Source organism: Eptatretus burgeri, chromosome 7, assembly GCF_056783735.1.
Source record: "Eptatretus burgeri isolate ZD-2024b chromosome 7, Ebu_testis_v1, whole genome shotgun sequence".
Taxonomy (NCBI): Eukaryota; Metazoa; Chordata; class Myxini; order Myxiniformes; family Myxinidae; genus Eptatretus; species Eptatretus burgeri.
The window spans coordinates 28,368,161-28,440,249 of record NC_140967.1 but is presented as its reverse complement, the minus strand read 5'-3'; the positions used below and the strand labels follow the sequence as shown (position 1 = coordinate 28,440,249).

General features: G+C 49.8%; 1 protein-coding gene and 1 pseudogene across 6 annotated transcripts; one reads left to right on the top strand and one right to left on the bottom strand.

The window, feature by feature from the left end:
- Positions 1-16,679: 16,679 nt before the first annotated feature.
- TOGARAM1 (TOG array regulator of axonemal microtubules 1) lies at positions 16,680-67,769 on the bottom strand. Of its 6 annotated transcripts, XM_085887822.1 has the most exons (17): positions 66,348-67,767; positions 63,702-63,837; positions 61,735-61,940; positions 58,008-58,216; positions 56,985-57,079; positions 45,886-46,035; positions 44,004-44,148; positions 41,218-41,323; positions 40,891-41,126; positions 40,232-40,390; positions 34,667-34,793; positions 34,462-34,541; positions 34,006-34,207; positions 30,487-30,706; positions 29,875-29,961; positions 17,226-17,396; positions 16,680-16,916 (listed from the first exon to the last, which is right to left on the bottom strand). In XM_085887822.1, exons 1-17 carry the CDS (start codon positions 67,602-67,604, stop codon positions 16,882-16,884), a joined length of 3,621 nt encoding a protein of 1,206 aa, XP_085743948.1. In that variant the 5' UTR covers positions 67,605-67,767; the 3' UTR covers positions 16,680-16,881. The 6 variants fall into 6 exon arrangements, 5 of the variants coding, with proteins under 5 accessions (XP_085743948.1, XP_085743946.1, XP_085743947.1 ...); XM_085887820.1 differs by having other exon boundaries at positions 16,680-17,396; XM_085887821.1 differs by having other exon boundaries at positions 16,680-17,396; positions 34,006-34,204; positions 66,348-67,766.
- LOC147022893 (uncharacterized) lies at positions 47,900-49,867 on the top strand (annotated as a pseudogene).
- Positions 67,770-72,089: the final 4,320 nt, after the last annotated feature.

Below are 72,089 nucleotides of genomic sequence, written 5' to 3'. Positions count from 1 at the left end.
GCCGTGCCACAACGCCGAGACGGACGCCGCCGAGGCGGGCGACGACACAGAGACGGACGCCGCCGAGGTGTGCCACAACGCCGAGACGGGCGCCGCCGAGGTGGGCTACGACACCGAGACGGACGCCGCCGAGGAGTGCCGCAAAGCCGAGACGGGCGCCGCCGAGGGGGGTGACAACACCGAGACGGACACCGCCGAGGAGTGCTACAACGCCGAGACGGACGCCGCCGAGGCGGGTGACGACACCGAGACGGACGCTGCCGAGGCGTGCCACAACGCTGAGACGGGCGCCGCCGAGGCGGTTGACGATACCGAGACGGATTCCGCCTTGGCGTGCCACAAGGCAGAGACGGACACCGCCGAGGCGGGTGACGACACCGAGACGGACGCCGCCTAGGCATGCCAAAACGCCGAGACGGGCGCCGCAGAGGAGGGCGACGACACCGAGACGTACGCCGCCGAGGCGTGCCACAACGCAGAGACGGGCGCCGCCGAGGCGGGTGACGACACCGAGACGGACACCGCCGAGGAGTGGCACAACGCAGAGACGGGCGCCGCCGAGGCGGGTGACGACACCGAGACGGACGCCGCCGAGGAGTGCCACAACGCCGAGACGGACACCGCCGAGGCGGGCTTCGACACCGAGACGGATAACGCCGAGGAATGCCGCAACGCCGAGACGGGCGCCGCCGAGGCGGGTGACGACACCGAGACGGACACCGCCGAGGAGTGCCACAACGCCGAGACGGGCGCCGCCGAGGCGGGTGACGATGCCGACATGGACGCCGCCGAGGCGTGCCACTACGTCGAGACGGACGCCGCCGAGGCGGGTGACGACACAGAGACGGATGCCGCCTTGGCATGCCACAACGCTGAGACGGGCGCCGCCGAGGCGGGTGACGACACCGAGACGGACGCCGCCTTCGGCATGCCACAACGCTGAGACGGGTGCCGCCGAGGCGGGTGACGACACCCAGACGGACGCCGCCTTCGGCATGCCACAACGCCGAGACGGGCGCCGCCAAGGAAGGCGACGACAACGAGACGTACGCCGCCGAGACGGGCGCCGCCGAGGCGGGTGACGACACCGAGACGGACGCTGCCGAGGCGTGCCACAACGCTGAGACGGGCGCCGCCGAGGCGGGTGACGATACCGAGACGGATTCCGCCTTGGCGTGCCACAAGGCCGAGACGGACACCGCCGAGGCGGGTGACGACACCGAGACGGACGCCGCCTAGGCATGCCACAACGCCGAGACGGGCGCCGCCGAGGAGGGCGACGACACCGAGTCGTATGCCGCCGAGGCGTGCCACAACGCAGAGACGGGCACCGCCGAGGCGGGTGACTACACCGAGACGGACACCGCCGAGGAGTGGCACAACGCAGAGACGGGCGCCGCCGAGGCGGGCGACGACACCGAGACGGACGCCGCCGAGGCGTGCCACAACGCCGAGACGGGCGCCGCCGAGGAGTGCCGCAAAGCCGAGACGGGCGCCACCGAGGCGGGTGACAACACCGAGACGGACACCGCCGAGGAGTGCGACAACGCCGAGACGGACGCCGCCGAGGCGTGCCACAACGCCGAGACGGGCGCCGCCGAGGCGGTGACGACACCGAGACGGACGCCGCCGAGGTGTGCCACAACGCCGAGATGGACACCACCGAGGCGTGCCACAACGCCAAGACGGACACCGCCGAGGCGTGCCACAACGCCGAGACGGGCGACGACACCGAGACGGACGCCGCCGAGGTGTGCCACAACGCCGAGACGGACACCACCGAGGAGTGCTACAAGGCCGAGACGGACGCCGCCGAGGCGTGCCACAACGCCGAGACGGGCGCCGCCGAGGCGGGTGACGACACCGAGACGGACGCCGCCGAGGCGTGCCACAACGCCGAGACGGGCGCCGCCGAGGCGGGTGACGACACCGAGACGGACGCCGCCGAGACGGACACCACCGGGGCGTGCCACAACGCCGAGACAGGCGCCGCCGAGGCGGGTGACAACACCGAGACGGACACCGCCGAGGTGTGCTGCAACGCTGAGACGGACGCCGCCGAGGCGTGCCACAACGCCGAGACGGGCGCCGCCGAGGCGGGTGACGACACCGAGACGGACGCCGCCGAGGTGTGCCACAACGCCGAGACGGACACCACCGAGGCGTGCCACAACGCCGAGACGGACGCCGCCGAGGCGGGTGACGACACCGAGACGGATGCCGCCTTGGCATGCCACAACGCTGAGACGGGCGCCGCCGAGGCGGGTGACGACACCGAGACGGACGCAGCCTTCGGCATGCCACAACGCCAAGACGGGCGCCACCAAGGAAGGCGACGACACCGAGACGGGCGCCGCCAAGGAAGGCGACGACACCGAGACGTACGCCGCCGAGGCCTGCCACAACGCCGAGACGGGCGCCGCCGAGGCGGGTGACGATACCGAGACGGACGCTGCCGAGGCGTGCCACAACGCTGAGACGGGCGCCGCCGAGGCGGGTGACGATACCGAGACGGATTCCGCCTTGGCGTGCCACAAGCCCGAGACGGACACCGCCGAGGCGGGTGACGACACCGAGACGGACGCCGCCGAGGCATGCCACAACGCCGAGACGGGCGCCGCAGAGGAGGGCGACGACACCGAGACGTACGCCGCCGAGGCGTGCCACAACGCAGAGACGGGCGCCGCCGAGGCGGGTGACGACACCGAGACGGACACCGCCGAGGAGTGGCACAACGCAGAGACGGGCGCCGCCGAGGCGGGTGACGATGCCGAGACGGACGCCGCCGAGCCGTGCCACAACGCCGAGACGGACGCCGCCGAGGCGGGCGACGACACAGAGACGGACGCCGCCGAGGTGTGCCAGAACGCCGAGACGGGCGCCGCCGAGGTGGGCAACGACACCGAGACGGACGCCGCCGAGGAGTGCCGCAAAGCCGAGACGGGCGCCGCCGAGGCGGGTGACAACACCGAGACGGACACCGCCGAGGAGTGCTACAACGCCGAGACGGGCGCCGCCAAGGCGGGTGACGATGCCGACATGGACGCCGCCGAGGCGTGCCACAACGCCGAGACGGGCGCCGCCGAGGCGGGCCACAACACCAAGACGGACCCCGCCGAGGCGTGCCACTACGCCGAGACGGACGCCGCCGAGGCGTGTGACGACACCGAGACGAATGCCGCCTTGGCATGCCACAACGCTGAGACGGGGCGCCGCCAAGGAAGGCGACGACACCGAGACGTACGCCGCCGAGGCGTGCCACAACGCCGAGACGTGCGCCGCCGAGGCAGGTGACGACACCGAGACAGACACCGCCGAGGAGTGGCACAACGCAGAGACAGGCGCCGCCGAGGCGGGCCACAACACCAAGACGGACCCCGCCGAGGCGTGCCACTACGCCGAGACGGACGCCGCCAAGGCGTGTGACGACACCGAGACGAATGCCGCCTTGGCATGCCACAACGCTGAGACGGGGCGCCGCCAAGGAAGGCGACGACACCGAGACGTACGCCGCCGAGGCGTGCCACAACGCCGAGACGTGCGCCGCCGAGGCAGGTGACGACACCGAGACAGACACCGCCGAGGAGTGGCACAACGCAGAGACGGGCGACGCCGAGGCGGGTGACGACACCGAGACGGACGCCGCCGAGGAGTGCCACAACGCCGAGACGGACACCGCCGAGGCGGGTGACGATACCGAGACGGATTCCTCCTTGGCGTGCCACAAGGCCGAGACGGACACCGCCGAGGCGGGTGACGACACCGAGACGGACGCCGCCTAGGCATGCCACAACGCCGAGACGGGCGCCGCCGAGGAGGGCGACGACACCGAGACGGACGCTGCCGAGGAGTGCCACAACGCCGAGACGGGCGCCGCCGAGGCGGGTGACGACACCGAGACGGACGCCGCCGAGGAGTGCCACAACGCAGAGACGGGCGCCGCCGAGGCGGGTGACGACACCGAGACGGACGCCGCCGAGGAGTGCCACAACGCCGAGACGGGCGCCGCCTCGGAAGGCGACGACACCGAGACGTACGCCGCCGAGACGGGCGCCGCCGAGGGGGGTGACGACACCGAGACGGACGCTGCCGTGGCGTGCCACAACGCTGAGACGGGCGCCGCCGAGGCGGGTGACGATACAGAGACGGATTCCGCCTTGACGTGCCACAAGGCAGAGACGGACACCGCCGAGGCGGGTGACGACACCGAGACGGACGCCGCCTAGGCATGCCACAACGCCGAGACGGGCGCCGCCGAGGAGGGCGACGACACCGAGACGTACGCCGCCGAGGCGTGCCACAACGCAGAGACGGGCGCCGCCGAGGCGGGTGACGACACCGAGACGGACACCGCCGAGGAGTGGCACAACGCAGAGACGGGCGCCGCCGAGGCGGGTGACGATGCCGAGACGGACGCCGCCGAGCCGTGCCACAATGCCGAGACGGACGCCGCCGAGGCGGGCGACGACACCGAGACGGACGCCGCCGAGGCGTGCCACAACGCCGAGACGGGCGCCGCCGAGGCGTGCCACAACGCCGAGACGGGCGCCGCCGAGGAGTGCCGCAAAGCCGAGACGGGCGCCGCCGAGGCGGGTGACGACACCGAGACGGACACCGCCGAGGAGTGGCACAACGCAGAGACGGGCGCCGCCGAGGCGGGTGACGATGCCGAGACGGACGCCGCCGAGCCGTGCCACAATGCCGAGACGGACGCCGCCGAGGCGTGCCACAATGCCGAGACGGGCGCCGCCGAGGCGGGTGACGACACTGAGACGGACGCCGCCGAGGTGTGCCACAACGCCGAGATGGACACCACCGAGGCGTGCCACAACGCCGAGACGGACACCGCCGAGGCGTGCCACAACGCCGAGACGGACGCCGCCGAGGTGTGCCACAACGCCGAGACGGACACCGCCGAGGCGTGCCACAACGCCGAGACGGGCGACGACACCGAGACGGACGCCGCCGAGGTGTGCCACAACGCCGAGACGGACACCACCGAGGAGTGCTACAACGCCGAGACGGACGCCGCCGAGGCGTGCCACAACGCCGAGACGGGCGCCGCCGAGGCGGGTGACGACACTGAGACGGACGCCGCCGAGGTGTGCCACAACGCCGAGACGGACGCCGCCGAGGTGTGCCAAAACGCCGAGACGGACACCACCGAGGCGTGCCACAACGCCGAGACGGACGCCGCCGAGGCGGGTGACGATACCGAGACGGACGCTGCCGAGGCGTGCCACAACGCTGAGACGGGCGCCGCCGAGGCGGGTGACGATACCGAGACGGATTCCGCCTTGGCGTGCCACAAGGCCGAGACGGACACCGCCGAGGCAGGTGACGACACCGAGACGGACGCCGCTTAGGCATGCCACAAGGCCGAGACGGGCGCCGCAGAGGAGGGCGACGACAGCGAGACGTACGCCGCCGAGGCGTGCCACAACGCAGAGACGGGCGCCGCCGAGGCGGGTGACGACACCGAGACGGACACCGCCGAGGAGTGGCACAACGCAGAGACGGGCGCCGCCAAGGCGGGTGACGATGCCGAGACGGACGCCGCCGAGCCGTGCCACAACGCCGAGACGGACGCCGCCGAGGCGGGCGACGACACAGAGACGGACGCCGCCGAGGTGTGCCACAACGCCGAGACGGGCGCCGCCGAGGGGGGTGACAACACCGAGACGGACACCGCCGAGGAGTGCTACAACGCCGAGACGGACGCCGCCGAGGCGGGTGACGACACCGAGACGGACGCTGCCGAGGCGTGCCACAACGCTGAGACGGGCGCCGCCGAGGCGGGTGACGATACCGAGACGGATTCCGCCTTGGCGTGCCACAAGGCAGAGACGGACACCGCCGAGGCGGGTGACGACACCGAGACGGACGCCGCCTCGGCATGCCACAACGCCGAGACGGGCGCCGCAGAGGAGGGCGACGACACCGAGACGTACGCCGCCGAGGCGTGCCACAACGCAGAGACGGGCGCCGCCGAGGCGGGTGACGATGCCGACATGGACGCCGCCGAGGCGTGCCACTACGTCGAGACGGACGCCACCGAGGCGGGTGACGACACAGAGACGGATGCCGCCTTGGCATGCCACAACGCTGAGACGGGCGCCGCCGAGGCGGGTGACGACACCGAGACGGACGCCGCCTTCGGCTTGCCACAACGCTGAGACGGGCGCCGCCGAGGCGGGTGACGACACCCAGATGGACGCCGCCTTCGGCATGCCACAACGCCGAGACGGGCGCCGCCAAGGAAGGCGACGACGAGACGTACGCCGCCGAGACGGGCGCCGCCGAGGCGGGTGACGACACAGAGACGGACGCTGCCGAGGCGTGCCACAACGCTGAGACGGGCGCCGCCGAGGCGGGTGACGATACCGAGACGGATTCCGCCTTGGCGTGCCACAAGGCCGAGACGGACACCGCCGAGGCGGGTGACGACACAGAGACGGACGCCGCCTTGGCATGCCACAACGCCGAGACGGGCGCCGCCGAGGAGGGCGACGACACCGAGACGTATGCCGCCGAGGCGTGCCACAACGCAGAGACGGGCGCCGCCGAGGCGGGTGACGACACCGAGACGGACACCGCCGAGGAGTGGCACAACGCAGAGACGGGCGCCGCCGAGGCGTGCCACAACGCCGAGACGGGCGCCGCCGAGGAGTGCCGCAAAGCCGAGACGGGCGCCACCGAGGCGGGTGACAACACCGAGACGGACGCCGCCGAGGTGTGCCACAACGCCGAGACGGACGCCGCCGAGGCGTGCCACAACGCCAAGACGGACACCGCCGAGGCGTGCCACAACGCCGAGACGGGCGACGACACCGAGACGGACGCCGCCGAGGTGTGCCACAACGCCGAGACGGACACCACCGAGGAGTGCTACTAGGCCGAGACGGACGCCGCCGAGGCGTGCCACAACGCCGAGACGGGCGCCGCCGAGGCGGGTGACGACACCGAGACGGACGCCGCCGAGGTGTGCCACAACGCCGAGACGGACACCACCGGGGCGTGCCACAACGCCGAGACAGGCGCCGCCGTGGCGGGTGACAACACCGAGACGGACACCGCCGAGGAGTGCTACAACGCCGAGACGGACGCCGCCGAGGCGTGCCACAACACCGAGACGGGCGCCGCCGAGGCGGGTGACGACACCGAGACGGACGCCGCCGAGGTGTGCCACAACGCCGAGACGGACACCACCGAGGCGTGCCACAACGCCGAGACGGACGCCGCCGAGGCGGGTGACGACACCGAGACGGATGCCGCCTTGGCATGCCACAACGCTGAGACGGGCGCCGCCGAGGCGGATGACGACACCGAGACGGACGCAGCCTTCGGCATGCCACAACGCCGAGACGGGCGCCGCCAAGGAAGGCGACGACACCGAGACGGGCGCCGCCAAGGAAGGCGACGACACCGAGACGTACGCCGCCGAGGCGTGCCACAACGCCGAGACGGGCGCCGCCGAGGCGGGTGACGATACCGAGACGGACGCTGCCGAGGCGTGCCACAACGCTGAGACGGGCGCCGCCGAGGCGGGTGACGATACCGAGACGGATTCCGCCTTGGCGTGCCACAAGCCCGAGACGGACACCGCCGAGGCGGGTGACGACACCGAGACGGACGCCGCCGAGGCATGCCACAACGCCGAGACGGGCGCCGCAGAGGAGCGCGACGACACCGAGACGTACGCCGCCGAGGCGTGCCACAACGCAGAGACGGGCGCCGCCGAGGCGGGTGACGACACCGAGACGGACACCGCCGAGGAGTGGCACAACGCAGAGACGGGCGCCGCCGAGGCGGGTGACGATGCCGAGACGGACGCCGCCGAGCCGTGCCACAACGCCGAGACGGACGCCGCCGAGGCGGGCGACGACACAGAGACGGACGCCGCCGAGGTGTGCCAGAACGCCGAGACGGGCGCCGCCGAGGTGGGCAACGACACCGAGACGGACGCCGCCGAGGAGTGCCGCAAAGCCGAGACGGGCGCCGCCGAGGCGGGTGACAACACCGAGACGGACACCGCCGAGGAGTGCTACAACGCCGAGACGGGCGCCGCCAAGGCGGGTGACGATGCCGACATGGACGCCGCCGAGGCGTGCCACAACGCCGAGACGGGCGCCGCCGAGGCGGGCCACAACACCAAGACGGACGCCGCCGAGGTGTGCCACAACGCCGAGACGGACACCACCGAGGCGTGTGACGACACCGAGACGAATGCCGCCTTGGCATGCCACAACGCTGAGACGGGGCGCCGCCAAGGAAGGCGACGACACCGAGACGTACGCCGCCGAGGCGTGCCACAACGCCGAGACGTGCGCCGCCGAGGCAGGTGACGACACCGAGACAGACACCGCCGAGGAGTGGCACAACGCAGAGACGGGCGCCGCCGAGGCGGGCCACAACACCAAGACGGACCCCGCCGAGGCGTGCCACTACGCCGAGACGGACGCCGCCAAGGCGTGTGACGACACCGAGACGAATGCCGCCTTGGCATGCCACAACGCTGAGACGGGGCGCCGCCAAGGAAGGCGACGACACCGAGACGTACGCCGCCGAGGCGTGCCACAACGCCGAGACGTGCGCCGCCGAGGCAGGTGACGACACCGAGACAGACACCGCCGAGGAGTGGCACAACGCAGAGACGGGCGACGCCGAGGCGGGTGACGACACCGAGACGGACGCCGCCGAGGAGTGCCACAACGCCGAGACGGACACCGCCGAGGCGGGTGACGATACCGAGACGGATTCCTCCTTGGCGTGCCACAAGGCCGAGACGGACACCGCCGAGGCGGGTGACGACACCGAGACGGACGCCGCCTAGGCATGCCACAACGCCGAGACGGGCGCCGCCGAGGAGGGCGACGACACCGAGACGGACGCTGCCGAGGAGTGCCACAACGCCGAGACGGGCGCCGCCGAGGCGGGTGACGACACCGAGACGGACGCCGCCGAGGAGTGCCACAACGCAGAGACGGGCGCCGCCGAGGCGGGTGACGACACCGAGACGGACGCCGCCGAGGAGTGCCACAACGCCGAGACGGGCGCCGCCTAGGAAGGGGACGACACCGAGACGTACGCCGCCGAGACGGGCGCCGCCGAGGGGGGTGACGACACCGAGACGGACGCTGCCGAGGCGTGCCACAACGCTGAGACGGGCGCCGCCGAGGCGGGTGACGATACCGAGACGGATTCCGCCTTAACGTGCCACAAGGCCGAGACGGACACCGCCGAGGCGGGTGACGACACCGAGACGGACGCCGCCTAGGCATGCCACAACGCCGAGACGGGCGCCGCCGAGGAGGGCGACGACACCGAGACGTACGCCGCCGAGGCGTGCCACAACGCAGAGACGGGCGCCGCCGAGGCGGGTGACGACACCGAGACGGACACCGCCGAGGAGTGGCACAACGCAGAGACGGGCGCCGCCGAGGCGGGTGACGATGCCGAGACGGACGCCGCCGAGCCGTGCCACAATGCCGAGACGGACGCCGCCGAGGCGGGCGACGACACCGAGACGGACGCCGCCGAGGCGTGCCACAACGCCGAGACGGGCGCCGCCGAGGCGTGCCACAACGCCGAGACGGGCGCCGCCGAGGAGTGCCGCAAAGCCGAGACGGGCGCCGCCGAGGCGGGTGACGACACCGAGACGGACACCGCCGAGGAGTGGCACAACGCAGAGACGGGCGCCGCCGAGGCGGGTGACGATGCCGAGACGGACGCCGCCGAGCCGTGCCACAATGCCGAGACGGACGCCGCCGAGGCGTGCCACAATGCCGAGACGGACGCCGCCGAGGCGTGCCACAATGCCGAGACGGGCGCCGCCGAGGCGGGTGACGACACTGAGACGGACGCCGCCGAGGTGTGCCACAACGCCGAGATGGACACCACCGAGGCGTGCCACAACGCCGAGACGGACACCGCCGAGGCGTGCCACAACGCCGAGACGGACACCGCCGAGGCGTGCCACAACACCGAGACGGACACCGCCGAGGCGTGCCACAACGCCGAGACGGGCGACGACACCGAGACGGACGCCGCCGAGGTGTGCCACAACGCCGAGACGGACACCACCGAGGAGTGCTACAACGCCGAGACGGGCGCCGCCGAGGCGGGTGACGACACCGAGACGGACACCACCGAGGCGTGCCACAACGCCGAGACGGACGCCGCCGAGGCGGGTGACGATACCGAGACGGACGCTGCCGAGGCGTGCCACAACGCTGAGACGGGCGCCGCCGAGGCGGGTGACGATACCGAGACGGATTCCGCCTTGGCGTGCCACAAGGCCGAGACGGACACCGCCGAGGCAGGTGACGACACCGAGACGGACGCCGCCTAGGCATGCCACAAGGCCGAGACGGGCGCCGCAGAGGAGGGCGACGACAGCGAGACGTACGCCGCCGAGGCGTGCCACAACGCAGAGACGGGCGCCGCCGAGGCGGGTGACGACACCGAGACGGACACCGCCGAGGAGTGGCACAACGCAGAGACGGGCGCCGCCAAGGCGGGTGACGATGCCGAGACGGACGCCGCCGAGCCGTGCCACAACGCCGAGACGGACGCCGCCGAGGCGGGCGACGACACAGAGACGGACGCCGCCGAGGTGTGCCACAACGCCGAGACGGGCGCCGCCGAGGTGGGCTACGACACCGAGACGGACGCCGCCGAGGAGTGCCGCAAAGCCGAGACGGGCGCCGCCGAGGGGGGTGACAACACCGAGACGGACACCGCCGAGGAGTGCTACAACGCCGAGACGGACGCCGCCGAGGCGGGTGACGACACCGAGACGGACGCTGCCGAGGCGTGCCACAACGCTGAGACGGGCGCCGCCGAGGCGGGTGACGATACCGAGACGGATTCCGCCTTAACGTGCCACAAGGCCGAGACGGACACCGCCGAGGCGGGTGACGACACCGAGACGGACGCCGCCTAGGCATGCCACAACGCCGAGACGGGCGCCGCCGAGGAGGGCGACGACACCGAGACGTACGCCGCCGAGGCGTGCCACAACGCAGAGACGGGCGCCGCCGAGGCGGGTGACGACACCGAGACGGACACCGCCGAGGAGTGGCACAACGCAGAGACGGGCGCCGCCGAGGCGGGTGACGATGCCGAGACGGACGCCGCCGAGCCGTGCCACAATGCCGAGACGGACGCCGCCGAGGCGGGCGACGACACCGAGACGGACGCCGCCGAGGCGTGCCACAACGCCGAGACGGGCGCCGCCGAGGCGTGCCACAACGCCGAGACGGGCGCCGCCGAGGAGTGCCGCAAAGCCGAGACGGGCGCCGCCGAGGCGGGTGACGACACCGAGACGGACACCGCCGAGGAGTGGCACAACGCAGAGACGGGCGCCGCCGAGGCGGGTGACGATGCCGAGACGGACGCCGCCGAGCCGTGCCACAATGCCGAGACGGACGCCGCCGAGGCGTGCCACAATGCCGAGACGGACGCCGCCGAGGCGTGCCACAATGCCGAGACGGGCGCCGCCGAGGCGGGTGACGACACTGAGACGGACGCCGCCGAGGTGTGCCACAACGCCGAGATGGACACCACCGAGGCGTGCCACAACGCCGAGACGGACACCGCCGAGGCGTGCCACAACGCCGAGACGGACACCGCCGAGGCGTGCCTGGCACCGAGACGGACACCGCCGAGGCGTGCCACAACGCCGAGACGGGCGACGACACCGAGACGGACGCCGCCGAGGTGTGCCACAACGCCGAGACGGACACCACCGAGGAGTGCTACAACGCCGAGACGGGCGCCGCCGAGGCGGGTGACGACACCGAGACGGACACCACCGAGGCGTGCCACAACGCCGAGACGGACGCCGCCGAGGCGGGTGACGATACCGAGACGGACGCTGCCGAGGCGTGCCACAACGCTGAGACGGGCGCCGCCGAGGCGGGTGACGATACCGAGACGGATTCCGCCTTGGCGTGCCACAAGGCCGAGACGGACACCGCCGAGGCAGGTGACGACACCGAGACGGACGCCGCCTAGGCATGCCACAAGGCCGAGACGGGCGCCGCAGAGGAGGGCGACGACAGCGAGACGTACGCCGCCGAGGCGTGCCACAACGCAGAGACGGGCGCCGCCGAGGCGGGTGACGACACCGAGACGGACACCGCCGAGGAGTGGCACAACGCAGAGACGGGCGCCGCCAAGGCGGGTGACGATGCCGAGACGGACGCCGCCGAGCCGTGCCACAACGCCGAGACGGACGCCGCCGAGGCGGGCGACGACACAGAGACGGACGCCGCCGAGGTGTGCCACAACGCCGAGACGGGCGCCGCCGAGGTGGGCTACGACACCGAGACGGACGCCGCCGAGGAGTGCCGCAAAGCCGAGACGGGCGCCGCCGAGGGGGGTGACAACACCGAGACGGACACCGCCGAGGAGTGCTACAACGCCGAGACGGACGCCGCCGAGGCGGGTGACGACACCGAGACGGACGCTGCCGAGGCGTGCCACAACGCTGAGACGGGCGCCGCCGAGGCGGGTGACGATACCGAGACGGATTCCGCCTTGGCGTGCCACAAGGCAGAGACGGACACCGCCGAGGCGGGTGACGACACCGAGACGGACGCCGCCTCGGCATGCCACAACGCCGAGACGGGCGCCGCAGAGGAGGGCGACGACACCGAGACGTACGCCGCCGAGGCGTGCCACAACGCAGAGACGGGCGCCGCCGAGGCGGGTGACGATGCCGACATGGACGCCGCCGAGGCGTGCCACGACGTCGAGACGGACGCCACCGAGGCGGGTGACGACACAGAGACGGATGCCGCCTTGGCATGCCACAACGCTGAGACGGGCGCCGCCGAGGCGGGTGACGACACCGAGACGGACGCCGCCTTCGGCTTGCCACAACGCTGAGACGGGCGCCGCCGAGGCGGGTGACGACACCCAGACGGACGCCGCCTTCGGCATGCCACAACGCCGAGACGGGCGCCGCCAAGGAAGGCGACGACGAGACGTACGCCGCCGAGACGGGCGCCGCCGAGGCGGGTGACGACACAGAGACGGACGCTGCCGAGGCGTGCCACAACGCTGAGACGGGCGCCGCCGAGGCGGGTGACGATACCGAGACGGATTCCGCCTTGGCGTGCCACAAGGCCGAGACGGACACCGCCGAGGCGGGTGACGACACCGAGACGGACGCCGCCTAGGCATGCCACAACGCCGAGACGGGCGCCGCCGAGGAGGGCGACGACACCGAGACGTATGCCGCCGAGGCGTGCCACAACGCAGAGACGGGCGCCGCCGAGGCGGGTGACGACACCGAGACGGACACCGCCGAGGAGTGGCACAACGCAGAGACGGGCGCCGCCGAGGCGGGCGACGACACCGAGACGGACGCCGCCGAGGCGTGCCACAACGCCGAGACGGGCGCCGCCGAGGAGTGCCGCAAAGCCGAGACGGGCGCCACCGAGGCGGGTGACAACACCGAGACGGACGCCGCCGAGGTGTGCCACAACGCCGAGACGGACGCCGCCGAGGCGTGCCACAACGCCAAGACGGACACCGCCGAGGCGTGCCACAACGCCGAGACGGGCGACGACACCGAGACGGACGCCGCCGAGGTGTGCCACAACGCCGAGACGGACACCACCGAGGAGTGCTACTAGGCCGAGACGGACGCCGCCGAGGCGTGCCACAACGCCGAGACGGGCGCCGCCGAGGCGGGTGACGACACCGAGACGGACACCGCCGAGGAGTGCTACAACGCCGAGACGGACGCCGCCGAGGCGTGCCACAACGCCGAGACGGGCGCCGCCGAGGCGGGTGACGACACCGAGACGGACGCCGCCGAGGTGTGCCACAACGCCGAGACGGACACCACCGAGGCGTGCCACAACGCCGAGACGGACGCCGCCGAGGCGGGTGACGACACCGAGACGGATGCCGCCTTGGCATGCCACAACGCTGAGACGGGCGCCGCCGAGGCGGGTGACGACACCGAGACGGACGCAGCCTTCGGCATGCCACAACGCCGAGACGGGCGCCGCCAAGGAAGGCGACGACACCGAGACGGGCGCCGCCAAGGAAGGCGACGACACCGAGACGTACGCCGCCGAGGCGTGCCACAACGCCGAGACGGGCGCCGCCGAGGCGGGTGACGATACCGAGACGGACGCTGCCGAGGCGTGCCACAACGCTGAGACGGGCGCCGCCGAGGCGGGTGACGATACCGAGATGGATTCCGCCTTGGCGTGCCACAAGCCCGAGACGGACACCGCCGAGGCGGGTGACGACACCGAGACGGACGCCGCCGAGGCATGCCACAACGCCGAGACGGGCGCCGCAGAGGAGCGCGACGACACCGAGACGTACGCCGCCGAGGCGTGCCACAACGCAGAGACGGGCGCCGCCGAGGCGGGTGACGACACCGAGACGGACACCGCCGAGGAGTGCTACAACGCCGAGACGGACGCCGCCGAGGCGTGCCACAACGCCGAGACGGGCGCCGCCGAGGCGGGTGACGACACCGAGACGGACGCCGCCGAGGTGTGCCACAACGCCGAGACGGACACCACCGAGGCGTGCCACAACGCCGAGACGGACGCCGCCGAGGCGGGTGACGACACCGAGACGGATGCCGCCTTGGCATGCCACAATGCTGAGACGGGCGCCGCCGAGGCGGGTGACGATACCGAGACGGATTCCGCCTTGGCGTGCCACAAGCCCCAGACGGACACCGCCGAGGCGGGTGACGACACCGAGACGGACGCCGCCGAGGCATGCCACAACGCCGAGACGGGCGCCGCAGAGGAGCGCGACGACACCGAGACGTACGCCGCCGAGGCGTGCCACAACGCAGAGACAGGCGCCGCCGAGGCGGGTGACGACACCGAGACGGACACCGCCGAGGAGTGGCACAACGCAGAGACGGGCGCCGCCGAGGCGGGTGACGATGCCGAGACGGACGCCGCCGAGGCGTGCCACAATGCCCAGATGGGCGCCGCCAAGGCAGGCGTCGACAACGAGACGGACGCCGCCGAGGCGTGCCACAACGCCGAGATGGGCGCCGCCGAGGCGGGCCACAACACCAAGACGGACGCCGCCGAGGCGTGCCACTACGCCGAGACGGACGCGGCCGAGGAGTGCCACAACGCCGAGACGGGCGCCGCCTAGGAAGGCGACGACACCGAGACGTACGCCGCCGAGACGGGCGCCGCCGAGGGGGGTGACGACACCGAGACGGACGCTGCCGAGGCGTGCCACAACGCTGAGACGGGCGCCGCCGAGGCGGGTGACGATACCGAGACGGATTCCGCCTTGACGTGCCACAAGGCCAAGACGGACACCGCCGAGGCGGGTGACGACACCGAGACGGACGCCGCCTAGGCAAGCCACAACGCCGAGACGGGCGCCGCCGAGGAGGGCGACGACACAGAGACGTACGCCGCCGAGGCGTGCCACAACGCAGAGACGGGCGCAGCCGAGGCGGGTGATGACACCGAGACGGACACCGCCGAGGAGTTGCACAACGCAGAGACGGGCGCCGCCGAGGCGGGTGACGATGCCGAGACGGACGCCGCCGAGCCGTGCCACAACGCAGAGACGGACGCCGCCGAGGCGGGCGACGACACCGAGACGGACGCCGCCGAGGCGTGCCACAACGCCGAGACGGGCGCCGCCGAGGAGTGCCGCAAAGCCGAGACGGGCGCCGCCGAGGCGGGTGACAACACCGAGACGGACACCGCCGAGGAGTGCTACAACGCCGAGACGGACGCCGCCGAGGCGTGCCACAACGCCGAGACGGGTGCCGCCGAGGCGGGTGACGACACCGAGACGGACGCTGCCGAGGTGTGCCACAACGCCGAGACGGACACCACCGAGGCGTGCCACAACGCCGAGACGGGAGCCGCCGAGGCGGGTGACGACACCGAGACGGACGCCGCCGAGGTGTGCCACAACGCCGAGACGGACACCACCGAGGCGTGCCACAACGCCGAGACGGACGCCGCCGAGGCGGGTGACGACACCGAGACGGATGCCGCCTTGGCATGCCACAACGCTGAGACGGGCGCCGCTGAGGCGGGTGACGACACCGAGACGGACGCCGCCTTCGGCATGCCACAACGCCGAGACGGGCGCCGCCAAGGAAGGCGACGACACCGAGACGTACGCCGCCGAGGCGTGCCACAACGCCGAGACGGGCGCCGCCGAGGCGGGTGACGATACCGAGACGGACACCGCCGAGGCGGGTGACGACACCGAGAACGGACGCTGCCTAGGCATGCCACAACGCCGAGACGGGCGCCGCCGAGGAAGGCGACGACACCGAGACGTACGCCGCCGAGGCGCGCCACAACGCAGAGACGGGCGCCGCCGAGGAGGGCGACGACACTGAGACGTACGCCGCCGAGGCGTGCCACAACGCCGAGACGGACACCGCCGAGGCAGGCAACGACACCAAGACAGACACCGCCAAGGCGTTCCACAACGCCGAGATGGGCGCCGCCGTGGTGGTTGATGACAATGAGACGGATGCCGCCTTGGTGTGCCGCAATGCTAAGACGTGCGCCGCCGAGGTGGGTGACGACACCGAGACGGACACCGCCGAGGCGTGCCACAATGCAGAGACAGACGCCGCCGAGATGGGCATGCTGCAATGCCGAGACGGGCGCCTCCGATGCGTGCCACAACGCCGAGACTTAAACGTTGTTCGTTGTTATTTTATTTGACATTGTACTTCACGAACAGGAACAGAAATGTTCTTCAGAGCAGGAAGAAAGGGGGAGAGGTGGGAGGGTTGAATATCGGGTGGTCGGGGTTTGAGGACTTGGAATTCAGAGGGGTTCAGGACTTGAGGTTGGGTGAGGGTGGGGGGCCGGGCAGGGAGTTGAAGACTTGAAGTCACCATTTACATTCCGTGGAATTTTCTTTGATCGCTGCCAGTTACAACATAAATCACAAGCAAAAGTCAAACTTATTCAAGATAACAAGAAAAAAAAGTAGACGTTCAATTTCATCATATCTGCTGTGCACAAAACTGTTTCAACTTTGTGAATAAAAATATCTTTATTGTATAATCATGGTGCATTTCAGTAAAATTGTACAGCGCTAATATTTAGAGTAAAATGAGTCACATCTGTGTACTCATAGGTATTTGAATCAGGTTACTGTGTTGTTTCCAAATTATTGTGTGTGCTTCGGGTTGTGTGTATGGCAAAAGGGATGCGTGATCCCAGTGTCCCCACCAGTGGCATCTTCAAGTGATCGGGCAAGCTTGATGGCGGCCGTTCGGAGATTCTTGCTCCCCCGAGGTATGCCTGAATATCCTGTCATGACATGCTGTAATTTCCACAAAACTGGATGCACATGTTTCTCAATTGTTTGCGGATTCCTGCTGTACACTGGTTTGACAATATCTGAAAAGAGAAAACCACCATTTTAGGAAAACTACAATTTTGAGCCATATGAAGCACAGATCATACATTTCTTTACATTTGCAATGACGTGCTCAAACTTGCTAATATATTGTTGTGGCTCTGCAAAACCAGCACTCCTCCGAGGTAATAACATTCAACATATAGCGATTCCAAGACAGTTATCTCATTAGTATTCATTCAGTTAGCCCTTTCAATACGCCTCGTGGGTGCATGGGACAAAATGCGTTGCGTGGGGTTTTAGTTAGGTCTTCAATCCTCTCCTCTTTCATTTATATTGCTTCCCTTTATTTCACACACGAACGCCGCCATGAATACATGCACACCACCGGCCAGACAGTGAAGTCATGAGGATATGCTGTGGCATCTCCGATCAAACCGTGTGCCATTTCCTGTTCAAACGGCATGCCATAAACCAACCGATGTCTTACCTCAGACACTCACCACGCTCACAATGGGGCTACCAACCCTCACCATAATTCTCACAACACCTTCTAAAAATCCCCACAACAACCTACCCCTGACTTCTTCACCACAAATTCCACAGCCACGACCAACTACTTCGACCTCCTCACCACAACTACTTCAACCACTACCAACACTTCAACGCCTTCACCACAAAAACGACAGTGCTCCCTCTACTTCACAACAACCGCTATAAACTGCCCCAACCACAGTTCACTCCCTGGAAGCTCACCACAGTCTCTGAGGATGCCGGGGGAATGAAGGGCATTACGAGCCAGGGTATTTTGGCATGCAACGTGAAGCACAAATATGCGCTGGGGCTCATTGAATGACATTCCGGTGGCCCTGGTGCTCTGCTAAATAACAACGCTCAGACAGGGTTCAGCGCACATTCATGTCATTGCCAGAGAGCACTCCTGAAGATCCTCGGCCAATGTTAATTATGGAGCTGCGTCACGTGGCCAGGCTGGAGCATAACTGAAGCCATTTTCGGCTCTGAAGTCTGGCGTGGCATGGCTACGATTTGGGGTGATGGCTATGCGCCAATGGGGAGCCCGGAAATTCCTACAGGGTCTTTTGATCCAATTTCTGGCCCTCCTTCACTCTGGGCTCCATAAAAGATAGCAAATCAGGCTCACTCTGTCTCGTTTGTCCCATATCTCTTTAATCCCCTGAGTAGAATCTCTTCGTTTTTCGTCCGGAGCCTTTACCAAGCCGAGCGTCATCCGAGCTGAGGGCAGCACAACGGCGCGAAGCTCCATTTCAAACTTTTCTCCAAGCAGGCTGGAGCGAGCGTTGCCGGGGTCGTTGCCGGGTCATTGGCGCTCGGCTTTGATGGCGTTCCACAGTCATTAGCCAAACATTTACAGACGTTCTCACACATGCCCCGTTAGGCTGTCTTCTCACGCATCATTTTCTCCCATCTGTGTCTCGTGCACTGTGTAGCTCTGGCTGTCCCAATCCCAATCCCCAGGAGTACCTCTGGCTGTGACTTCCGCTCCACCTCTTGTTGGGTGGTCGCTAGACTACCATGAGTCTCAGGTTTTCCGTCTGTCTGTATGTCTGTCGGTTTGTTTGTTTGTATGTAATGGACAGCTCTGGAGGCCAGAGGAGTCAACCGATTTTGATGAAACTTGATTAGTGGGTTCATACCAGGATCTAGTTGTATGCTTTTGAGCACCGTTGCTATGGACGCCACCGTTACCTAGCAACATGACTTCAAAATTTTTGAAAAAATCTGAAAAAAAAAATTTTTCGAAAATAAAAAATCTGCTTCCGTGCTTTTATGCGCACTATAATCAACCTCTTTGTCAAAAATTTTCAGCCTGATCCATCAAAAACTGTTTGACTGGTATGCAATTATATTACTATATGCTTTCACCCCAACGTTCGCATTGGGATTCCCTAACGTAGGGTTAGGGAATCGAACACAAATGATGAATGGACAGTTGCTCGTCATGTTCCTGTTCCTATATGGAACAACGAACTGCAAAAATGCCTTCTGATGTGTTCTCTTATCAACATATTTCAAATTCGCCTTAATCTAGCAACCACCCATGTCGCCAACCAGCTTGTTCATCTGTGTATTGTACCATCCGAACAGTGAGATATATATATATATATATATATATATATATATATATATATATATATATATATATATATATATATATATATATATATATCTCTATATCTCTATATCTCTATCTCTATCTATCTCTCTCTCTCTCTCTCTCACCACATGGACAAACTTTTCACCACTCATCCAAACTCTCTCTTCCTCATGTGTGGACTTGGTGATTACTAACTTCCCTGCAAATGTCTCCTGTTCTTCCACTGCTGCGATTGGTTCATCTGATCATATGCTTGTGAAAGTCAACATCTCTTTGGCTATTCTCAGAGAGCTGCCTCAATGCCGGCAAGTCTGGCATTTCACTCAAGCAGATTGTCAGGGTCTGCAAGCAGTTATCTCTATTCAGGAATGGTCTCCCATGTGAACTGCCTCTGATATTAACTTAGCCCTGGAATTCTTCCATAGAAACCTATTCACTCTCATGTACAGATTCATCCCATCTCGTCTTCCATTATCTTACCCCTTTTCCCCACACATGGTACACTGAATCATGTAGTGAGGCAGTTGATGTGAAACAACTTGCCTTCTATTCCTGGAAGGCAAATTTGACTGAAAGCAATCTCAGTGCATTCCAAAAAGTTTGCAACAAGTGTGTGTCCACTCTTAGGAGAGCCAGCAAACAACATCTGTCCAACCTCAAGAATGAACTTTCAAACTTGTCTCCATTCCTAAAACCTGGCGGTGCCTTGTTAAGTCTGTCTCTGGTGTATGCTCCCGCGCCATCCTTTCCCTCTCTTCAAATGGCACCACAGCAGGCTCTGCTCATGAGAAGGCTGAAAGCCTCAATTCTGTGTTTGCTTCCAAATCTTGTGTCCCTTGCCCCTTGCTCTCGGTACCCATCCTTCCCTGTCATACCCAACTGCTCCTGGACTCCGGTCCAGTAGCAGAATCGAAGTTCGAAGGTTGAAAGAAACTTCTCCACCTTCTCAGGTGTAAACGACGGACGGCATCAGCGCATGTTACAAAATCCTGCTCTGCTGTTCTTTCCCATCCTCTCTCTTGCCTTATTCACTCTATCATTTGTGCTCGGACATCTTCCATCTGCTTGGAAATCCACCAACATCACGACATTCACATAAAAAGGTGCAAAAACTGATTCCCTCAACAAGAGGCCAATCAGCTTACTTCCAATCATTAACAAGGTCATGGAATCCATCATCGCAGTTGATATGAAATATTTCCTTTTCTCCAACAACCTCATCTCAGATCAGGTCACTTCACCTAAGACATGCTGCTTCTACTCACCCAACAATGGATGGAGGCCCATAATGTCAGAGACGAGATCAGGAACGAGACTGGGTATTAATGAATATTATTAATCAGACTGGGTATTATTAATCAGAGGTCCCAAAACTCAGAGGTGAACAATTATCTTTTTGGGTGAGGAGGGGGGGGGCAGACATACAACCACAAAAACATCCCCCCTCCAAAACCATGACCTTTTCTACCGCCCCCCCCCCCCCCCTTAACCTCGCTCCAAGCCCTCCTCTTTCAACGTTTCCATTTTTTTTCTTCCTGAGAGTTTGCAGCTGTAGCCATTTTGTCCACCCCGAGTCCTGCCCTTGTCCTCATTCTTCTCCACATCCATAATTCCCTCCACCACCGAAGGTGGACAGAGGTTATGTTTTCACCCCCGTCTGTCTGATTTTCTGTGAACAAGATATCTTAAAAAGTTGTGGACTGATTCGGACGAAACTTGGTGGACAGGTTTGGTGTGTGACAAGGACGAATAAATTTGATTTTGGTGAAGATCCGAATCCAGATACGTGAATTTTAAAAAAAAATTTCAAGTGATTCTTCACAATTGAGATATAAGGCCAAAACGATACACTGGATATAGAGCATGAAATTTCAAAAAGTAGTGGACGAGTTATGACAACTTGGTGGATGAGTTGGATAGGTGACAAGATCAAGCCAATTCGATTTTGTTTCAGGTACGGATCCAGATCTGGCCTATCAGTGGGATACAAAGCGTAAACTGTTCAGTGTGGCGGAGGTATGCACTCTACCAAGTGCCGTTCTCGTTTTAATATTTCATCATATGTTCGGTAATTACAGTACTGTGCATCTCAAGTACAGTCAGTCAAGTGTGCTGTCATGCAATACATATACAGACACAACTATCAGTAATCAATTATCTGCATTTTGCACTGTTAGCTTTGCCTCTATAGAAACAAACATTCTCTGGCCAGGCTGCTATTGCAATTATTATTTCAATTTTTTTCAAGTACAAGTATGTGAAATCTACACATTTAGAATTTTTATTTCTTCGCTTTTTGGCTACAGGGTCAAGGCTCATGACGGAGCTAGAATACAGAATGGATCGGGGGTAACAGAATTCAAAGAACAATAGAAAGAGAGGCAGAGACGGGAGGGCGAGGTGTGTGTGTGTATGGGGAGGGGGGGGTGAGATGAGAAAGGAAGGGGAGGGTGAGGAGGGAAGGGGAGGGTGAGGAACACCAACAGTAGGGTTGAGGGATAAAAAGAGGGAAACATGGAGAAATAAGGGATGTGGTGAAGAATGATGACAAGAGGAGGACATGGGGTGACAGCAAGATGGATACAACCTCAAACTCTCAATCAGAGAAGTGGAAGGAAAATATGGAAACCCAGAACAATATGGGCTTGTGGAGGGTTAATGGGGGTAGAAAGGATTAGGGTTGTGGATGGGGTTTAACCAAGATGATGGTAAACAGCTGTCCTTAAGCACTGAAGGGAAGAATGAGATTGAAGAGACTGATAAAGATGGTTTCACAGGTTGGGAAAAAAAAGAGGAAGAAATGAGTGGAATCAAAATAAAGACCAATGACTGCACTGTAGTCCCAAGAAGGAAGCCAGACATAACACACACGCGTGCACACACGTTATGTACTGGTAAAAACTTACAAAAGCCATTTTATTTGAAGTTATAACATTAACGTATAAGCAATTGACCGATTTCCCAACTGCCTGGATCATCAACTGGGCAGCGTTTTTCATTGAGGTTTTGATCCTTTCAGCCCAGAATCTCTCCAAACGGCGGATCCACAACCCCGGTCACCAGTCCACATCACATGATTACTTATCAACGGACCTACAACCAAAGGTTGTGTCCAGACAGTCAGTCAAAACAGCAATGCTGTATATCCTTATTCAAATTCACTTAATTATTACTTGTATTTAAATTACGAGTATATGCCCGTTCGTGCAAAATAAAAAATAAAAAAAAATAGTGACGTCATAGCACCGTGTCCTGTCATTGGTTGGTAAATAAATGGCCATAACTTGGGAAGCACTTGTCCGATTAATATCAAACCTTGAAAAGGCACATCCTCAGGTCCCCAGAAATATACCTGGCAAGTTTCAATCAGATCGGACCAGCGGTCGTCGAGAAATGGCGGTCGCAGACACACACACACACACACAGACACACAGACACACAGACACACAGAGATTGCTGGAATCATCGATAGATGACGACATATACCAACTTTAATCACACACCACTTTGTATGATAATATATTAAGCGATAAACACTTTACCTTGTGGACTTGTCCATTGCACAGTTCCTCCATCTAACCACGGACTCAAACTGTCATCAATAACCGTTTTTAACATTCTGCACTGTGTATCCTAGCAACCACCAACAAATTATTTTAATGCTCATTTACTGTATAATGTATTTAATAAATAATATTTATTTATTCCATTATTATCCAAATACCTCCATTATTCAATACCATCTATAAATATATATGTGTTTAACCAATAATATGAATTAAAGAATTCACCTCACGAAAATATGCATTTCAATAAAATAGACATTATCAAAGCTTTTCGACTTGCTCTCCTCGGGATAAAACAAGAAGAAGAAGAAGAAGAAGAAGAAGAAGAAGAAGAAGAAGAAGAAGAAGAAGAAGAAGAAGAAGAAGAAGAAGAAGAAGAAGAAGAAGAAGAAGAAGAAGAAGAAGAAGAAGAAGAAGAAGAAGAAGAAGAATAAGAAGAATAAGAAGAAGAAGAAGAAGAAGAAGAAGAAGAAGAAGAAGAAGAAGAAGAAGAAGAAGAAGAAGAAGAAGAAGAAGAAGAAGAAGAAGAAGAAGAAGAAGAAGAAGAAGAAGAAGAAGAAGAAGAAGAAGAAGAAGAAGAAGAAGAAGAAGAAGAAGAAGAAGAAGAAGAAGAAGAAGAAGAAGAAGAAGAAGAAGAAGAAGAAGAAGAAGAAGAAGAAGAAGAAGAAGAAGAAGAAGAAGAAGAAGAAGAAGAAGAAGAAGAAGAAGAAGAAGAAGAAGAAGAAGAAGAAGAAGAAGAAGAAGAAGAAGAAGAAGAAGAAGAAGAAGAAGAAGAAGAAGAAGAAGAAGAAGAAGAAGAAGAAGAAGAAGAAGAAGAAGAAGAAGAAGAAGAAGAAGAAGAAGAAGAAGAAGAAGAAGAAGAAGAAGAAGAAGAAGAAGAAGAAGAAGAAGAAGAAGAAGAAGAAGAAGAAGAAGAAGAAGAAGAAGAAGAAGAAGAAGAAGAAGAAGAAGAAGAAGAAGAAGAAGAAGAAGAAGAAGAAGAAGAAGAAGAAGAAGAAGAAGAAGAAGAAGAAGAAGAAGAAGAAGAAGAAGAAGAAGAAGAAGAAGAAGAAGAAGAAGAAGAAGAAGAAGAAGAAGAAGAAGAAGAAGAAGAAGAAGAAGAAGAAGAAGAAGAAGAAGAAGAAGAAGAAGAAGAAGAAGAAGAAGAAGAAGAAGAAGAAGAAGAAGAAGAAGAAGAAGAAGAAGAAGAAGAAGAAGAAGAAGAAGAAGAAGAAGAAGAAGAAGAAGAAGAAGAAGAAGAAGAAGAAGAAGAAGAAGAAGAAGAAGAAGAAGAAGAAGAAGAAGAAGAAGAAGAAGAAGAAGAAGAAGAAGAAGAAGAAGAAGAAGAAGAAGAAGAAGAAGAAGAAGAAGAAGAAGAAGAAGAAGAAGAAGAAGAAGAAGAAGAAGAAGAAGAAGAAGAAGAAGAAGAAGAAGAAGAAGAAGAAGAAGAAGAAGAAGAAGAAGAAGAAGAAGAAGAAGAAGAAGAAGAAGAAGAAGAAGAAGAAGAAGAAGAAGAAGAAGAAGAAGAAGAAGAAGAAGAAGAAGAAGAAGAAGAAGAAGAAGAAGAAGAAGAAGAAGAAGAAGAAGAAGAAGAAGAAGAAGAAGAAGAAGAAGAAGCACAAACTCTCGTTTATGAAGTGACAATGTTATGTCCTCAACTCAACGTTGATTGGTTGAGAGAAAGAACGGACGGGATTACCTGATTGGTGGAACCACAGAGCATCATGAATAATGAATAGGCGGAGATGAATCACCAAGAGCCAGCAGAAACATAATGCTAATTAAGGGCTCGTCGTGGTAGTGGTGGGGGGGGGGGGTTAGGTTAATGATGACTCAACGTTGACTGTGGTACAATTGTTTAAACTCTTTCAACTCAACTCTTTCACCACTCATGGTTTGGAGTCGCATAGTATCTGCTTTATAATCAAAAAATTTCAGTCACAAGTGTACGGAGGCTTGCTATGTTACCGTGATGCCATATTTCGGGCGAAACCAGTCGGTGACTGCAGGTTTCCATGCACTTGTGACAGCATCTGAAATTCCATTGTCATAAATAGCATCTGCAAGATGGCTCTTCCAGGAGCCGCAGACAGTACGTAATGGCGTTATGGCAGTGATATCATGACGTCCCTCAATGTCGGAGAACGACATAAATAGTCCATCTTCGTTAAAAACAAACAATGAATTAGACATCAGTATATGCTCTCCTCGGCACTCCCAATCGGAGAAATGGAAGGAAAATATGGAAACCTGGAACAATGTGGGCTTGTGGAGGGTTAATGGGGGTAGAAAGGATTAGGGTTGTGGATGGGGTTTAACCAAAACGATGGTAAACAACTGGTTTACAGACACACAGATGGTAAACAGCGGGGTGTTTACAGACACCCTGCCCCACTGGCGCATCAGTATATAATCTACATGAATACGAAAGAGCATCTGCAAATTAAATCAACATCTATACTTTTCAATGGAATTTGTACGTGTATATGAATCTGTGGTGCGCTTATGGGCCCACAACTATATTGTTGCGCCCATGGGTACTGAGACACCAGCTTGTCACTCAGGGGGATTAATCGCCGGTTGTCCTCGGTAGAGCCGGACCTGGAGCCACCGCTCACAATTAACGTTGTGGTACGGTGGGTTGTTTTAGAACCACGAACGCCACCCAGTCAACCACGAGTTCCAGTGTCCACCGTCTAATTATTCCGTTTAACCGGAGGTCACGTGGTTACCTGAGCAGGGAGCGCGCCCTTGGCAAAGCACCAATATTATCTTGATTAGATTTTAATTAGGGCGGCCGAGCGTTTTAACCGCTGGTGCGTGCCGACTATTTTTGGTCAAATTTGTGGTAATTACCTCCCAGTCTATCTAGGTTCGGACAATGCTAGACCAATGGAAGGAAAGGACAAACACGGACAGGTTGGAAATCGACAAATAATTTATTAATAAATAAAATTAATCAATAAAAGAACTCTTATTTTCTGAGGTAGATAAAGAACGAATTTCAAAGCAAAATCAATCAAAATGCCAGGAAAGAGACAAAGAAGATGCTTCTCGGGGGGGGGGGGGGTCGACTCACTTACAGCTAAACACAGACAAGGGTACTCAACAGATCATTCAGGGGGGGGGGGGAAGAATCGTCTCGGTCACCAGAAAGTCGTCCGTGAAGCGAAAAGGTCCTGAAATAAGTGGTGCGTGTCACGTCCGTCGCTAGCACCCAGCCTTGCCGTGCATCCTCTCGCGGGGCAGGCTTGAATGCCAGTCGAAGTCTGGAGGGCACCGAGATCATCTGTCGCGGGTTTAGACCCTGGTGTTGTTGGTGACAGACCCGTGCCTCACTTGTTGGCGGTGCTGCTCACACCCACACGCTCACTTGCCCAAGCACTGGGAAGGACGAATTGTCTCGTTGTTGGCACTGGTCAGACACCCGCTTCTTGCTCGCTTCTCAAGCTTGCTTCTCGTTCTCTTCTCCCTCTCTGGCTTTCTTTCACCCCACTTTCTTTCGCCTCTCGCTTTTCTCCTCAGAACGTACCTCTCGCTCGTTTTTATATCTCTGGGACATCTGCGCGGATCAGTCCGCCCCAAGCTCACCCCGCCCCACTGGCGCACGGTTACCATGACAACCCGTGTGCTCTCAAAAAAGGCGGGCGTCGGAGCTCACTAAAGATTGTTGGTCAGGAAGAATGGGGGGCAGGCCTCAAAGCTCGTGAAAGAAATGTGTGTAAACGGGTCTGTCGTAAAAAAAAAAAAAGAAGCTTCCCAAAAGAGAGGGGATCTATTCCTTTACCCTTCTCAATGCATCACATTTAAGATCCCATTAGACATGGGGATGGGGCTAATCTGAACATGCATTTAAGGAAATAACTGTCTGAGGACCTGGATGTGTGGATGCATTCATCAGACTGGATTCTGAAATCCGTAACAATATATACTAGCCGAAACCCCGGCACAGACGGATTTCGTTCCATGAGCCCAATATGACAACCAGTGGCGGCTCTTGTAAGAGTTGGATCCCAGTCGATGTACTCCATGGTCTTACCTAATGTGGCCGACAAAACGTCCTTGTACACGACATTTTTGCCGTACACTACTCCTTGTGAAGAAGTCCCCTGATTTTGTGCACGTGTCTACTTTGACGTACACCGTGTCAAAACTTCTCAGGTCACAGTACCGAGAAAAACATGACATGACCGCTCGGAGCACAAAATTGGTCCTTCAGTATTAATATATAGATGCTTCAGAGTTGAAGGTTGACTATTGCCACGATGTGCGATGCACTCTTACAGGTACGAAGTTTTTCAGTCCAGGTCACAGTAAAGAGAAAAACGTGACGCAACCGCTAGGAGGAGCACAAAATTGGTTCTTCAGTATTAATATATAGATATATACACATGTTATGGGCCCACAACTATACTGAACAAAAATATAAACGCACCAACCTAAATATCTAAGTCAAGATTGCCATTATGGGAAAATGGTCAAACCGATGATATGTTTGAGCAATGGTTCCTTTGTTTTGCTCAAGACAGATGTTCCCATTGAAATTGACCACTCTGAGTGTGTGGACTCACACGTTGAGTAATCCTTCCCATGAGCACCATGGGGCTTGACAGAGTGATGGTCAGTGAGCGTGACCAGGACACAAACACTCCCTATAGCTTGCCCTATAAAAGGCCTCCCCAAAATGTGGACTGGTGCCAAATGTCAACATGCCACAGATGTCACAAATCTTGAGGGAGCGCGCCATTGGCATGCTGAATGCTGGGACGTCAGTACGGGCCGTTGCAGCACACTTCAATGTCCACCACTCCACCATTAGCCGCCTGAGAACGCGCCTCAGAGAGACTGGAAGCACCGTGAACCGCCCACATGCCCGGCGACCATGTGTGACCACCGCCGGTCAGGATCGTCACATGAGGCTGCAACATCTCCGGGATCGACTCCGACCGGCCACGAGGACTGCCGATGAGACTGTCGGGCTGCATAACTGGTGCATTTCAGCCCAGACAGTGCGTAACCGCTTGAGGGAGGCCAACCTCCGAGCCCGCCGACCACACCGGGGACTCAACCTCACTGCAGTCCGGCGTCAGACCCGACTGAACTGGGCCAATGTTCACTTGCGCTGGACCCTCGCACTATGGAGGAGAGTGCTGTTCACCGATGAGTCGCGGTTCCAGCTGTATCGGGCTGATGGCGGACTCCGCGTCTGGCGTCGGGCTGGGGAGTGCTGCACTGACGCCAATGTCCTTCGTCGGGTGTCACACGGTGGTGCCAGTGTTATGGTGTGGGCAGGCATATGCCATGGAGAGCGCACTCGGCTTCATTTCATTGAAGGCAACTTGAACGGGCAGCGGTACAGGGACGAGATACTCAGACCCATCGTCGTGCCGTTTGTGCACCTTCACCATGTGACGTTTCAGCACGACAATGCTCGCCCCCATGTTGCCAGGATCTGCATGGACTTCCTCGGTGAGGAGGACATTGATGTCCTCGACTGGCCTCCATATTCTCCCGACATGTCGCCCATCGAGCACCTTTGGGACGTTCTTGATCGACGCGTACGACAACGTTACGCAGTCCCAGAGAACGTATGCCAGCTCCGTGTGGCTCTCCAGGAGGAATGGGAAAACATCCCTCAGGCCACCATCGATAATCTGGTGATGTCCATGCGCCGGAGATGCACCGCTCTGCGCGAAGCCAACGGTGGACACACCCGCTACTGACTGTGTGAACTCTGACAGTGACACCTCGGTTGTGTCGGCTGTTGTAGCGCAAAGACTGTCGCCAGAATTCTCAAGGAACTCTTTGAAATTTAATGCTCAATTGTCATGGATTCTATAACCAAATTGTTGTGATGATTTAGTATTAATGAGTTCGAGGTAAAATAGTAACAATCGCTTGGTGCGTTTATATTTTTGTTCAGTATATATTGTTGTGGCAATATATCCATAATATAGAAATATATAATTATATATATATATATATATACACACACATATATATATATATATATATATATATATATATATATATATATATATATATATATATATATATACATATATATATACATATACATATACATATATATATATATATATATATATATATATATATATATATATATATATATATATATATATATATATACACACACACACACACACACACACACACACACACACACACACACACACACACACACACACACACACACACACACACACATATATATATATATATATATATATATACATACACACAGGGAAGCCCAAAAGTTACTTTACCCCTGATAAATTTCTCGCACTTCCCTCCGTCCCTTCCCCTCTGCCCTCGCCCGCTATGGTATGGGGAAACACTGACTCAGAAGAATGATGGAGGACATACAGATACAATGACAAATTAATGATTGTAAGTACTGTACAATAAAACCTGTATATTAAAAGAGTTCAAGAACAATGCTTCACTGGGAAGGGGTAAAGTGACTTTCAGGCCACCCTGTATATATATATATATATATATATATATATATATATATATATATATATATATATATATATATATATATATATATATATATATATATATACATATATACATACATATATATATATATACATACATACATACATACATACATGGTTGTGGGCCCATAGGCACACCACAGATTCATATACACGTACAAATTCCATTGAAAAGTATAGATGTTGCTTTAATTTGCAGATGCTCTTTCGTATCCATGTAGATTATATACTGATGTCTAATTCATCGTTTGTTTTCTCATAAACATTCACCTTTAGATTGAACAAACAACAAAAAAGTTGTAAAATGATTTACCTGCCAATCTATCTGTCAAAATTTCCTTGGCTTTCTCGCTTCCATGAAGAACTTTGTTGCAGAAAGGCTGGACGAGCAACGTGTTGTCTTTAAAATAAACCACATTCCAGAGAGTTGAAGTTAGTGCTGAACTGGCCATTACACACACAACAACAGATAACAAGGAGAGCTGAAGGAAAAGGAAATCGGAAATAGTTTTCAGTTTGAAGTGTACATGACATTTACAGGATAAATAGGTTTCTTGGCTTCCTAGCTCACTATAAGGTTATAAGGTTGCTACATTTTGAGTAAGTTATTTCTAAACATGAGGTCGGCATCTTGGATCTCATGTATGAATCTTGAAGCTCAATGTCAAACCAAAAGGTGGGCCAGAATTCTGCTTCCTTCCATTCTTGTGACCTGGGACCAATGGCAGACACTAAATGGAGCAGCTCAAGTAGTATATTTGTCTGTTGAGATTTTCTACTATTCAAATTTTTCAGCTACAATAATCATGATAAATTCCAAGCCTGATTGATGACAGACAAGATGATAAGTATTGCAACAGGAGCCTAATGTGGACATTTACATAGCAGCATAGCATTACAAAACTCAACCAATGAAAAATCATACCCAAATGAAGAATCAAAGAATCGAGGACACTTATTGTAGCGATGTAGATGGTGCTATTTTTGGAGTTCACATTGTTGTTGATGACAGCAGAGACAATGGGATGTATGAGCTGATGAAGAGTTTCCTTCATTTGAGGAATTATTTTCTGCATCGATTCAAGAGCAGCCAGTGTCACTTTGCTGTTGGAATCTTGGAAGCGGGGCATAAAAGCGTCAAATATCTGAAACAAAAGAGAGAAGGAAAAAGTGTTGGCTTTAAAACTCACTGAGCCTTTTAAATTACTTGTATAACTATCAAAAATCTTAAGTGATTGACATCACTAACTTCACAAGGGCATCATCATGCATACTTAAGCAGATGACTAATCTTTTTTAAAGTAGTGGCAACATTGACCAAGTGTCACAAATAATGTCCCGGTGTTCCTGGGATGGCAATGTTTATAGATAATTACTTATGGAAATTTTTACATAAATGGCAACTTTACAGAAACAGCTGTGTCTTCATGGCGGACTTCATGGCTACGGGGAAATTATGTGGGGTGCATTGAACTGGAGGAATACTGGCATCCAGCTCAAAATTTACTTATGGAACTGACTCTATTGGCCCATTGAAAACATTGTTGTGCATGCCCATCAGCTGTCGTTATGCCAAAGGCCGAGTCATCTGGTCCTCCTTTTTGTGCAGTTCAGCAGGGAGTGAGGTGAATCAGTCCCAAGCGTTCACCTGTGGAGCCTGACAACAGGGGTTTCTGACTAGCCTCCACAATTTCAAACTCAAGCTTGTGTGTTCATACACGTATTGCACTGTCTTGAAAAGTTTCACTGACTTAATCAGCTCGCCTTAATACAACTTCACTCTCGTGTCACTTAGTAGGAGTTGAGCTTTAGGTGTGAGATTCATCTTGCACTTTCACCTCATTACGTCATATGTTGCCCCAGAGTTAAGCTGACATTGCTGTAACTGGCTATGCAGTTGTAGTGTGATGAGCCATTTTTTTATTATTTCAACCTCACAGCACCAATGCACTCGCTTGTGTAAATGGCATTGCCACTGTTGTAGTCTTCCTCATCAGAAGTGATATTTTCCATCCTGTGTAGCTGCCCTGCTGAGGGCTTTCTCGTGCTTTTAAGGCATACGTTTGCAAAGTGGTTAGCCATGCCACATGATCTGCATTGCCTTACCAGAGGCAGGACATTGTTCTTTTCCACATTTGTATGTGTTGCCACAGTCATTACATGGAGCGTGGTGGTCTGTGGTGTGCCCAGAGTGTGGCCGTTTTGCTTTTTGCTTTTGCAGAGCCGGTCCTGCTGTAATGTTGTCTCGCTGTGGCATTAACACTGTTAATCAACGAACTTTCCTGTTCCATTGCTTTCAACCATATGTCTATGAACTCCGCCGCCCAGCACGTCTCGATGGCTCTGTGTAGAGTTGAATCACCTTCCTTCAGGAAGCGATGGAAAGTGCTCTCATTGGAAACATGGAGAAAATTTTGTCTCAAATTAGCTCATCTTCCAATAAGCCATCTTCACAAGATGCTTTTTTTTCACTTGGAAGTTGTGGGTTTTCTCTTTGGCACATAACAAAATTGTCAATGGATTCACCCACTTCTTGCTTACGGCTTGCCAAACAAGCATCATTCAAAAATCACATTTCTCGCCGGCTTGAAGTACCTCTCTAATGCAATTAGTATAGCAGTCACATCTTTCCTCTGCTCCACTGAGATTCAAGTTGCGCTTCTAAACATGACGACATTCACTGCCCACCACCCTTCTCAGAGTTGCCATTTGCACTTCCTCTGAATTCTTATTCAAGTTGGTTGCCAGTAAATAATCCTCAAATTCAGCTCTAATATTGTCCCAATTACTCCTCTAATCACCTCTCATTTTGAAACCCATTTGGGGGTGGAATGTTGGCAGCCATGTTGATCATGCACCTGTGCCTGTGACCCTTAGATTCAGCAAGTTGCAGTTGGAGATCGCATCCGCTCTTCCAAATAGTTTTCAGTTATTTACTCACTTTTGCAAGCTTGGTGGTGCTTGAAGGAGACCGTTCCTGAATTAAAGGCATAACTTGGGTCTTGCCGCTTCTGACATCACGTTTCAGATGTTCATGCCAAAGGACATAGAGTGGGTCTTACTCAAGTAAGCCATGTTGCATGTCTGAAAACGTCTGGGTATTGCAGAGTAATAACAATCCACTAGACCAGTGTTTCTCAACCTTTTTTGTCCCACGCCACACTTTGATTTTCAAAAAAAATCGTACGCCCCACCATGATTGGAGACACTACAGTATATACTACATATGTATTCAAAAGGCAAAGCTATGAAAGCGATCATATATTGATTCATTAATTCTGAAATTCTGCAAAAAAAAAATTCTGCAAATAAAAAAGCAACATTTAATTCCAAATCTCGTGATATTTCATCTTCATGCGATTCTTCAGTAAAAATAGTGGATAAGTAACCTGAATGAGAAAAAACATATTTAAGGTGATTCATAATGGAAAAAATACATATATAACCGCAACTCCTCAGACAAAGACTTTTATAACTGGAGTGGCACTCTGTGGAGCACAGAGTCTCGCCTCATGCACTCATTCTGAATAAATATACCATCGTTAACTGAGCACGCTACTATAATGGCCCATATACGCATATCATCCATGCACCCTATTATGTCCCATACATTGCCATAATCCGTAGCTTTATTGATTATTAGGATATCTGACGACAACTTTTTTGCACATTAAGGCTAAATTGTGTCAATGAAGATGAATATGAAAAAAAAATTCAAACTGCATTCCCCATGGCTTGTCGATCAAATGTATGAAGTTTCACGTCAATCTGTAAAGCAATTCTGGAGATTTTTTTATATTTTAATTTTCATTCCAATATGGCCACCAGACCACCTGACCGATGATGTCACACATTTAATTCCTCACTTACATCAGGTCATAGATCAAATACAGTACATGAAGTTTCAGATTTTTTGGATAAGGATTTCAATTCAACAAATGATGGCTGGAATACCAATTCAGCGATGGTTTCATTGTTATCGCTCAATACACCACATGATGACATTAGCCAAGTTTCAATTTTTTTTGTTGAGCGGTTTTGGAGAAGTCCAATTTTTTCCCCTTTAATCCAATATGGCTGCCATACCATGTGACCTCTGACATCAAAGTTAATCATGAAACATTCTCCATGGGGAGCCCCTTCTATGTTTAAAGTTTTGCATTGATCAGATAAGTGATTGCAGAGATAAAAAAATATTTAAAGCAAAAATATAGAGACGTGGACACACACACACACACACACACACACACACACACACACACACACACACACACACACACACACACACTCTCTCTCTCTCTCTCTCTCGCAGCCCCTTCGGTCAAGACTAATGGTGTAGGTTTTATGGTCCTTGGTCAAGTAGTTTCAAAGAAAATTATCGGAAAGGCAGACAAACAAACACAATAAGCATATTATTGATGTATAAGAAGATTATTGTCAACACCTTCATCAGGTTTGCAGACACAAAGACAGGTTGACCCGAACAGCAATCCACAATCCTTTTAATCCCCTCGATTCTTTCCCGAAAATCTTTTGATTCCAAGAGGTCCGTAAGGGTTTTGAGCTGCTCAGCATTTTCCCGAAGAACTCGGGATGAGACTGGGTGGCCCATCTGCTGACGTAAAGTCAGTCTGGTCTCTCTGCTGCTGAGCAAACACAACACGAATGCAAATTTCAAGAGAAAAAAGCAACACAATGTAGTTAGTCAACAGGACAACATTCTTCATGAATGGGGCCAAATACTTTTTTGCATCTTTTACAGATGTAGTATATTTTCCATTTGTAATTATCTGTTGATGTGATTTTCAAATGATATGATGTATAAGATTGCAAAATGTTATGGCTGTTGGGGGTGATGGTGGGGGAGGGGGAAGATATGAAACTGACCAACAGACTTTACCTGCCTGATGTTGTATCAGAATTTTTGGTGTAAAGTAGAAAGGGCTGGCTGGAGGATTCAGAAGGAAATTTCCCCAAACCCTATAGAAGAACAGTGGAGCCCACAAAAAAACCGGAATCTTACTGTTGCAACTACTGTTTTCATTTCCAATTTCCATTACAATCACCCTTGACACATTTGAAGTGGACTGGTAAATGCAACGTACCTTACACTTAAGAGTGTTTACAGTCTCAAGGATGTAACCCGCCTCTCTGGAAGGGACACATTTCTCAACAATCTTGTTAAATTCCTGATGACGCATCATCACATCAATCATCTGCTTCCCATAATACCTGTACACCATGAAGATACATTGGTTCACACATATTATGGTTGTTATTGTACAATATATAAAGGGGTCACTGACATGTTTTGTGGAAGGAGGGAGGAGGGTGGAAGGTAGGGAGAGGAGCAATTTAGCTGATGAAAGGTATGTGGGGAGGGAGAAAGGAGGAAAGGGATGGAAGGAAAAGAGAGTGCCTGGAACATACAGGATCGGAAAACATTCTATCATTTTGTGCAAAACATAACATACTGTTACGTGGATTAAGACTTTAGTATGGTCGGTGTAAACACGTGACTTAAAAATGACAAATACTAAATGAGGTCTTTTGCACATGTGCTGCCTGTGTGTTTACATCGACTCTAGCTCGCCAGGCACTTCAAACCTGAAGTTTCTTGTACAAAATCTGTCAATTAAATCACCTTTTCAACATAATTTTCATCATTTAGACGAGAGTGTCAATTTCAAAATGGCTATCCATAATTGTTCTGTTCCCAAATGCAAATTGGATTCTCGGAAATATCCATGGATGGTTGGAGTCAGGTTTCTATCACTTCCTGTTAATACAATTAGCTAGCAGCGGCCATGTTTATAACACACACACACACACACACACACACACACACACACACACACACACACACACACACACACACACACACACACACACACACACACACACACACACCTGGTAGGTCTTGGTTTCACCTCGTGAAACCCACCCACGTGGAGATAGCAGGCAACAGAAACTTGCACGTACGTACACACACACACACACACACACACACACACACACACACGTACGTACACACACACACACACACACACACACACACACACACACACACACGTACGTACACACACACACACACACACACACACACACACGGGAGGGCTCAATTTCACTTTTTGTAACCCGCATATGTAAATACCAATCAACACACACAGCCTTTTATGTGTGTGTGTACATATATATATATATATATATATATATATATATATATATATATATATATATATATATATATATATATATATATATATATATATATATATATATATTGTTGCGAATTCGCGCCCGCCGGCGTGCGAGCGGCCACATAACTCGAATCGCGGCACGTCGCCCACCGGACGGACAATTCCGTCGTGACCCTCTCGGACTAACGCCGGGAACTAGTCACGGGTGGGCCTTTCGGCCTCACCACGATCGTGCCAATCGGCCCCCCGCGTGGGATAGGGTTGTTCGCCAAATTCGACCTACCTAAGTACCCACACGGAGGGTAGACCGGGCGATCGCACCTCGCCGCAGGTCGACTTCGGACAGGGGCCACTTTAAGCGACCCGTTCCATACTATCGGGATAACCGAGCGGTGTTATCGTCAACCTCGACAGTTCCGATTAATTCTCGGGCGTATTTAGCCCACTACCAACCCTTTACGTGAAGTAATATGGAGATTCAATTAAAGAAAAGACGAAGCGAAACGGGAAAAACAGTTCAACATAAGGCACATTTATTCCGCTGCAAACGGAAAGCACACATATACAATTACAATTATGCACCAAAAGCAAATGTAACAAAAACGCAACAATTATACACCAAAAGCAATTGCAACAAAAGAAACACAATGCAGATCTACTTCCGACGACGCGAGCACACGGCAACACTTACACAGTTTTACTTTACAGACGGCGCCGACAACACATATACTCCAGAGCAAAAGAAAAAGGGCCACCCTCTACGACCAGGGGGCAGACGAGCCTGGGGCCGAAACCGCGTCGAGCCTACCCGTCTGGTGATGAGCCGCAAAATGGCGGCGGCGCCCCGACTCCGCGGGCCTCGCTGGCACTGTCTGGAATGGGGTGGGAACGGGGCCCCCTTTTCGCACTATCTCAGCGCGGGGGGGAAACGGGGGGGGGGGGGTTGTTGATGCTCTGGGGAAAGAGGATAGCTGACTTGCTTGGGTCCCGCGACGAGCGACTCCACTGCGCCCTCGGCCGCGTTCCCGGCTTCTCCTCTCTGCAGCTCCCCGACAGACTCCGAACCCCGACAGACCGACTCTCCTCCAGACCCGTCTTGACTGCTGCTGCCACACTTCGCCGCCGCAGCCACAACTCGCCCGAGCCCGAAACAGAAACTTTCTCCAACTCGAGCCCAAAACAGAAACTCTTCTCTCCAACTCGAGCCGGAAACAGAAACTCTTCTCTCTCCTCGAACCCGGAACAGAAACTCTTCTCTCACTCGAGCCCGAAACAGAAACTCTTCTCTCTCTCTCTATTCGCCCCGCGCTCGGCGCTTTATAGTCAGCAGGAGAAACCATATGCAGATTTTCGGATCAGGATCGGCTCGGGGGCGGAGCCACGCTCGCCCATTGGACGGAGAAAAAGTGGGCGTGAATCATTCCTGATCCTCAAATTTGCATATATCGATTCTACTCCGACGCGCCTGGAGGCGGGGCCAAATCGCCCCGCGCTCGCTGATAGGACGGAACAGAAGTGGGCGTGAATCATTCCTGATCCGACTTCCCCGGAAAGGCCGCTTTTTGCACCCGCTGCTCGGCGCACGCCCTGTACGAGTCCAGGATCGGCGCCCACAAGCGGTGCGGGAATGGCGGCAGAAGGAGGAGAGGTGGAGGTGGTGGAGGGTTTATTGTGGTGGTCCCTGGCCACGGTGACGCTTGGAATGGCGGTGATGCGATGATTGCGAGAGCGAGTTGTGACGGTAAAGGTTGTGGCTGTTGGCGTTGTTGTTGTTGTTGTTGTGAAGCGGCGTTGCGGTTGGTGGTTGTTGTGTGATGGCGGTTGAGACGTGGTTGGTTCAAAATAAATATAGAACAGAAAAACGGCTATCTTGAAGGGTCGCAGCCCGAATGAATGACATTTATTCCCTCTAAACAATGGGTTTGGGCTAACTACACATATACTTACAGAGATATCTCACCTACGGGACCTGAATGGTGGTTTGCGAATTTCCTCAACCACAACAATATATATATATATATATATATATATATATATATATATATATATATATATATATATATATATATATATATATATATATATATATATTGTTGTGGATTCTCATCACTCTGGAGTGCGGGCGACCGCTTTTAGCTAATTGCGACCGCGCGCCCAACGACCGTGGCAATCCAGTCGCAGCTTTCAGATCAATGCCGAAATCCAGCTATGGCTGTGTTTTTAACCACACCACAACCTTGTCAATGCTCTGCTCGCGCTACAGGGTCGATTGCCGAATTGTCGATTTACCTAATTATTTGCGCGGACAGACTACCAAGAGGTTGTACCTCAACGGGACCTACTTGGAAATGAGCCGCTTCAGCAGCTCGCTCCATTTGCGATTGCCGAGTGGTGTATTATTGCCAAGCCCCGTTGGAGCCGATTAGCTTATCGGTGTTAAAAACCCGCTATTTATTGCGAAAGCAATTCTGGCAGGTCAATGGAGGAAGGGACGCAACGAGCAGGTGAATATTCAAACAATGAGGACATTTATTTTTAATGCAGGCACGTATGCAATGAATGAGGGTAAGGGACAAGACACGAGCAAAAAGACCTACAGCCGTTGTCTATTTACTACGTACATGCACTTAACAACAATTCTACTTAGCGGACAAGGCGCCACAGACTTCCATGCAAAAACCCCAGGAAAGAAAAGGGAGAACAGGGCCCGTAGGCCTTTAATGTTCCGCGGAGCTGTGAAGACCGAAGGAGCTCCGCGAGACCCTGCAGGTTACCTGCCACCCTCATGGTGACTCGCTGGGCCCTGGTTCGGTGACCCTCGGTGTGTCTCGTCGTCAACACGGCAGCTGATATAGCGGCGACTTGGTTGGTCCAGGCCTAGCCGTGTGGCCTGGTCGATTGGACCTGGCCAACGACGCCTCCGAGGAGCGAATGGGCCTTGCTCTTTTAGAGTTTATGCTCTCTTAAGAGCCTGCTCACTCCTCAGCATCGCTCGGACCGTCCCGATCACTTTGGACCATGTCGCTAGCTGGCGACTTCTCTCCAGCTGGCGACCTCTCTCCGGCTGGCGACTTCGCTGCCGCCTCCACCGACCCACAACTCTGCACGCTTGACTGGACTCCAGCCTCCAAACTCCGAACTGCAGACTCCAGACTGCCGACTCAACTCAACCCCGACCTCCACTCAACTGGTGTCTCGGCGCTTCAGCCCGGCCTTTTATCGGGTTCGGGGGGGGGAGTGGTGTTTGGTCTTTCACCTCTGACCCTTCACCCCCTGCTGGCTCTGCCCCTTTTGTCATTCTGATCCGATCTTGCCGTCAAACGCGGACAACGCGGACGTGGTAGAAATCACCGGCTTACGCTCCAATGAGGGAGTCCTCGCGTTTGTCGGCGGAGATGCCGTTCGTTTGTGGATGCCGTTGCTGGCGAAAAGATGACTGCGTTTGTGGAGATGAAGGTGAGGAGACGTTGTTCATTTGTTGATGTTGTTTGTTGGGGAAAAGATGGCGGTGTTTGTGGAGATGATGGCGAGGAGATGTTGGCGGTTGTGGCGAAGGTGGTGAGGAGACGTTGGCGGTTGTGGTGAAGGTGGTGAGATGTTGGCGGTTGTGACGAAGGCAGTGAGGAGATGTTGGCGGTTGTGGCGAAGGTGGTGAGGAGATGTTGTTTAAAATAACGATAGGAAAGAATAACACTACCTCAAAGGTTCACAGCCCGGCACACGAATAATTTCCGTTAGACATTGGTGGGGAAATCTAATCTGGACACACACTTATCGACATAACTAATCTTCAGGGAACCTGAATGGTGATCTGTGAATTTCCACAACCGTAACAATATATATATATATATATATATATATATATATATATATATATATATATATATATATATATATATATATATATATATATATATATATATATATATATATATATATATATATATCTTCTTCTTCTTTCGGCTGCTCCCGTTAGGGGTCGCCACAGCGGATCATCCGTATGATCCGCATTGTGATTTGGCACATGTTTTACGCCGGATGCCCTTCCTGACGCAACCCTGGTCGCCTCTTACGACACAGGGATATGGTACACCTATTTTAGCCGGGGTATACACCGGCCCAGTATACTGGTACTCATTTCGCCGACCTCGGAAGGATGACAGGCTGAGTCAACCCCCTGGTGTATTAATTCAGTGGCCCAACGGGGCTTGAACTCAGGACATTTTGGATCCCAAGCCGCTGCCCTAACCACTGCGTCAACACCAGGCTTAAATATATATATATATATATATATATATATATATATATATATATATATATATATATATATATATATATATATATATATATATATATATATATATATATATATATATATATAGACCTTCCCATTGGTGTTAAGAAGGAAATGACACAAAACATTCAAAAGGAAACAAGAGACATTTGCTTTGTTCACAGCAAGGGGCATACCTGGTCTCAGCTAGGCTATCCCGTGTGAAGACCGAGGCAGCAGAAAGGACCCTATCAGTTACATCCTTGATGCCTGTGAGCAATCGATCAGGGCCAAGCCGAAACACCAATGCAGACATGTGTTGTGCTGTGCACCTCCGAACTGCAGGATTTCTGTGCCTGAAGAAATCACACTCACAAATCACATATGATGAGCAGCATTCAGATAGTTATACTGTATAGCATAAATGCAGACTATTTTATGTGATGCTTTAAATAAAATAAAAAAATCTCTGATTGAGAAGAGTTATCAAGCATGGTAAATATAGTTTAACCATAAAGTTAAACAGTTCAGAAATCCAACGTTAAGTGCTATATTTTCAGAGGACGTCTGTATAATTATTATTATGTGCAACGGGGAAGGGCACAATTGGAAGGACAGGAAAATAAATAAAATTAAGGTAAAAGGGAAGGAGAGAGAAGACAAGAAAGTATTACAAAAGATATCAAAGTAAGGGGGAGGGAAGGGTAAAGGAAGCAGCCACAGGAGCATCAGTAATTTCACCATTTTTGCTAATCTAATACACAGATTGACACTCAAGGAAATTGTCTGCTGGATTATCTGTGCAATCAAGAAAACTCTACCCATCTAAGAAAACTAAAACGAAACATTGACTCACTGAACACCACACTTGGCCAACGCTCCCAAGGCTCGTGTTGCCGTGATGTTTGCTATCATAAGTTCCAGGGACCTGTTAACCTCTTCCCGAATGAAATGGCTGCTCTCTCCTGACTTGTGCAAGAGTACGTTCACTGTAACGTCCAGCTCAGAGTCCATATTCTTCTTTAATGACTGGAATGCTTCTCCAAGACACACTATAGCCATTCGGCTGACTGTCGATCGGAGATTATTGACCTTGAGGAACAAATGAGAACTCATCAGAAAATGCCTGAAAAGTGTAGTTATAGAAATGTTTCATTAAAATTTGAGGGACACAAACTCATACTTCCAAAACAGCAAAGCTGATGATGTCAGGAAGACAGGGAAGAAGCAATTCATGGTGGAAAAGCAACAAGCACCGTAAAATCACAAGGTTCTGTATCTTTTTCTCCCTGTTGCACCACAAGAAAATGCGATTACTCTATGATGTACTAAGAATGCATTGAGAAAAAGTTGATTTAAAGAGAGGCCAAGCTGATCTCAGTACTGCTTATATAATTCTAAAACAGCAGGAACAGCAGCTTACACAGACAGATATTACAAACACAATATATACATACACACTTCATCACTGCTATGACATCATCAGTTCTGTCCTGTTCTTGCGTATGGCAGCTTGGCTGCCGGGTATCTATTATTTATTGGAGCACGGCTGTGCCACTGATGCTGTGCCCATCCACCAGTACACCAGTACTCATTTCACCAACCTCAGGAGGATGACAGGATGAGTCGACCCCACCTGGTGTTAATTCAGCAGCCAACGGGGCTCAAACTCAGGACCCTAGGATCCCAAACCAGCCACCCTAACCACTAAGCCATCTTCAGGCTTATGCCCTCAGAGATTGCTTGCATAATATGGGCTTTCAAAAAAAAGTTTTGTGGATAAACTATTACAACCCCAGAATCTGCCTCTATCATACTTAAAGAAGATGTTTCTCATCCATCAATTAAGCTTGGTGTTGGCTTAACGGTTAGGTGCCTGGCTTAAGGTCTTAGGGTCTTGAGTTAAAGCCCATTTATCATTGAAATAACATGAGGTGGGTTAACTCAGCCTGCCATACATATACATATACATATACATATATACGACTAATGTTTGTTGAGGAGAGATGTTCATTGTAAAAGTTGAACAGAGTAAAAAGTTGACAAGTATTAATACTGTTGTTAGATTTTATGCCATGTGGAAAGATCACGCGTGTTCGGAAAATTTTGGGTGACTCGTGGATTTTGAACGATCTTGTGTTAAAGTGCAATTTCTCATGGCATCTGCTTATAGAACCACCCAGTAATTATGAGTAGTCTCTCGTGGGAGGGGCTTTCCTGAAAGTTCTTGAACTGAGTATATATATATATATATATATATATATATATATATATATATATATATATATATATATATATATATATATATATATATATATATATATATATATGGTAAACAGTGTGAGAGGGGATCAGAGAAAAGAGCCAGTCATCATTTGCTTTGCTGTGTACCACTCTGAACTGGTGTCTTTTGAGTATCACTTATCATGTGTTGAATAAACATAAGTTTCAACTCTGCCCAACTGCTGGTTAGACATCGATCAATCAAAGAGCCTTGGATTTTGTGACAGAGGGATAAAAAGATTACAGCACGATACAGGGCCGCATTTACGCAAGGGCAACTGGGGCACTTGCCCCGGTCCTCCACCACTCATCACGGGCCCTAGGGCCTCCACCATCCAAGAGCTCATCCAGGATTATTGATTGTTGTTGTGAATTCGAGATTGTCAACCCTATATTAACCAGTGTAGCAAGTTCGCTACAAAAATTTGGCATCAATGGGTATTTGACAAGTCAAGTTGGAAATTGTTTCCCCAATTTAGTCCACATTCACTTGTTCGAGGGATTTGTACTTTCTGTGTTGGCGGAATCCGATACCTGGAACAAAAATAGCAATGTTTCTCATTTCGTTACTTATCGTTCCATGACTTAAATTATATCAAATGTAGCTTGGAAGTTGTAAAATTAACACAATATCTTTTTGGCTGGCTCATTGCACACTTTGCCAATCTTCAGTTGTGTCTGGAATCCATTGGTGATAATAAAAGCCTGCAAAAACACTCCTGAAATTATGTATTTTATCCAATAATTTAACTCGTGGAGCCTGCAATGTTCTTAAGGCAACTATACAAATCGAAAATTCAATACAGGTGCCGGAGAATAAGATATAAGAGTTTAGGGTGACATCAGTGAAAAAAATTGAAAACCATTGCTTTACTTCATCATTGGTAAAGGGCCACCACCACCATAAATCCAGCACTGGCATGATATACAAACTAGCTCAACATCAAGTGTGAGAATAGAAGCAGACATTGAACTGAGGTGCCATGAAGTTGCGCACCTTGCAGAAAATGTGGTACTCCATTTTGTTTCAAGCCTTAGGTGTACCTGGTCTGTTCCATGCTTTTTTATTCCAATCAAAGTACTTTTTTAATGTTCCAAACAAACACTTCAGAGAGATTGATCGATTGCTCTCAAACACAGGCCTAACAGTCATGAAAAGGCAGAGACCCATCTGTAATTTTGAAAGATGACCTCCATTAAACAATGGATGGGAATAAGAGTCAATCACAAAGATTGTACTACCATCACATGTAGACCAGACCAGGTGTGGCAGCATATTATCCCCATCATGAAGACCATTAATGAGCCAGTTGAGTTGTTGTGTTTTGACAAACAATCCAATAATAACTTGGCAGTCACCTGAAATTAACTGCACTTCCTAAGCATAGAATTCAAATCTTTAATACTGCTGGTCATAATAACTGATTTGCAGCCACAACCTGTGGGATACCAGTTCAATGTTCTAAATAATAAGCCCCTTCTGTACCCTATAGGACATGCTCTCTATCCTCAAAATGACAAGATTAATTCAATGAAGAAACAGGAAATCATTGGCAAGCTATGTGTGTTAGCTCTTATGTAGAAGAAAACACTCAGCCCCTATAATCAGCTTGGTCAACTGAGCAAGGTGGAATCATCACACAGGTATGCATTTCCTCTAAAAACACCAATAGGGCGTAAACTTACCAATCATCCTCTGGTATTGTTTCCTTCATTTGAGCCAATGCATATTCTGGAGAAGGTAAAGGTTTAACATCCCTTGAAGAATATTCAAACTCACTTGAGTGTGGAGACACGGATTTATTGAGAGTGTGTATGGAAGAATGTTCATCTGCTTTCCCACAAAAACCAACAAATTAGAGGTTGACAAATAGAATGTGTTCAACTTGTCAAAATGAACACATTCATAATTTGAGCCAATACGGTTATTGCACAAAATCGCATTTCCCAACATCAGTCCCATTCTTCTTACTTAAGCCTTAATCCAAAAACTTAAGGGTCAGCTACTCTAATCCACCTTCTTGATTCTCCTTTGTCTTCTGTATCTTCTTTTTTTTTCAATCGCATGTTCTTCAACTCCCTCTCCACGACATCCCTCCACCGTAATATGTCTTCTTCTTGAACCTTTCCCTCTAATTGGCTCATTGCATGCTTTCTTGATTGGTTCCTCATCGATTATGACTCGGTCCTCTGTGAACAGGAGCTCCCACAGTTCTCCATCTCTGATGTCATTCAGCATGTCCATCACCGTCATAAAAAGGAAGGCACTTAGTGCGGAACCCTGGTGGAGACCAACCTCTGCTCTAAAAATATTGCGACTCCATATTCACTGTCCTTACCATACTCGTAGTTCTGGCTCCATGAAACATTTCCATCAAAATTCTCACAAACTTCTTCTGGTTCGCCATTCTTCCTCAAATACCATTACACCACTTCTCTCGAGATTCTATCATATGCCTTCTCCAGATTTAAGAATGCACAGTGGAGCCTCTCATTTCCTTCCAGCATATTTTCCTGAATCTGTCTCATGGTGAAAAATCGCATCCACTGTTCCCCTTTCCTTGCATGAATCTGAACCGCATCCCATCTATTTTCACAATTTCCCTTAACCTTTGACCTACAATCCTCTCCAGTTCCTTCACTGTATGCTCCATCAATTTGATCCCTCTAAAATTTCCAGTCTATGACATACCCTTTATGTTTGAACATTGGTGTTATTATGCTCTCCCTCCAATTATTCAGTATATTCCCCTCACTCCATACCTTCCTCATAAACTCTACTATCCACTTTACCAATTCGTCCACAAGCTTTCCAATTTTTCATTTTGTCACGTGCTTTTACAACCTCTTCCTCTTCAATCTCCCTCATGAGGCCCTCGGTTTTCCGTGCCTCAGCCATGACATCTCTCTCATTTTAGCATCACACAATTTAACATCCACTGGAAGGATGACACGCACATTGATGAATTGTCCTGCCTGTGAAACACCAGGATGAGAGTTTGTTGCTGGGCCGAGATTCAAACCCAGGCTCAACAGCTCAGAGCCGAGTGTACATGCCTCTCGGCTATTGTGCCAGCCCATTCTAGAGGTATGCGCACCTGCCTCTGAGCTATCTAGCCTGGGTATGAATGTCGACCCAGAAGAAAAATGTCAACCTGGTGTTTCACATGCAGAGCGATATCAATGTGTGTGTGTCGTTCTTTGGATGCACGTTCAACTTGTGTGTCGCATCTCCTGGCATTCGTTGGTGGACATCAAAAATCCTACGGTATTTTTTGCAAAGAGTTGTTGAGGCATCTGTGACACCCTGGACACATTCCTGCACTGAACGAGAGGGGCCACTGCATCAATGGCACAGCACTGAGTAATGACACAACCAGCAGGCTGAATTCAGATGTGAATCCCAGTCCATTATACATTCGGTAACATGGCACAAATTATACTTCCACTATTTTGCAACACAATTCTTCAACAAAATTTTTATTTTGTCTTTCAATCTACAAACACCCTTTTCCACAAAGTCATTGAACCAATGACACAAACACATGGCGATCATGATTAATCCTACCTTTGCACGTGAACGTCCTTGCAGGAGTACGAGGAGTTTTCTTCGTAGCAATTTTCCTGGGGATGGTGATTATTTCTGCATCCATGCACTTGCTTTTACTTGTTTGACTTGTAGAATCGTCATGAAATCCGTCGCCATAAAGGGCCAAAACTGCATCGCAAAAACACAATCAATCATGTGATCAATCTCCTTTGGAAATACTGCATAGATATAGCAGCCTTGAGCAAAAAAACAAAAACCAACCCTTTTCATGAGAAGGATTTCAAATTATACAATATAAGGCTCCCAGGCACGTTCCACTTTACAAAGCACAATTTGTGGCGCTAGATATGCTCGCTGCCTTTTCTTATTGGATCTAAGGCTCGTAGTGGAGCTGCCACACACATCTCGTCTGTCTCTGTCTCTGTCTCTGTCTCTGTGGCTATTCATAAAATCTAACATGTAAAGCTCAATTCATGTTTGTTTACATATGCTTCAAAACTACTGAACTACTGAACCCAATCCAACCAAACCACGACCCAAGTATGATTTGTGTCTAGGTAGCATATCTGGAGGAGAGACCCCGATTCTCTCGATGTAAATGTGTATCGTATAGCGCCACCTATTGGTAGCCAGAATTACAAATCCTGTTCTCAAAAAGAAGTTTAAACAACGTGATAATATGCATTATGGTGAGGTTGAAATCTGAGTGAGAATAAATCAAAATTTTCAAAATGTTTCAATTCATTCATTTGAAGTGGAGGTTTAAACCAAAGCAAACAACACGGAGCTTCGCAGTGAAGAGGAAATGATTTTTTCCTCACACCAAATATATAAACAGCAATGACGATTGATGAAGGTGATGTTGGTTGACTTCCAAGCAGATGGACGATGACCTTGGGCAAATTGCACAATGAATAGAGCAGAATGATTGTGAAATAAAACAAGTTGTCTTTTGATTGAATCCGTCAGCAAACCGGGTACTTTTGCAACTATAATATAATTTAAAGAATTGTTGTAAATTATGTTAATTTCGCAATATGCTATATTCACTTTTATTTAAGTTGAAAACCTCAAAACATAGTTCCCTTACCCAAAGTAAGAATCTTAACCTGTAATCAATGACTGATTTCCCAACCACATGGATCATCAGCTGGGCACTGTTCTTCCTCGAAGTTTCGATCCTTCCAGCCCAGAACCTCTCCAAACAGAGGGTCCACAACCTCGGTCACAGATCCACATCAATAGATTACCCCTAACTATTCGATTACCTCTAATAAAAGATCCATAACCTCTGTTGTGCAGTCAGTCAACCCATCAATGCAACATCACCAATAGTCCTGGCTCGGGGGGGGGGGGGGGGGTCGTGTACATCTCTCTTGTACAGCAAAACTTGGTATTTTCCTGTTCTATATATTGAGACCCTCAGAAAAGGTTTGGGTAACACTTCCAGGTCAAGTGCATTTTCGCTGTACAGCCCAATATGTGATTATGCCTTGACGGGACCAAAATGGCAAAAGTCAGGTTTCATGGAATAACTCACAAGTAGACAGCATTAGATTCAAATGTTACATTTATTTATCATGTTTGAACATAGCTAACATAAGTTTTGCATGGTTCAATACAATAAACCTGGTTGTTATGCAAAAAATGCCTTATTTGGCGTATTTTTTTTCTCCAAAAATCACTTTCAGTTTGAAAGTTGCTCAAACTTCGATCACCTCTCATACACACAATATTGTAGATAGAGTAACCATAATTGGCAAAAAGTTTCCTTGTTAAGTCTATTGATCACTCCATTATTCATATTCATGCTTTCGGGCAGTATATAGTGACAGTAGGGTCAAATGTAAACAGAAGTCACCCCAACCCCCAAAAAGCCACTCTAACCAAATTTGGTCAAAGGGTTCTAACTTCAAAAATAAGTGTGATAGGAAGTTGATTTTGGTGTCTCTGCATAGGTTTTTGATACCAAAGAATTTATTGGCACCATTATTAGATTCTTTGGAGTGGACATAATTTGCATAATTTCAAAATGGCCGCCAAAAAGCTCTCGTTAACATCAGACAATAAAGACATGGTAAGTGTTATAAGAAGTCCGATTATGCATTTGTATCTGGATCTTTGGTTTCACAATTATGAAAGATAGTAGCAATAAATGTAATCATTGTACTTCTTTGAATTGATTAATTTGCATAAATCTAAGATGGTGGTGCAACAGAGACAGCTGAAGATGACAATGGTTGTTTGCATGGCCAGGCATCATTAATACCAGTCAGTTATTTCTCTATAACACATATTCAAGAAGGTGCTGCCATCTGCACTGAGATAATGAAACGACAACATCTTGAAGCCATGTGCATTTCTATTCAGGAAGCAGACATGTTGTTTTGGATCTGTTCCATAATTGTTTGAGAAGCTTGCTATTCTCATGTAGAAAGAATTCTTCACTGAGAAAGGCGTCGAGCCATATGCATCTGAGCTTGCCATCCTGATGAACAACAAGTCTGCTGTTGAGAAGAATAGCATCACCGATAGTCAGAGGTGCATGGTACAGTTTGCTGATGCATCAAAAACGCTTGTAGAAGATCTGAACGGCTTCATCAAAACACGGTCTGATGTCAATGAAAACTTCAAGTTCTGGGCTCAGTTCCTTGATATGATGGCCATTGTTCGTAAACCTGTTGAGAGCTGATCGTGAGGGGGTGTGGGAACTCCACCTGGATGCTGTTTAACATACTTTGAACTTGTTTGTGGCATTTGATTCCACCAATTACATGCGATGGTGTTCTCTGTACCGAGAAGACATGCCGAGAAGACGCCTGCCTGAGGCAGCACCATCAGTGTATGAGAACTTTGCAAGAGGCAATTTTTCGATCAAAGACAAACCTGGCCAATTCACGGCAGTCAGAGGAGACGAGAAATTAGAGCAGAGCATCAACCTTTCATCCAAGTGCAGTGATGGAGTCATTGGGCATGCCAAGCAAAAGCAGTATGTGGCTCAGTGGGACTTAATTTACTATTAAATGATGGCAGTGAAGAACCTACATCGCCAATACGCAGATGTGATGGAGAGGACGCATGCGACTTACAGCCACCATGAATCATCCAAAGCCACAATGGACTGCAAAGAGTCACATATTCAGGAAATTACGAGATTCATCGAGGAGAAGGGGTCTCCTTTGTCTCCAGATGCTTCCCCAACACTGCAAAACTTTGTGACAAAAGAAGTCATGTCCAAAGACATCAGAAATGACATGCTTAATGCCTTCACAAAAGGAAAAGAAAAGTACCTGACATTCAGGAAAGAGAGGTTTCTTGAGAAAACTCCACGAATCAGTGACACCATTCACCATGCAAACTTAAAAACAATGAAAACCATCTGAAAAAAAGCCAGGGAAGACAATCAAGAAGACAGTGAAGGAGAGGAATATTTCAGAGAGAAACATTGAAATTGCTCAGGAGCGTGGACTCACAACTGAGGACCTATTAAAATATGATGCTGTACCCTCCCCCGTGTTGTTTGATGATGAAGGGATGATGACGAAACCAGGAAAGAGCATGTTGATCAAAGAGTTAGAGACCCACCTCAAATCGGAAGACTACAGCTATCGTCATCAAAGCAATGCTTAATTTGTAGTGGACATCATGGCTACCATTCGAAAGATTAATGTTACCAGACCCATGTTCAATGACCTTCTGTCTGATTTCATGTCGTATATGGACATATCTCGTCAGTTTGGGCGATGCGATTGTGTGTTTGATATGTATTCTGATGACCCCTCTGTGAGGGACAGCGAAAGGAAGAGGTGTACTGAGACTGTACCCATTGAATACAGTGCAGATGATTCATCAACACCACTGCAAAATATATGAAAAATTTCTGGCCTTCAAACAACAACAAACTTCTCCTTGAAAAACTGATCTACAACCATCTTCGTTCAAATAATCCTCACTGATCAGTATCCAACTGTACTCGGACAGGTGACTAGAGAGGAAGAGTATTGGCAATGTATTAAAATTCACAAAGGCGGCCAGAACGCACTCGCACACCTTCAATCCACATCTGAAGAAGCTGATCTTCGCATACTCCTTCATGCTCTGGACTCAAACATGGAAGGATACAAAGTGTGTGTTGTCACCTCCAATGATACCGACGTAATTGTTGCCCTGCTTCACCACATACCTGTCTTTCTCCAGTATAACCTCGAGGAACTGTGGGTACGAACTGGAGTTGGAGATAGCACACGGTGTGTGCCCCTTCATACCGTGTTCGAGTGTATCGGATGTCACCTCTGTGCAGTTCTACCTGCTGTTCACAGCCTTTCGGGATGTGATATCACCAGCAAAGTTGGGACTAAGAAGGCTGCTTTGAAAGCTGAACCAGAGAAGTTGCTGCAGCAATTTTGGACAATGCCAATCCTTTCCCCGTCCATTATCAGGAATGCGGAATGTTACTTGGTTGAAATGCTAAAATCAAGTCGTGATTCCAAGAACTTTTCTGATTTGTGGGCCGAAGTCTTCCACCACACGAAAGGGAGTCTCATCACAACCTACCTCCAACCAGCCAGGGACTCCTGCCACATATCAAGCATAGTTTTTACAATGCGTACACCATCATGCATGCTTTGGAGATTCTTCATGATCCAGAAAATGCGATGTCACTGAAGCCAGAGGATTGTGGCGATGAGCACGACAAAGAACAGTTGATGCCTGAGACATCATGGAAAACCCTTGAATCCCATTGGACGGTTGTCTGTTCATGCACTAAGTGTGCCTCAACTTGCCCTTGTAGGACTGCTAATGCCAAATGTGTCAATTTCTGTCAATGCAAGAAGGCATCCCCCAGCACTTGCCAAAACTCCCATGGCTTGATAAAGAACATCGAACTCTGTGATGAAAGTTGGTAATTGCAGCAAGCCTTTCTTCGGCCATGACTGAGTCTGTTGGCTTTCTGTGCAGGTCACATATTATTCGTCACAGCTTAATCTGTGCACATGCCATATTTGACGATTAAATTTAGAAAGGCATTATTCATCGTGCTCCTTGCTGAGATTCAGACACAAGGATAAAGCTGAACTTTAAGTGAAATTTAGCATGTCCTGATACTGTCTTCAGCCTGGTGTTGGCTTAGTGGTTAGGGTGGTGGCTTGGGATCCCAGGGTCCTGAGTTCAAGCCCCGTTGGCTGCTGAATTAACACCAGGGGGTTGACTCAGCCTGTCATCCTTCCGAGGTCGTCGAAATGAGTACCAGTGTACTGGGCCCGGTGTATTCCCCGGTTAGAATAGGTGTACCATATCCCTGTGTGTCGTAAGAGGCGACCAGGGTTGGCGTCAGGAAGGGCATCCGGCCATAAAACATTGCCTCAAGAAAAAGCCCAACCCCTGCACAGCAGGGAAAAATGGCTGTAAAAACGGTCATTGATACCATCTTCGCCAGAAGTTTGGCAGCCATTTTGAAATTATGCAAATTAGGTCCACTCCAATGAGGCTAACAATGGTGCCAATGAATTATAATTTGGTATCAAAAACCTATGCATAGACACTAAAATCAACTTCCTATCACACTTATTTTTTTTAGGTTAGAACCATTTGACCAAATTTGGTTAAAGTGGCTTTTTGGGGGTTGGGGTGACTTCTGTTTACATTTGACCCTACTGTCACTATATACTTGCCCGAAAGCATGAATATGAATCATGGAGTGATCAATAGACTTAATAAGGAAACTTTTGGCCAATTATGGTTACTCTATCTACAATATTGTGTGTATGAGAGGTGAGCGAAGTTTGAGCAACTTTCAAACTGAAAGTGATTTTTGGAGAAAAAATACACTAAATAAGGCATTTTTTGCATAAAAACCAGGTTTATTGTATTGAACCATGCAAAAATTACGTTAGCTATGTTCAAACATGATAAATAAATGTAACATTGGAATCTAACGCTGTCTACTTGTGAGTTATTCCATGAAACCTGACTTTTGCCATTTTGGTCCATTGGCATCAAGGCATAATCACATATTGGGCTGTACAGGGAAAATGCACTTGATCTGGAAGTGTTACCCAAACTTTTTCTGAGGGTCTCAATATATAGAACAGGAAAATACCAAGTTTTGCTGTACAAGAGAGATGTACATGAAAACCCCCTCAGAGCCTATACTACAAACAACTTGTTCGAGGATTTAATGTATGATCACATTGTTACAACTCCCATCACACATTTCATTATATGATCATATATTAAATCAGACATCTTACCTTGAATATAACACAAGTCCACCAACAAAGACGACCATCCCACTCACCTCTGGATCAAACTGTTGTTTATAACGGTTTTCTAGATGCTGCACTGTCTCCTAGCAACCACACACAGAGACATACAAATGAATGCACAAGACCGGGGGCAGATTTCCCCAAGGGCAACAGGGGGCAAGTGCATCGGGGTTTCACCATCCAACACATGCCCAGGGGCCTCCAGCCCTCCACTACACAAGGACTCATCCAGAATGAAGCCAAAACGGATGCGATCCTGTTCTTGGAGGTGTTGTTGTTGTTAAGGTAACGTTGAAGTAAAAAAAAAAAATTTGGATGCGATCGTGTTGGAGGTGAAGTTGTTGTGAAGGTAATGTTGACGTCATATTTATTTTTATTGATGCATCCTGTTCTTGGAGGTGTTGTTGTTGCGAAGGTAATGTTGAGGTAATATTGTAATGATTCATTATAACTAGCCAAACCCACGTGGAGCGCGAAGTTTTTAAAGTGAGGGTTCGTTAGGACGCCAATATATCCAGTGATCACAATGTGATTTATAGAATTTTTTCATATACAATGTTTCTTGTTACATTTTTTTGTGTCAAATGGACCTTCTGAGGTAGTCAGCATGTGCAGAAGAGGGTAGCCTGGTGTTGGCTCAGTGGTTAGGGTGGCGGCTTGGGATCCTAGGGTCCTGAGTTCAAGCCCCGTCGACCGCTGAATTAATACACCAGGGGGTTGACTCAGCCTGTCATCCTTCCGAGGTTGGCGAAATGAGTACCAGTTCCAGTGTGTGTACTGGTAGAGGTGCACTGCATCAGCGACACAGTCGCGCTTCAAGAAATGATAGCTACCCCGGCAGCTAAGCTGCCATACGACCACCACCACCAGAAGAGGGCTTTACATTGCAGACGTTGTTTTCTCGGAGTGGCATTATGCCTCTCGGCGGTGACGATCTGTCGACGACAGACGTAGTGACGTCAGCGAATGACCGATGATGTCATTACGCTTCTCAGCGGTTACGTAACACGTCGCCATGCAAACGAATTTAAAAATTAGAAAATCGTCAAAAATTCCCAAACCTGTCCGTCTGGCGTGATCTCACATAGCCCATGCTGTTCGTTAGACCACAGAGCACCTGCATGCCGAAAGTGGCGACAATCCGTCTGACAGTTTCAGAGGAGATACGTCCACAAAATATGGCTTAGCGTATTAATATAATGATGATTTTACTGACATGTAGCTAAACATTACTTTGTGAGTCAGATTGTTTCTTGCATATTGCCTTCGTGCTTTGAAGTGTACATATGGACAGAGCTGTGACGATGGAACTACAACACAAGATGTACAAAGCCACCGAGGTGGGTGGAATTTCGGAAATTCGGAGTCGGAGTTAGTTTGACTCAGGCGAGCAAGAAACAAGACATTTTGGAGAAGCTCCTGAGACAGCCAAACGTCTGCGCTCTTTCGATCTTTCCTGAGTAATACTAATACATACAACAACTATTTCTTGTTTTCACCCACCACGGAATCACAGTAAAGTGAGTAATTATTGTCTCTCAGTTTGATTATGTTCGAACGGCGGATGATTTTCTTATTATAACGACGGTTAGAAAACACATAATTTAACCATTTCATTCGATTACGATTTGTACTGTTCAACCTTTGATCTGTTTATGTTCGATTAGCTTTGTGACTTTGCAAGCACATAATGATTTATTTCTTTATTTGTGTCTGCAGTTACTGCAGTTGTGTCTGCAGTTGTTATTAAACAGAGCAGTCAAGAACCTCCTGTGCCTTTGCCTGTTCATGACAATCTTTGTACGACGTGTGTGAAACTTACTGGTGGAATTATCGCTACATGTAAAGTGAATGCGGCGCACTGACTGATGCCAGTCCAAATATTTATTTTTGCGGGTGCGATCCTATCAATTGGTGGTAATAAAAGCCTGCAAAAACGCTCCTGAAATGATGTATTTTATTCAATAATTTAACTTGTGGAATCTGCAGTGTTTTTAAGGCAACTATATAAATAGAATATGTAATAGGGGTGCCACAGAACAAGATGTGAGAGTTTAGGGTGCAATCAGTGAAAAAGTTTGAAAACCACTGCTTTACTTTATCGTTCATGGCAGAAAGGGCCACCACCACCCATGTGTGCCCCGGAGCCTCCACCACTATAAATCCGGCACTGCACGGGACATAAAACAAGACTGTTAGACGAGACAAACAGCCACTGAGCTTGGGGGAAGAGCCGTGACTTCCCGAGGAACTCTGGGTAACAGCGACCTTTACCGATATCACATAAAATAAATCAGCAAAGGTTCATAGAAGGAAAAGCTATCATTATCTAATCCCTGTCTAATCATTACTCATCATTAATTTATATGTGAACTCGCAGGACACCCATGACACACAGACAAACCGCCTTTATGAGTAAGTAGTAGAGATAGCAAAAGTATGGCCCCTGACAACAACACACACAGTGAAGAGACTCCACCAATTATAAAACACAACATTAGTTGTCTTTAACTTGGATAATGGATATTCAAATGTTGTTTATCAACTTATGTTTAAAACAGACATAAAAATGGTAATGGTTACGTTAAACAACATTGTTGAACGGTGATTAAGGTCACAATATTAAAGCTGGCCATCCAGCGGCACAATCTATCTATAATTCCAGCAATGTGTGTGTGTGTGTGTGTGTGTGTGTGTGTGTGTGTGTGTGTGTGTGTGTGTGTGTGTGTGTGTGTGTGTGTGTGTGTGTGTGTGTGTGTGTGTGTGTGTGTGTGTGTGTGTGTGTGTGTGTGTGACCGCTGTTTCTCGACAACCACTGGTCTGATATAATTGAAACTTGCCAAGAATATTGCCAGGGCCCCACAGATGTACCTTTTCGAGGTTTGATGTCAATCGGACGAGCGGTTCCCAAGTTACGGCCATTTATCTGTCGACCAATGACAAGACACGGTGCTATGACGTCACGATTAATGTTTATTTATTTATGTATTTATTATTTTTATTTATTTTGCACGATTGAAACTTGCCAGAAATATTGCTGGGGACCCGCGGATGTACCTTTTTGAGGTTTGAGAGAGAGAGAGAGAGAGAGAGAGAGAGAGAGAGAGAGAGAGAGAGAGAGAGAGAGAGAGAGAGAGAGAGAGGCTGCACATACTGGCACTCACCTACGGGCACACCCCTACGGGCCCGTACTAGTAGTTTAAAGTCGGTCTGCATTCGGACTCAATCGCACAAACATTGACCCACGGACAACTGACAATACCCTCTAACATCCCTTTCAGGAATGGGTGAGGCTAATTACATTATATTCCCACTTAAAAAGCTATCAACAACAGGGAATTTTTGGGTGACATTACTTCTGTTCTGTTATTAGTGCCTCGCATGTTTCTGAAGGAGCACAAAAAGTTATTGTGATGATTCTGTGTATCAGTGAGTGAGTAGTGAGGCTGCACTAGTTCTCAGATCTACTGCAATCTATATACCCCGGCAAGGTTCTGTATGTATGGCTGTGTCTTGTTCAATTATTGGAATATTGAAATTTAAGATCTTCATGGAACCTGAATAGGAAATATAAGGAAGTGTAAGGAAATACTGGCATAGGAGTAGACCAATAGGTCCATTAAGCCTGTGTCACATCCATACTCACCAACCCAACCCAACAACCCAATCAACAAACACAGTCACCTTTCATGACACCAATAACACCCACAAAACAAATGAGGAAGGAAAACTCATTTCTATCCTAGAAACATCCAAACCCCCCACCCCCCCCCCAAAAAAAAATCAAAAGGCAACAAACATAAAATTACATCTTGGATGCCATCAACTTGGGCTACTTTGAAAGCTGGGGTAACCTTAAAAACTTTATTGAGGGATCACGAGAGCATTCTCTGAAGGGCTCGCAGGAGATATTCTTCTTCTCCTCCTCTTCACTTTAAAAAGGGTGCGGTCTAATGGCACCAAACTTCTGCCCTGCTTTGACCACGAGACTCCTCCAATTCCCTCTATCCTCAGCCAACTATCTCCACTCTCCAACTGCCCTTACCTCACTGATAACCCTCCTCATGCAATCCTCCCATCTCAACTGCGACCTACCTCTTTTCCTCCTGCCTTGCTCCCTCAACCTATCTGCTCTCTTTGCCATTCTCTCTTCTCCCATCCACACCAAGTGTCCAGCCCATCTCAGCTGGCATTTCACCAATCTCGTCTTCAAGCTCATCTGCACACTAATCTTCTCCCTCACTCGGTTAATCCATCCCATCCTCCTTATATCTACCCTCTTCACTCCTGCAATCCTCCTGACCCAGTTGGTCTCGCAAACCTGCAGCCTTTGTTGTCGCTCTGTCAGTGCCACCATCTTCAGACCACCATCAAAGGTAGGCCGGTGTTACACATGACATCAGAACCTTCACTTTCAATTTCCTTGATATCTTTCTGTCTGCCATTACTCCCCCACCCTCCTCCACACATTCGCACTTGTTGAAAGCTAGCAGAGTCCAAAACTCCCATCAGCTTCTCACCCTCTCCAAATTCCAAGTCAGATCATGATGGAACCCTACTCCCATGCTTGGGGCGACACTCCCCCATCAGTGATCGGTATTTTGGATCAATGACTTCCAGCCTTTAACTTCTAGAACAAAGTTAATGACTTCTAACAGGTCTACATTTTTGTCAAAATACATGGTCACATCTTATTTAAGGACCTAATTAAGAATCCATGATAATGTCTTATTTAAGGCCATTGTTAAGAATTACCCCAAAAAAATGACAAAACAGTAAATCTACAAATAAACAAAAAAAATGCAGTTGTAAACAGCCAAGAACCAGAACATTAATGAAAATCTATGTTACCTTTCAGAGGGGAATCTGATTTGCGAGACGCATTGTGTGTGGTTGTAACACTGGCAGTGGTTGTGGTGGTGATGGCATGACATACATTTCTTGTTCTAAAAAAAGAAAATACCCACAACACAAGACAAATGAAGAGCTGTTATTATTTACATTTCACAACACACATCCAGGATACTTAGATCTTAAATCAACACAATGGAACTCTTTCTCATTCTCCAATACATGAGGATATTTATCTCAAAATCATTTCTCCACTGGTAATTAGTCTCACTCCAAAGGGGGTAGCAAGATTATTGCCCCTCTCTGTCTGTGCATGTGTCTGTATGTATGTCTGTGCATTTGTCCATGTGTTTGCGTGTCTGCGTCTATATATTTTCGTTTCAAAAATGTTTTTTTCTGCAACTGCTTTTCCAAAATCGATGCAAATCTTTATACATATGAGGAACTCTCCATGGAGAATATTTTACTGATAACTCTGATGTCAGGACATATTTTATTGATATGACATAGTATGGCAGCTATTTTGGATTAAAGGGAAAAATTTGGACATAATTTTCTCTGAAACTGTTCAACAAAATGAATTGAAACTTGGCATATGTCATCAACTCCCCATGGGGTATAATAGGGTGATTATGATGTCATAGGTGGAGTGGTATTTCAGCCATAATTGGTTGAATTCAAATCCTTATCCAAAGAAATTTGAAATTCATATATCTGATCTATGACCGAGCTGATGCGAGTGAAGAATTAAACTTATGACGTCATAACTATGCCAAGAAACTATGTGACATAATAGGATGCATGGATGATATGGTATATAGGCCATTATATAAGTGGGCCATAATAGGAACGTGTTCAGTTAATGACGGTATTTTTGTCCAGAATGAACGCACGAGGCGAGACCATGCGTTCTAAGAGTGCCTTTCTAGTTTGCCATAGATCTACGAAAAAGATTAGCGAGTTTTGCATCAATTGCAATCTACAACATTAAAAAAAATTAAAATCATGCAACTATTCTATTACCTTTGCACGGAAAGAGCAGAGGACCGGACAGTGGAAGGATCGATATCAATGGACTTTCCCTTCAGTGCACAGACATCCACTTTGGTAGAAACATTTGAGTTTGAACCATTTTTAAATTCTTCACTTCCTTGAGGTTCATTTCCACGCACGAAACATTTAGCAAGTGTCTTCCCAGGCAAATGTTCAGGGCTCATCGGCAAAATAAGTTCCTGGAAGCACGTGACATCATACAAATAATTACCCTGATTAACATCCTACCGAGAATTTGTTGTGCATTCAAATATAGTGATTGGATCCAACGTTAGCTGCTCCAAGTCATTAAAAAATTGGCCTCACGGTTGCCTTTAATATATAGTTTTCATTAATTTACAGTGCAAGTAGGCTCATGGAAGAACGTGTATGTACAATGCCAAAAGAAAGTCTACACCCCCTTTCAAAATTTTTACCTTTTGTTGCCTTATAGCCTGGAATCAAATTGCATTAAATCAGACTTTTTTTTCCGCATTTATTTACACATCGTAACCCGCAACTTCCAAGTAAAAAAAACAAATTCTACAAATTTCAGAAAATTAATTAAAAATACAAAACTAGAATATCTTGGTTGGATAAGTGTCCACCCCTCTTATTTTAGCAATTGTAAATTAGCTCAGGTGCAACCAATCACCTTCAAAATCACACACCAAGTTAATTGGCCTCCACCTGTGTTAAATTGTCATGATTCTGATTATTTCAGAACAAAATCAACTGTTCCTGTAGGCTTCCTCTGCTGGGTAGTGCATTTCACAGCAAAGACTCAACCATGAGCCCAAGGAGCTTTCAAAAGACTTCTGGAATAAAGTTGTAGAAAGGCACAGATCGGGGGATGGGTATAAAAATATTTCAAAGGCCTTGAATATCCCTTGGAGCACAGTCAAGACATTCATTAGGAAGTTGGAGGCGTATGGTACCACGAAGACCCTGCTGAGATCATGCCGTCCCTCCAAACTGGATGATAAGTAAGGAGGAGACTGATCAGAGAGGCCAATGGCAACTTTGAAAGAGTTCCATGCCTTTATGGAAAAGACTGGTCACTGTGTGCATGTGACAACAATATTCCAACATCCCAGAGGTTCTGAAGCCATGTGGCAAAAAGTTTTGTGATCTGACGAAAACCAAGATGGAACTTTTTGGCCTAAATGCAAAACGTTACGTTTGGCGCAAACCCAACACAGCGCATCACCCAAAGAACACCATCCCTTCTGTGAAGTGTGGTGGTGGCAGCATCATGTTTATGGAGATGTTTCTCGGCAAGGACTAAGGCACTTGTCAGGATAGATGGGAAAATGTATGGAGCAAAATACAGAAAAATCCTTGAGGAAAACCTCTGCAAGAAAGCTGAAATTGGGACGGAAGTTCACTGTTCAGCATGAAAACCCGACACACACAGCCAAAGCAAACTGGAGTGGCTGTGGAACAAAAAGATAAATGTCCTTGAGTGGCCCAGTCAGAGCCCCGATCGAAATCCAATCGAAAATCGGTGGCATAACTTCAAGATCGCTGTCCATCAATGCTCCCCATGCAACTTGACTGAGCTTGAATAGTATTGTGCAGAAAAATGGGTAAATATTGCCCAATCAAGGTGTGCAAAGTTGGTAGAGATCTATCCCAACAGCCTCACAGCTGTAATTGCTGTCAAAGGTGCTTCCACCTCATATTAACTCAGGGCAGTGGACACATCCAACCAAGATATTCTAGTTTTGTATTTTTAATTAATTTTCTGAAATTTGTAGAATTTGTTTTTCACTTGGAAGCTGTGGGTTTCGATGTGTAAATAAATGTGGGAAAAGTCTGATTTAATGCAATTTAATAAAAAGGTGAAAATTTTGAAAGGCGCTGAAAATCAAATGCAAAACAATAACGTTAGAAATCATCTGAGTTTGTGCATTGTTCAAAACGTTCTACAAACAAGATAGTCACAAGAACAGATCAAATCAATGGAACGTTGATCGAGGTATGCTCACAACTGTGAGAAGCAAGGAGAGCTGATATTTCAGGCATTAACTCTTCGACGGAACAAAAACTTTGCTCTGATGAAGGGTTAACACTCAAAATATCAGCTTCTCCTTGTTTCCCATGGCAGTTAGCATACCTCAATCAATGGTCCGTCGATTCCATCCATTATTCTACCTGTCCACCCACACAGATTGACACAAACATTCTCGGGCAAGATTATTTCTTCAAGATACAGTTGTCCAAGACACTCCAAATATGTACAAGACATATTTTATAAATTGTCTACCGAACTGTGTGTACCTTTGTATCGAAAACCAAAAAACTGGATGTCTTCGAGTATTGTGAGCATCTTGTTTGTTGAACTCTTTGAACTCCACATGTATTTTTTTTCACATGAAATAATTCGGAGACAACGCACAAATCATCAAAGTAAATGAAATTTTAACCTGGAATCCCAACATCATGAGTAAAATGATGATGGGAATGCCAATGTAAACGTACCAACACATAATCATACAAGCCAATGTCAATTTGAATCATGGACCCACACTTTATCTCTCTATAATTCCAGCTGTGTGTGTGTGTCCGCCGTTTCTCGACAACCACTGGTCCGATCTGATTGAAACTTGCCAGCTATATTGCTGGGGACCTGAGTATGTGCCTTTTCAAGGTTTGATATTAATTGGACAAGTGCTTGCCAAGTTATGGCCATTTATTTACCAACCAATGACAGGACACCTTGCTGTGTAGGCGTGGCCGATACGCCATTTAGTCACCAATCACAGGACAGGCGTGGCTGCGTAGGCGTGGCTGCGTAGGCGTGGCTGCGTAGGCCGGTGCGCGGCCGGCTGACGATGACGTCACGTGCCGTGCCGGTTACGATGGGGATCGGTGCCTTAGTTACCGTGGCGTCGGAGTGGCAATGGTCAATGGCAGCGAATGTCATGGCAAGCAAAGACAGGGAGGTAAACTTGATTTTAATTAACTCTGTGTGTGTAAGTATCACAGCAGTTGTTACTTCAATGCAAGCGATAATTCGTGGAATGCATGTGAACATTCCGTACGGGCACGCACCACTTCCGGATAGTGATGACTTGATGTATTCTAATAATTTCTCGATTTCTTATGCGCATTGATAGATAAACACAATGCCCCAATCCAGTCGTCGTTTACGAGAGTGAAGGAACGGCCTGTGTGTTTGTTTCTGGCTCGCGGTTTGAAAGTTCTTTTTTTGGCGGGGGGGGGGGGGTTTGCATGTACGGCCACGCACGTACGGGCACGTACTCGTTTCATGAAATGCCAATGAATATCCTGTTCGTGTCAACACACTACAACATCTGAAAAACAAGGATCAAGCAGAAACACAAGCCATTTTTACAAACATTTTAAAAGTAGTACTCTTGTATCTCCTAATACCGTTGCGATCTGCATGTGATAAATCTACAAAGCTCTTCCGTCCCAGGCAAAAATAGCATTCCTTTCCTGTAGTAATTTTTGACAGAGTACTGTAGTAAGACCTGTTACCAACTATAGTATATGAGAGTAAAAACTCTCATACACTATAGTTCTAACTGTTGCATTTTTGCCTGGGATAAGACGAAATAAAAATTGACGATTGAAACTTTTATTAAGTTGTAAATGTTTAATGGCCTTAAAGGATGTTTAGATGTCCCAGCTCAAGTTAAATGTATCAATTGTAACAATGGAAGAAGGATTTATTAATGAGAAAACTAACTTTGCCTTTTGATGATTCTTTGCTTGATCTGTGTTGAGAGTAAATAGGGATTTTTTTAAGTGTAGTGCTCTCCTTGCAAGGAGGAGTATCCTCCGTGTCTGCACGGAGGCCCATCGCACTTGTAAACACGGGTCTCACAAAATATTCTGTGGACATGGTTGAATGAGCCCGTGCAGATTTCTGTCGTACCGAAGGCAAATCCCCTCCTGCAAAGAGATTACAAATCAAGTGACAATGCAGCCCTGATGATAAATCAAGCCTATATTCAATAACCCAGTTACAATTTAATGATAACTGTGAACCCCACTGAAACAGCAACGGACAGGAGTAATGGCACATTTACTTGTTACAAGGCCTATTAGCATATTTGCCTCTTGCCTTGACTTTGTCCCTTGAAATCATCTTGGGTCAGGCCACACCTCGATGGGCCAGAATTCCTGTGCCATACCTGATGTTCTTGTACGGGAGTAAATTAAAAACCTGTGGCTCTTGATGGTACACTCACTAAGTCAAAAGATAAGGACCAGGTGCCTCATCGCCGGTTGAAATTCTCATGCATTGGCCATTCTATTTTGCCTGGTTCTAGCTCCATATATCACAAGTTAGTTTAGCTTTTCGTATTTATCAAGCGATGTGCATCATACTGGTTTCTAAGTTGCCTATTCGAAGTTTCAATCTTAAGGGAATTATATCCGACTTCTAACAGGAGGAGGCATCATCAGCAAAATGTCCCTGCTGTTGACACCCTCACCCTTCTCCAACAATTACTCTACATGTACCATGGTGCATCTGTTCGTTGTTGTACAACTGTTTTCCTTTTGCTTGAATATTGTGTTTTTGATCCATTGCTCCATGTTTTTTGATCCTACTCTTCCATAAGTATCAATATCTGCAGGAAAAGGCAAGAAAATTGTAATTTTGTTTTTTTAGATAAACGGTTAACAAATTCCCATTATAAATCAATGCTACTATATTTAATGATCCCCAAGCTTTAAAAAAAAACGGGGGGATATTGTAACCGACTGCATCTGTCTGTCCATCCATCTGTCAGTCTGTCATGCTGTCGCTTCCCAAACGGTTCAAGGACAGAAATTCACCAAACTTGGGAGGTATGATCATCGCATAGCAAGAAGGTGCAAGAGCAGTGTCCTTTTTTTGGCCCCACCCCAAAAGGTAAATCCCGAAAAATACAATTACGGGCACATTTTGAAATGAAACTTGGTATATGCAATCAACATTGGGAAATGCTTGAAATATTTAGTGTTTTTTTGGGATTTGACCCACAGTCCATGGGACTTCAGGTCATTGGGGTCAAAATGCAGAAAAAAATTTAAACTCAAAATTTGATATTAGATCATTCCTGCTGGACCTTTCAGCCATCTTTCAACTTTGCTTTCGGTGCCAAGCGTGGGGATTTGTGATGGCATGCCATTGACTTCGCTCTAGTTTAAATATACATTCATAAAAGGACGGTGACTGTCCCTTTGTCTCGTGCAGTTTCCGGTATTTATATTCACAATTTATCAATGAATGTGTCTTAATGAATTTCCCAATTATTTATGGGGAAGCAAACATGTTGATTCATTGGGAGTTCCTGGTTGACTGAAAAACACAAATGATGTACGTTTCACAACCAACTAAAGATTCAGGAATGCAAGACATAGCTGTTTCAATGCAAATCACCAGAAAAATTCAATATGTTGTTCTTACAGTTTTGATAAATGTCACAAAATTGAATCATAATTGGATATAATAATCCTGAGTTTTTGAAGTCTTTGTGTATGAATTATAAAATTTGAATTATATTTTGAATTATAAAAAATTATGGTTGTAGAGCATTAATGATTAAACAACAGCTGATAAATGCACAACAATTGCCACAATACAATTGTATTGATCAGTGAATATGCTTTAATGTAAATAAAACAACATCAATATTCCTAAAATAATGACTGCAGTCAGCTTACCCTCACCCCGATGACACACCACAGGTGTAATGCATTCGCCCATGGCAGGAGTCAATGGAATAACCTCCTCTTCTACAGTTTGCCAATTTCCGTCCCTGCCTGAAAAGAGTGATCTGTCACTGGAAGACCGAGACACCTGCGGATAGACACAAAAAGATGTCCAAGGTATATAATCAAGAATCTCAAAATCGAAAGCGCATTTCTCCTGTACACACAATAAAACTTCTGCCTTCACGAAGCCACCCCGGGTCGCAAACCTAAATGTTGTCATTTGATACAACCAGAGGTTTAGAGGTTGTGTTCTTTGGATGACTCGCATTGGAACCTGACTGTTTCAAGGGTGCAGGTCCAAGCCTCGCCTCGCTGAGTGTCTCTATCCCTCTTCCTTGATTGCACACCTGCACGGTGTATTTCACCATCAGGGTGATGCAAAAATGCAAGAAATAATAAAATGATCATTTCTTTTGATGCTTTTGACAACTAATTTGGGCAATCTCATCTGTATTTGGACGATTTTCTAATGGGGAATGCTTGCAGTCTGTGAGCGCATACTGGGGTGCATTATACATGCAGACAATAAATATAAGCTTTATATCTTTGGAAGGTCCAAAATTATAAAATAAAAGTATCGTTTACATTCTTAGGGATTGGTCAGCAAGCTGTTAGGGTTGACAACTGTTAAAGTCGACAACTGTTAAAGGGTGGGAGTTATAAACCAAAGTCGACTCGCCTTTGAGCTGTCTACCCTGGATTTGATTTTCGACCTAGCTATAAACTGTCATCCCGATGTTTCATAGCTGGGGCAATTCATCAATGGATGTGTCGTCCCTCAGATTGACGTTAAACGGGTGTCCCGTATGCCCTCATTAGTCAGTGTTCGTTAAGGATCCCAGTGTCCTTCACAAAGAGTAGGTGAGCTATTGCCGGCACCCTGAACAAGTTCCCAATTCTTGCCCTGACCATGTGTCGGAGCGGTGACCCATCCAGGATTGTAACCCTCCGTGAAGAAACTGCCCCGGCATCACCGATGCTCTGTATAGAGCATGATATGATCTGATTTGAGTCCAAAAGAGTTCATCACATTCTCTTTCTTGCATAAGGATGCATCCTGGTCTACAAGGTATAACCAACCAACGTCATATGTGATGAGGAGACTTGGAGTCAATTACATGTACGTTGGTAATTTAAGCAGAGCTGTCACCGGAATTTCACTTTCAAGTCTAATTGATTGCAAATCTGCCAAAGACTCAAATCCCGGGAGACGAACATTGTCAGACTGCATCACCAAATACCCTTCATTTCAGCACTGTTTATTTCCTCCGCCACCGAAGGTGAAGGAGGTTATGTTTTCACCTGTCTGTCTGTTTTTAGGTTTGTGAACAGGATATCTCAAAAAGTTGTGGATGGATTCAGCCAAAATTTGGTGGAGAGCTTGGGTGTGTGACAAGGATGAAATGATTAGATTTTGGTGAAGATCCGGATCCGGATCCGAAAAGTTTTGAAATTGATTTTTCACCGTTGAGATATGATGGCCAAAAACGATACATTACATGGTATCTCAAAAAGTTGTGGGTGGATTCAGACAAAACTTGGTGGACATGTTGGGTATGTAACAAGGAAGAATTGATTCGATTTTAATGAAGATCTGAATCCAAATCCGGATCCGAGAAATTTTTTAGGTGATTCTTCACCATTGAGTGATCGGGCTAAAACAATATATAACACGATATTGCAAAAAAGTTACAGACGGATTTGGACGAAACTTGGTGGACGAGTTTGTTCGGTGACGAGAACAAGCCGATTAAATTTTCGTTCAGATCTGAATCCAGATCCGGGCTCATCATTGGGATACAAAACATAAACTAATCAGCTTGGTGGAGGGTATGCGCTCCACTGAGTGCCCTTCTAGTTATTTCGTGCATTTTGCTTTGGTTGAAAGCACTTTGATTTACAAACAGATGCATTTACACATACTGCAAGTCATGTCACTGTCAATCTATAACTGAACTGGGCTATATTAAAATTTTAACTAAAATTCAGGTCACAAGATGGTGCTTTTAAAATTGTCATTGCACGTGTATAAAATTGACCCCAATTCTACTAGGGAGGCTCCATGAATTGTGCTCCTTGAATGGCATTTGATATAAATTATAGCATTATGTTCTGATTCTGATGTACCATATGACTCTGTTGCAGAGCACCGGTGCTTCCGAAGCAGTTTCTTGACAGGGTTTTACTGGGTGGTTTGCCATTGCCTTCCCAGAGTTAGTTACGGCAGGAATTTGTAAAATTTGTTCATGGTGCCGGCGATAGCTCGCCTACTCTTCACGAAGGACACCATGGGGATCTTGACGTCCACCAACAAATGAGGGCAGACGGGACTCCCAATGTAAAGTTCATTTGAGGAATGGCGCACACATTGATGAATCAGTGTGTGTATGAGACACCAGGGTGACAGTTTATAGTTGGGTCGGGATTCGAACCCAGGCTAGCCAGCTTAGAGTGTTTGCATACCTCTAGCTAGACCATTATGCAAGTCCATTTCTGCGGCATAATGTATTGCAATTAACCGTTCCTCTTCCTTTGTGGATGCACAATGCAAGATGTTGTTTCTTGGGAATCACAACACAAGCTTTGGATGCTCACCCACGACAACTGAGTAGTACTGCTGGACTTTGAAGCCGGACTCATTAATTCCGTCGATGGAGACCCGTTGTGATGTTCCTCCCATGGAAAGTGACAGTTCAGATGCCCAGCACTCACAACACGTTTACTGCTCAGACGATCCATCCCGTCCGGGTAGTTCAAACCATCACCGGCTGAGACACCCATTCCCGATTCTGATCGAGAACTTCGTGCACTGGATGGACCTCCCACCAACGCAACCCAATCCGCATCAGGACCACACCAACTTTGAGCAGATCTATTCTCTGCCGCTGATGATGATGATGAGGTTAGACAAGTGGCATATTCTACGAGACCTGTAGAAGACACCTTCGGCAGCCTTCTCCTAGCCAGTCTCGCCTGCACTGCGGCACTCACACCATCCGCGTCTTGCTGGACCTTTTCCACAACACCGTGCAACACCTTCAATGCATTCGCGTCCATGGACGAGGCGAGCACGGCAAAGGTCTCGAGAGCAGCATGACGAACCTTCCTCTTGGGGTCGCCGAGGAAAGGCGCGATGACGTCGCACAACAGAACGAGGTCGAAATCACGACTTGGGAAAGTCAAGAGCGCGGCGATCACGATGTTCAACACTTCTTTCCGGACTTGATAAGTTTTTTCATTAAGATTGTTCAACAGGAGGTTCATCACGGCCGTTGGTGAAATCCAGGTCATCAAAGAGATGAAGGTCTTCATGCTTTGCCGCTTGGTTACCCATAAGCTATCACCGAGGACCTTTGAAAGTGCCGCGACAATTGGTTGCAAGTACGTCTCGGAATCGCTTCCCAGCTTGGCGACTAAGATACCCAACAGCTCTAAGGCTCCGTGAGAAACCTTGAAGTGGTCGTCGTCCAGCAGAGTACCAAGAAACGCGATGAACTCCTCCAACGTCTCCTGCAGGAGCTCGTGAGAAGACGCGGCCACAATGGATGCCTTGAGACGCTCCATCCCTCGTGCTCTTCCTCTGTAATCCTGTTTGTCACCGAAGAGTTCAACTACATCATCCGGCACGATGTGCATTCCAATGGGGCTCCGTTCCGCTGCCTGCTCTTCGGAACGCCACTCTGGATCCATGCTCTCGACGCCCAGCCGGGCGAGCTCTTCGCTCAGTTTGTTCGCACACTCTTGGAGCGGGCGCCGGACCGTCGGTTCATGTTCTCCGCCAGCCAACGCGTTCCCCCGCAACAGGTCGAGCTTCCGAGGCGCGACCGGTGCTCCATCCCCCTGGTCCTCCATGCTCCCGCCTCGCAAGCTAACGCGTCGCAACGGCGTCGGCGACGAAGCCACGCCAGAAAGAAATCCGAAGCCGACAGCGCAATGGAGCCATTCCGTGGGCTGGTGTCGCCTTCCAGTTTTTGTGAAATGATAGGGTTCGGTTCCCTGGGTTGGTCAGCCCCGGTGCCACTCCCCTTATCCCCCGTTCCACGCCCCCTATCCCCAGTTCCACGTGCCCTATCCCCCGTTTCACGCCCCCTATCCCCAGTTCCACGCCCCCATCCCCCGTGCCCTATCCGACGTTCCACGCGCCCTATCCGACGTTTCACGCCCCCATCCCCAGTTCCATGTGCCTTATCCCCCGTTCCATGCCCCCTATCCCCAGTTCCACGCCCCCATCCCCAGTTCCATGTGCCTTATCCCCCGTTCCACGCCCCCTATCCCCAGTTCCACGTGCCCTATCCCCCGTTTCACGCCCCCTATCCCCAGTTCCACGCCCCCATCCCCCGTGCCCTATCCGACGTCCCACGCGCCCTATCCGACGTTTCACGCCCCTATCCCCAGTTCCATGTGCCTTATCCCCCGTTCCACGCCCCCTATCCCCAGTTCCACGTGCCCTATCCACCGTTCCACGCCCCCTATCCCCCGTTCCACGCCCTCTATTCCCAGTTCCACGCCCCCATCCCCGTGCCCTATCCCCAGTTCCACGCCCCCATCCCCCGTGCCCTATCCCCAGTTTCATGTGCCTTATCCCCCGTTCCACGCCCCCTATCCCCAGTTCCATGTGCCTTATCCCCGTTCCACGCCCCTATCCCCAGTTCCACGCCCCCTATCCCCAGTTCCATGTGCCTTATCCCCCGTTCCACGCCCCTATCCCCAGTTCCATGTGCCCTATCCCTAGTTCCACGCCCCCATCCCCCGTGCCCTATCCCCAGTTCCATGTGCCTTATCCCCCGTTCCACGCCCCCTATCCCCCGTTCCACGCCCCTATCCCCAGTTCCACGTGCCCTATCCCCCGTTTCACGCCCCCTATCCCTAGTTCCACGCCCCCATCCCCGTGCCCTATCCCCAGTTCCACGTGCCATATCCGCCGTTCCACGCCCCCTATCCCCCGTTCCACGCCCCTATCCCCCGTTCCACGCCCCCTATCCCCCGTTCCACGTCCCTCCCCCCTGTAACAAGACTAACTCCGAGCATTTACGGTTACTTACTTTATCTATGAAAGTGTTGCCTCAAGGACAGGGCGTTCAGTCGTCCTTGAAATGGAAAAGCCTCGTCGTTCCCCAGCGGACATCGATGAGAATCATGTCGCTCGGCGTCATGGCAACGCTACAATAACCACAAGTTCTTGCACTAAACTCAGACGTTGCTCAATTAATACAAAAAAGCACCATCAAAACCTCCCCCCCCTTATTAACCGCAGATAAACCAACTACTGTAAAATTATTTCACCAAATAGAGAATGACACCAATATATATAAAAAAAAAATATGTATATATATGTAAATAAAAATAATAAAATAAATATAGGTATAATCACAACAAAAGCAGGGTCAAGGTAGCTCGTTCCAAAACGTTTTAACATATCCCGAGATGCATGCAATGAAAGCTATCACTTGATGCGGTGTATAAATTTGTGATTAGTTTTCGTTTTCATAAAGCTGCAATGATTCTGGATGTACAACGTAAACTTCGTAGATAAACAAATATTTTTTAAAAAACCCAAACTCAAGGTAAACAATTTACATCTCGCAGCTGAAACAAACAGGACAATGGTTGCATCATGGTAAAATGACCATTTCAGGTCCAAAAGCACAGGCACAGGACATTGCAGCTTACACAGAAAACAATGCGATTCACAAATTTGATGCAAGGCTAAGTGTTGGCTTAATGGTTAAGGTGGCTGGCTCAAGATCTTCGGGTCTTGATTTCTTGTCTTTCGTTGAATTAACACAAGGTGGGTTGACGCAGCCCGTCATCCTTCCGAGGTCAGTAAAATGAGTTCTGGTGTCCTGGTAATAGAGGGCACTGCATCAGCAGCACAGATGTGCTTCCAGAAAATGATGCAACCATCAATCACAGGCTACACACAGCGAGTAAAAATGGCTACCGGGAATCAGGGGCAAATGTCAATGACCCTTGTGGTCATGATATGGTGCCATGCCTTCCATACATAGCTCATTTGTCCAAGAAGGTAGTTGGACAAGTGGCTTCAGTAGTAGGAGTCTTAACCACACTGGGTAGTGTCATGGCTCGAATGTCTGCTCTGAGTCTGGGAGGTCAGCGGTTCAAACCCCGGTTGAGTCATACCAAAGATTTTTTTTTTGAAATGGTACATGCTGCTTCTTTGCTTGATGCAAAGGACAGAGCACGGACAAACAGCCATAGATTGGCAACCATTGCACAGGCTAGATGTAGTGATAAAACTCGCTCACATTGAATGACTCATCTGTTGGAAATGCATGATGTTTGACGTGGATCTCCAGAATCTCTCCCTGTGCATTTGCAGCACCAGACCATCTAATCTGCATGCTGAGAGCCGATTGGGCACACGTCAGACAGAATTACTGGAACAAATGTTATTAGTCTTAGTTCGCATGCAGCGCAAGGCTGCGGTGTAGCATCATTGGCTGGAGGTGCAGCTAAGTTGATGATGCAATTCCCTTTGTTGGTTATCGAGCAGGAATTTGGAATTTGTTCAGTGTGCCAGCGATAGCTCGCCTACTCTTCACGAAGGACACCATGAGATGTTTGAAGTCCACCAATGAACGCTGGCAAACGGAATTCCATTTAACGTCCATCCGAGGGTCGACACATTGATGAATCACCCTGTGATGACAGTTTAAAGCTGGGTCGGGATTCAAACCCAAGCTCTTGCCAGCCTGGAGGCAAATGTGCATACCTCCATGCCACCCTATCAGCCCAATCTTATTAATATTTTGTGGGAAAGAATCGGTTTGCAATGGTCTTCTGCCATCAGCTCTCAGGACAGTGAGGATTTGTCCATCAATATGGTCCATGCACATCTTCTTCACTGCTTTCATTCTCCCCTGCTCTCAAATGAACAGCAGTTGATGTCTGTTTCTGTTCAGGAGCTGAAAATACTCCTTCAATACACTAACCTCTCATTCCAAGTGTCCGAAGGGTGGAAACGAAGCTCGGATTTGTTTGGACAGACTACTGTTTTTGACTGAACACAAAAACAGTAAAGCAATTAATGAATCATTTGTTTAATTGGAGTTCTCCCTGAAAACTTCACAACAAATTTTTAGTTCATCATGCTCATGGCTTATAATTGAGTGGAACACAACTTGACTAGCAGTATGCCACTGAAAGTGTTTTGGGTTCATATCCTTTGAAATGTTCGGTGTTCACGTCATCTGTGATCATTGTTCAGTGGTGTTCATAACCAATGTCATATTATACATGACGACTTCATGTGGACTGCAAATGGTATCCATTGTGGCTTGGCCAAGTGGTGTTCCAACCTCAACCGAGCCGATGATGCATGAAACCCAAATTCACAACCCCTAAACGGTACTACACTATAATGTATTAGTCTTGTCTACTAAAGTTGTCGTCCTGTGAAGAAGCTTTTACATGAGCGTAAGATGATTGTTGGGGCGGTAAGGAATGGTGGGAGGTGGGTGTTTTTTTTTTTCTCTTTCTCTTGTATGCAGGCAAAGTTCATGGAAAATTGAGAACAGTGAATGGATCAGGATGTAACACAAGACAAAAAGGAGAGACAGAGAGATTGGGGGGGCACCAAGAGCAGAGTTGAAGGACAAGATTGAAGCAGACTTGTTCAAACAATAGGTGTGGCGAGTAATGAGGAGGAGGGGGTGGGGCAGGAAAGGATGCAGAAGGTGGAGAGGATGGATACAGGATTCAAGAATTAAAAATTGGAAATTTTGAAGGAGGGCTTGGAGGGGTGGAGATAAAGAGGGTAGAATAGGTTATTGTTTTTGAGGGGGATGATCTGAGGTAGAGGTAAACAGCTGCCTTGAAGATCTGGAGGGAAGTCGATTTGACAGGTGGGGGAAATAAATATAAAATAAAACACAGAGGAACAAATGAGTGGAGGTGATCAGTGATCCTGGATTTTGGAAATTTCACCAGAAAGGGGGGGGGGGTGATGGACCATATGTATTCTGTCCAGGTGAGACAGGTAAACAACCAAAAATGAAAAAAAAAGTTAAGCACATGTTGCGGTTTTTTTGGATGATCGTAATAACTGAAGAAATTATTCAGAAACTATAATATTCATCAAAATTAAAACCATATGTTGGTAAAGTATGCATGTCTGACAAATTGTTTATTCAGGGTCCTCCTGATGACTTCAATGCAGTGTTTGATTACAGCAAAAAACATGGACTTTAGAACGGGGCTGCTTGCAACACATCCTACATCTCGAAAGCTCAATAATGTGTAAACATCATTATAACTAGAGGGGGAGCACTCGGTAGATTGCAAAACCTCCGCCGCCAATACTGCTCGGTCACTCAA

Coding starts and splice junctions, on each gene's coding strand:
- TOGARAM1 (XM_085887820.1), bottom strand. CDS start 67,604: ATGGAGGACCAGGGGGATGGAGCACCGGTCGCGCCTCGGAAGCTCGAC. Junction 57,080..58,007: donor TCTGCTCTTTCCGTGCAAAG/GTAATAGAATAG, acceptor TTCTTTTTTTAG/AACAAGAAATGTATGTCATG. Junction 41,127..41,217: donor TCAGCTTTGCTGTTTTGGAA/GTATGAGTTTGT, acceptor TTGTTCCTCAAG/GTCAATAATCTCCGATCGAC.